This window comes from Fistularia commersonii, chromosome 28 (assembly GCF_037954325.1).
Source record: "Fistularia commersonii isolate RoL2024-O1a breed Wild chromosome 28, RoL_Fcom_v1.0, whole genome shotgun sequence".
NCBI lineage: Eukaryota > Metazoa > Chordata > Actinopteri > Syngnathiformes > Fistulariidae > Fistularia > Fistularia commersonii.
This window is the reverse complement of record NC_141311.1, coordinates 11,729,374-11,801,462: the sequence shown is the minus strand read 5'-3', so window position 1 is coordinate 11,801,462 and position 72,089 is coordinate 11,729,374.

Here is a 72,089-nt window from a genome sequence, read left to right as displayed (position 1 = left end):
CCCCTGTGACTTAAAAATGAAATTGTATAGGTGATACTGTAAGTTGAAACTTGTTAACCTTTAGTTTCAAAGAATATTTAAAGCAAACATGAAATGCAAAGGTAGCCATCAACAATGAAGTAATTTATGAATGTGATGATACTGACCATTTAAATGTTTTGTTTCAGACCTACTTGTTGTGCTTTAACTATCTTCATAGCAGGCATCACTGGCTGAACTGATAACTTGCCTTAGTGTGTCTATGCTTGACTTTCCTTCTCTGCCATGTCAGAAGAGGTATGTGTCATCCTCTCAGTCCTCCAAGGGCCGGGAATGAATAGAGAGGGACATTTGTTGGTATGAATATTACATTTTTTTCCTTCAGTTAAATGGTAAATTATTGAACAGAATGCACTCTGGAAACAGCCTTTGTGAGCTACTTCATAGATACCATAAATCCATTTTTTGTTTGTTTTTTCCTTTTTGTTTTCAGTGAAAAAAAAGAAAAGATGTCTGCATGAGCTTGAAAGATGGAAAGCATGGTGGAATTTCTCCCTGCTGGCTACAGCATTGGCCAATTCATCTGTCTGCTGAAGCAACAGATGGCCATGGTCTTGGGTTGCTAGGAAACTGGTAATCAAATACTTTCACTGAGATTGATTTGGGAATCCAAAGTTTATTAAAAGCAGGGTGAGTCTTTTGTTATTCAGATGGCAAGATGTCTGATTTGTCCTTTTTATTTTGGTTGGTAAATATTTGATTGCTCTCAGACTTGTATATAAACTTGGCATTGTAACCTAGACAGGCGATGAATCCACACATTTTCCACTGTCTATCAAAGGCTGCACTAGAATGAAGATAGTGTCAACAAACATCAACCTGCCTGTATTTGTTAAGTTTGCGGATCGATTTATTGCAGATGTATCCTTGACACATGACACAGTATCCTTTACCTTGTTCTGGGGAGCATTAAATGGATAGTCTTAGTTCTATCAGTGCTTCTATCAACCTTTATACTCTTGGTTTATAGTTGACGTTGTACCAAATAGTACAAGTGGCTGTGTTTTCTGGAAATAGATGTTATGCGATTTTAACCTGCTGAGTTAGGCAGTAATAAAAATAAAAATGAAATACAAAATTAATACATCTGTCTATGCGCAGTTTTCATGTTTTCCCCTCGTGTCTGCATGATAGGATTTCCTCTGGGTTCTCAATTTACTCCCATCATCCAAAAAATACCCTCTTTTATCAACTGGCTCTCGCCCCGAGACTGTTAGAATAGGCTCCAGACCCGCACAACCCTGAGTGCAGGATAAGCAGTATAGACAATGAATGAATGAATGAATGAATAATTACATCTGCACAAAAGTGGGGCCCTTATTATATGGTATCTGTCTTCAACATTCTACTACATTTCCTGAGGATCAACCTTCAGTTTAAAATATTTCTGTAATTTTTACCACTGAAGAATCCTTGTTTGGGTGTTAAAATTCAACCTCCACACTAAAAAAAAAGGTTCAACACAAACTTTTGCTGTCTAAAAAGTTCAGTGAATCATCCATTCATAATCTACTTCACCTTTCAGACTCACAGGGCCGGTCCCTGCTGACATTTGGCAAGATGCAGGGTTCAGCCTTGACAAGTTGCCAGTCAATTATGGGCCCACATATACAGACATAAAGGAATTTGGAATATCTTCCGTTTACCTCCTGCAGATTTTGGGTCTGCATGAGGACACTGGCGAACACCCACACTGACGCAGGAAAAACATGCAAGCATCCACACAGAGATGACTTGTACCTGGTACATTCTTCCTGTAATGCATTTTTATTGCCCTCATGGAATCAACAAAATCTGATTTATCAGGAAGAAAAAGATTAGAGAATTTTGCTCCTATCTCACATGCACTTGTATAACAAGTGGTTTATACGATTCATGTTTGATCCTGTGTGACCATATTTTTATATACATTAAATGATCATCAATTTCCCTCAAAGATGATTCATAACTTCAATACATTTAAATTATGCCTCCCCTGTATGAATGGAAAATTCAGCAATATAACAAAATAACCTTTCTTTTACAAAAAGTCTAAAAAAAAAACAACTAAGAATTCAAATTCAAATCTCTTGAATGAAATAATGATGGAAATAATAATTCTTCAAAATAATATCTCCTTTTTTTCTAAGGAAAAATTTGAAATCCATAATACCCCTTTCATATTAAAAAAGGATTACATAACAGAATCCCCATAATTTGTTATGGGGATACAAAAAATGTCGTCAGGTATCTTCTTTTTCCTGCTTATTTCTTTGTTTTTTACCCCTTATCCCTTTGTCTGAAAATCCATATTATGCTGCAAAGCTGATCTTACCCAGTAGTTTTTGGTTACTCAAGAATGAAAGAAGTGTCTTTGAAATTGTATTGCACAATCAGAATTGCTGATCATGGCAGGGTACAACGCAGGCCCTGTAGTATTCTGTTCAAAGCACCAGGCATTTAAGTAAATCCTTAATGGTTCTGTGAAAAACAATTCAAACCCATTTATCGTGTTGGCAAAAACTGGTCAAAAGGAAATAGATATTGCTACTGGGTCATGTCGGGACAGTGAATCACGAGTGTATATGTGAGATGAAAGATTAATACAATATTCCCAAAAGGAGCCTTTCTGTGTAGTGTTTCTATATTGCATGATGGGTAGATACAACAATCTTTAATTAAGGGAATTTTCTCTGATTCTCTCATCGGGCACATGATACACAAACACTGTGGTTCCCATATGTCAACTCTTTTGCTATAGATTTTTCATAACTGATTTTCTTTTTTCTTTTATTTGATGGGCAGGTGTTAGTATGAGGGCGGTTCTCCAGTTTTCTCCTACATTCCAAAAACATGCAGCAGGTGAATTGGAGAAAAAAACTTGGAAAATTGCCCCAAATAAGTGAGTGAGTGAATGTTTATAAAAATACAAATGTCTTTGTATTTGGCCATGCAATTGCCTAGCGACAAGTCCAGGGTGAACCCCGCCTCTTGCCCGATGACAGCTGGGATAGGATCCAGCATCCCAAGCGACCCTGAGAGCAGGATAAGCGCCAGAAGATGGATGGATGGATGTTGATATGTTCAATTCTGAAACAGAGACATTGAAGCAGTGGCTAATTCCATCAGTTTGTGGGAAACCTTACATTTCCATAGGGCGTTCATTAGCAGATCCAAAAAGTAGCTTCCCAGAGAATATATTATTGATGATTGTTTGGACAGATAGAAGTTGTTCCAAAATTATACAGATTCTTTTCTTTTAGCTATCTATAAATAAAAAAACTGTTTAATTTGGTTGGGGTCATTCAATGAATCATGCGGAGGTGCACTACAACATGGGAGGTGCATTTTTAATATCAGTATATAGATGCACCCATGGCGCACAGACACAATCTGTATCACAATGCTATTTGTATGGAAATGAGGGAAGCAAGTCTACTGCCATTTCCATCGCTCGACAGAAACAATGGTCCAGTACAAGAACGCATAACTGTATTGAACTATCATGGACAAGATGTCTCTAATGCAAATAAGCTATATATGTGTGGAACTTGTGAGGAATGAATGAATGAATAACAGGGAAGAGGTCTCATCTCAACAAGTGAGGGAATGACTGAGTCTTTTTTTCTTTTTTTATTTTTTCTGTAAACAGAAGTTATGAGTTACTCCAGTTTCAGAGAAAAATAATCCTAATGGTATTTGATCCTGATAATTGTTTGTTCAAAAGGAAAAAGAAAGAAATTAATCTACAAATCAATCAATTAAAACTTAAATAAAAACTGCATTTAAAATGCAGCACGACTGTCACTGAGAAGTTCAATCTCATCACTCTTTCTCTGTATCTCTTATTTGCTCTTTCTCTCTGTCTCTTTCTTTCTCTCTCACACAGACACACTCACACACACACACACACACGCAATTATCATTCCAACATGATTTAAAGAGATGACATAGTCCACTCTAAAAAGTCTGTCTAATCCAAAAATCCTCCAACACATTTTTGTGCAAAATTAAACCCATGGTTGGAATCATAATTGTGTGGGTCACACTGACCTTTCACAGAAGTGCAGACAGTGCGTGCTGATGATGAATACCCTCTTAAAGTCCAGAAGAATAAAGATGGATTTTCCCTGTTTAGTATTGTGTCTGTTGTTTGTTTGTCTTGTTTTTTTTTTTTTTTTAGTTGAAATTCAAGCATATTTTTGCAAGGTTACAAAGTGAAAAGTTTTGAAAACCTGTCAGTAAAATGTATATTATTGGGAGAGGATTTGCCAAATCCTCTTGAACATTTGTAAAGTGGAGAGAACAAGTATTTGATACACTGCTGATTTTTCAGCCTTTCCCACTTGCAAAGCATGTAGAGGTGTGTAATTTTTTGTTAATGGTACTCTTCAACTGTGAGTGATGGAATCTAAAACAAAAATCAAGAAAGATAAATTTGTATGATTTTCAAGTGATGAATTTTCTTTTTTATTGCAGGACATAAGTATTTCATACATCAGAATAACAGAACTTAATATTTGGTACAAAAACCTTTGTTGGCAATTACAGAAATCAGATATTTCCTGTAGTTCTTGAGCAGGTTTGCACACACTGCAGCAGGGATTTTGCCCCACTCCTCCATATAGATCTTCTCCAGATCCTTCAGGTTTCAGGGCAGTCGTTGGGCAGTATGCTCCCAATCAGCTCCTTCCAAAGATTTCCTATTGGGTTCAGGCCTGGAAACTGGCTAGGCTACTCCAGGACCTTGAGATGCTTCTTACGGAGCCACTCCTTAGTTGCCCTGGCTGTGTGTTTCGGGTCGTTGTCATGCTGGAAGACGCGGCCACGACTCATCTTCAAGGCTCTTACTTAGGGGACGAGGTGGTTGGCCAAGATCCTGCAATAAATTGCCCCACCATCCTCCCCTCGATACGGTGCAGTCGTCTTGTCCCCTTTGCAGAAAAGCATCCCCAAAGAATGATGGTTCCACTTCCGTGCTTCACAGTTGAGATGGTGTTCTTGTGGTTGAACTCATCCTTCTTCTTCCTCTAAACATGGCAAGTGGAGTTTAGAATTTTTATTTTTGTCTCATCAGACCACATGACCTTCTCCCATTCCTCCTCTGGATCATCCAGATGGTCATTTGCAAACTTCAGACGGGCCTGGACATGTGCTGGCTTGAGCAGGGGGACCTTGCATGTGCTGCAAGATTTTAATCCATGATGGCATAGTGTGTTACTAATGGTTTTCTTTGAGACTGTAGTCCCAGCTCTCTTCAGGTCATTGACCAGGTCCAGCCGTGTAGTTCTGGGCTGATCTCTCACCTGCCTCATGATCATTGATGCCACACAAGGTGAGATCTTGCATGGAGCCCCAGACTGAAGGAGATTGACCGTCATCTTAAACTTCTTCCATTTTCTAATAATTGTGCCCACAGTTGTTGCTTTCTCACCGAGCTCCTTGCCTATTGTCCTGTAGCCCAGCCCAGCCCAGCCCAGCCCAGCCCAGCCCAGCCCAGCGCATCCCAGCCTTGTATAGGCCTACAATTTTATCCCTGATGTCCTTACACAGCTCTCTGGTCTTGGCCATTGTGAAGAGGTTGGAGTTTGTTTGATTGAGTCTGTTGACAGCTGTCTTTTATGAAGGTAAGGAGTTCAAACTGGTGCAGTTAATACAGGTAATGAGAGGAGAACAGGAGGGCTTCTCAAAGCAGAACTAATAGGTCTATGAGAGCTGCAATTTTTACTGGTTGGTAGGTGATGAAATACTCATGACATGCAATAGAATGTTAATTAATTACATTTTTTTTCTGGATTTTTGTTTAATTTTCCTTCACTCACAGTTGAGGAGTACCTATGATATAAATGATGGCCCTCTACATGTTTTGCAAGTGGGAAAAGCTGAAAAATTAGCCATGTATCAAATACTTGTTCTCCCCACTGTGTGTTTCTAATAATTGAAAAAATATTGAAGAATGGCATATTCTAGTCTAGGGTCTACAATCTCTTACTGTAAACCCAAACTTTGAGGTGCCATAGGATTGCATTCAACTTTGAAAAGCATGCTGTCCTCTCATTGTCACTTTCACAGGGGCTGACAGACCTCACACATTTCAGTTTTGATTAAATTCTGCCTCCATTTTAATATGTTGAAAAGAAACATGCTTTTCCCATGGCCCATAAAACTGGAGATGTGAAATTTAACTGAGGATCCAACAGAATAAATAAACAATAAATGATATGAATAATTAAGGCAGCCCAACAGCAACACTGTGCGTTGATGACCACTTCCGGTCCACCTCCTCACAGCATTCACAAATTTGCTGTCATTGCAGATAAATTGATGTCTGTTGTTTTCTTTTGCACAAGGTTTCCTCCAACTGAGACAATTCAACAAGGCCGCCATAGTGTGAAACTGATGAAGGGAAATCTGCAAGTTAAAGAGATAATGTGATAGACTTAGTTATCAAACATGTTGAGTCCATCCCCATTCAATTTATTAGTATCAGGCGTCCCCTTAGGACTTCCTATATTTAGAGATCTAGCAAAGGAAGCAGCTCTCAGTAAGAGAAATAACAAGATAAAGCGGGGATAGAAAATGGATGGACTTTTCCTCTATTTCTCATTAGCGGTAATCTTTTACATCAGCCGTGTAACAGGCACTGTTAGGAAGAAAGCATTTCCACTACATATTTGTGGAATTCAGGAGCACACAGTAGTCCGCAAATTATGGTATTTGTATAAAGTGTTAGAGCACCACAAAATAAACATGGGTAAAATAAGCTTCCTCTGGATAAATTAAAATATCCTCGTCCATACTTAAATGGTATTTTTCAGAAAGGATTGCCTTCCCAGTCCCAAAATGATGTTGCATATACAGCACACATTAACATAAATGCAAGTGCATTGGTTATTGGGGGGATGCGATATCAGTTTTAAATTGGTCAATCGTTGTGGCTTGTCCCTGAAAAAAACAACCTGTCAATTAGGCACATCTACTGATCTAATACTACTTTAATGGGCCTAATCAAATGGAAGTACAGTGCCCAACAACAACAACAAAAAAAAATGTTTACAAAAAAAGAGGGAGTCTGTCTTGTAGTCCAATGTGCCCTTGATCTGTTAAAATGTGATAGGCATACTGCCATGTATAAATGGAAAACATAAAAAGCATTCATGCTTATGCTTACCTTCTACCATACCCTCCCTTTCAATGTCTTCGTCGGAGTCTAACACTAATTTATATAAATGCCATAAAAAGATATAACCTTGCCAACTTTGTTTAAAATTTCTTCATGAAAAGTTGTAGATATGACATGTTTATGTTTGGCATTTGCAATCATCTTTTCATGGAAACAGGCATTTTTGCACTGAGCCTCACTTAGTAAGTAAAAAATGCGTATATGTAATAGACAAATAAACAATTGTTGGCTGTGATTAAGTGTTTCAAAACAGTGCTTTCTGTCTTTCAAATATAAAATGGACTTGCTTAGATGGGGGAGTTCTGCAGAGAGAAACAGTTGTCCCTGAAAAGACATTGCTTTACTTTGCAAATTGGATGAAACAAACACCAGTATCTGGAAAAGGTTTCAATTGCAGGTTCAGCCAAAGCAAAACTTATTGCAGTTTGAGGCCTTCAGCTGTGGAGGGTAATTTAACAGTGTAACATCTTTATCTTTATCTCCATCTTATTGTCTTGTATAAAGTACTTATGCTAAATAAGGTCTCAGTGTGTCATGGGTACTATTCACTTTTACATGATTATGTGATAATCTCAGGAGTGCATTGCTTCATTTCATCCTTCTGAATAACAATCAGGACACAATTTATTTTATGTTTTGTTGTGACAAACTAAAAAGCACACGTCCATAATGACAAGGTCATTGTTGAGATAAGTGAGACTGGAATCGTGAGCACATCAAGTCATGGTAAAAGCATTGAATCTGAAATGATGAGAATTTGGTCAGTTCGGTATGAATTTGATACATATTCTGTAAATCAAAGATTCAGTTTTCTGAGACCAATAAAAAATGATACAAAGTTGATATTTCTTACAACTAAAATTTTTACTGCAGTCTTTTATTGGACTTTACAATGATGAGCAGGAACTCTGAAAATGCTTTTCCTCTCCTGAGAATAAATAAATTAAAGGTTTCCTCCCTGGATGGTTTCTTTTTCATCAAAAATCGTTAGACAGTATTAAAACCACTTGTCAAATGTTTATTTCTTTACAGACTATTGCAACATTTCAGAAATGGGTGACACATCTGCCCCCCCATGCACCATTTTAATGGTCCGCTAATCCATGATTATCAAATTGCACTGAAACTGGGGAATAAAACTAAAAGGAAAAAGCTGAAATGTTCTTTATAACTAGAGGACATTGTCTCTATCTTCAAAAGCTCTTTTCAAACTGAAGACACTGCTTATACATCTCAAAGTTATGAGCCAACAATGAAACTTGTGATGCAGTTTTTGTAGAGTTCACAGGTTGTCCCTAGTGTCTCCAGCTCTATTATAAAGAGAAACCCAATAAAAATATATATCCAGCGAGAATCATAGGGAGGGAGGTCACAGTGCTGCAGGCATTTCATGTTGGCTGGTACAAAGCAGTCAGACAATATGAAGAAAGGAGTATGTAAATACAGTCTAGCCCTAGGGAATATCAGGAATGCTGTATGAGTTTAGGTATCGCAATTTGTTTTCTTTCTTCTTCTATTTTGTTTAATAAATTGACAATTTCAATTATATACATTGATACAATTCTAACCACCAAAGCTGTTCTGTTTAGTAATCACATATTTATTTACAGCATGGAGTATGTCAGAGCAAATAGCGTAATTGAAAAAATGAATTTGTATCCAATTATATTCAATTGATTCATCCTCTCTTTATTATGATTCAATGGTTTAACTATAGATGGTGATGCTACATAAAAAGTCTGGGGTTGAGTGTTGACTCAGGGTCAAGCTTGAACATCAAATAATGACTCTTTCTGTCTATGTCCTAGATCTTGCCACTCATCTTCCCAGTGGACATAAAATTACACACTTTTGTAACATCCAAAAGAATGTCATTTCCGGAAAACCTCAAGATTTCTCAGTCTAAATTGATGTCCCTTCTCAAGTCTACTGTTTTGACAATACTGTTGAATAGAAAGACAGTGTATTCGTCTATGCTCTGCACACACACACAGTTTAGCAAAGGATAGAAGCACTGACAGTCAATCGATCCAAATGTTCAGCGTGTTATCATGACAGCTTATATCACTCAGTGAATATTTTATCATATTTTTCTTCATTTTTTCTTCTTTTTCTTTCGCCCCTTCCCCTCGGGGGTTACCACAGTGAATCAACTTCCTCCATCTAGCCCTATTCTCTGTATGTTCTTGTCTCACACCAATTAAGTTCATGTCCTCTTTCACTACATACATAAATCCTTCCTGGCTTTTCCAACCCCAGCAGCCCTACACAGCCTTTTCTCAAAAAATTAGCATATTGTGATAAAGTTCATCATTTTCCATAATGTAATGATAAAAATTAAACTTTCATATATTTTAGATTCATTACACGCAACTGAAGTAGTTCAAGCCTTTTACCAAAACCAAAAATCCCTATCTCAAAAAATTAGCATTTGTCATCCGACCAATAAAAAAAAAAGAGATTTAATTCAAAAAAAGTAAACTCTCAAATGATTATGTTCAGTTATGCACTCAATACTTGGTCGGGAATACTTTTTCAGAAATGACTGCTTCAACGTGGCGTGGCATGTAGGGCAATCAGCCAGTGGCACTGCTGAGGTGTTATAGAGGCCCAGGATGCTTCGATAGCGGCCTTAAGCTCATCCACAGTGTTGGGTCTTGTGTCTCTCAACTTCCTCTTCACAATATCCCACAGATTCTCGATGGGGTTCAGGTCAGGAGAGTTGGCAGGCCAGCTGAGCACAGTAATACCATGGTCAGTAAACCAGTTACCAGTGGTTTTGGCACTGTGAGCAGGTGACAGGTCGTGCTGGAAAGTGAAATCTTCATCTCCATAAAGCTTTTCAGCAGATGGAAGCATGAAGTGCTCCAAAATATCCTGATAACTAGCTACGTTTACCCTGCCCTTGATAAAACACAGTGGACCAACACCAGCAGCTAACATGGCACCCCAGACCATCACTAACTGTGGATACTTGACACTGGACTTCGGGCATTTTGGCATTTCCTTCTCACCAGTCTTTGCCAGACTCTGGCACCTTGATTTCCGAACGACATGCAAAATTTGCTTTCATCCAAAAAAAGTACTTTGGACCACTGAGCAACGGTCCAGGGCTGCTTCTCTGTAGCCCAGGTCAGGCACTTCTGCCACTGTTTCTGGTTCAAAAGATGCTTGACCTGGCACCTGTAGCCCATTTCCTGCACATGCCTGTGCACAGTGGCTCTGGATGTTTCTACCCCAGACTCAGTCCACTGCTTCCACAGCTCCCACAGGGTCTGGAATAGGCTCTTCTCCACAATCTTCCTCAGGGTTCGGTCACCCCTTCTGGTTGTGCAGCATTTTCTGCTACACTTTTTCCTTCCCACAGACATCCCATTGAGGTGCTTTGATAGAGCACTCTGGGAACAGCCTATTTGATCAGAGATTTCTTTCTGTGTCTTACCCTCTTGCTTGAGGGTGTCAATGATGGCCTTCTGGACAGCAGTCAGGTTGGCAGTCTTACCCATGATTGCAATTTTGAGTAATGAACCAGGCTGGGCGTTTTTAAAAGCCTCAGGAATCTTTTGCAGGTGTTATTATGGAAAATAATTAACTTTATTTCACAATGTGCTAATTTTTTGAGAAGGACCTGTATATTCACTGTCCCTCCTCTGTACATGACCAAACCATCTCAGTCTGGCTTCTCTGACCTTCTCACCAAAATATCTCACAGAAGGGTGTCCTTCTGATAGACTCATCCCTGATCCTATACACCCTTGTCACTCCCAAAAAGAACCTCAATTTCTTCATCTCTGATACCTCAGCTCTGCTTCCTGTCTTCTCTTCAATGCCACTGTCTTCAAGGCCACTGTCTCAAAACCACACAGCATCGCTAATTTCACTACTGCCTTGTACAAGTTTCCTTTTATTCTGGCTAATATTCTTCGATAGCATTGGTACTTTTCAATCTGCTTTCAATGCAGATTGAAAGCAGATTGATATGTTGCTGGAATGTTGACCCTAAGTACTTAAAATCCAGGGACTTCTTTATCTCCACTCCCTGTTGCTCCATTGTTCCACTCGGGTTTCTCTCATTCACAGATATACTGTCTTGCTGCAACTAACCTTCATTCCTTTCCTTTCCAGGGCATACCTCCGCCTCTCTAGAATTTACTCCATCTGTTCTTTGCTCTCCCTATAGATCAGAATGTCATCAAACATTATGGTCCATGGAAATTCCTGCATAACCTGAATATGTCAGCCTGTTCATCACCACTGCAATCGAAGTTACCCCTCCACCTTTTCTGAATCTGAACTTTTCTGTCACACCTACAGCACACCTCATCACTGTCTGGCATCTAGCATACATGTCCTGCACCAGTCTAACATACTTCTCTGCCACTCCAGACTTACTCATACAATATCATATTTCATCTCATGGCACTCTGTCGTATGCTTGTTCGAGGTCTGCAAAGGCTCAATGCAGCTCCCCTTGATCTTCTCTGACCTTCTCGACTAGCTTTCACAAAGCAAATAATGCATCTGTCATACTCTTTCTAGGCATGAAAACCATACTGCTGCTCACAAATGCTGATTTCTGCTCTCAATCTAGCTTCCACTACACCTTCCCATTTCTCAATTGTACGACTCATCAACTTCCCCCTCCTCTGATTACTGCAATTCTGCGCTTCTCCCCATTCTTAAAAATGGGCAGCGTCACATTTTTTCTCTATTCCTCAGGCATCTTCTCACTTCTGCCTCTACTAGACACTACCATACCTACACAGGACCAGCTTAATTTCCACTCTTCTTCCTCTTCAATGCCTTCCTCACTTCAGTTTCACTAATCTCTGCTATTTTGCAGTACAAGATAGTAAGCTCAATATTCCCTTCCCTCTCGTTCATTTTCCTCATTCGACAGTTCTTCAAAGTACTCTTTCCATCTTCAGATTACTCTTTTAGCATCTGCCAATACAGTTCCCTCTCTCTTTCTCCTATCTGTCATCCCCTAAACCTGCTGTATATCCTTTCCATCTCTATCTCACTGTTTAGCTAACATGTATAAATTGTTCTCACCCTCTACTGTCCATAAAAGTCATCATACACCCTTTTTTTGCCTTCGTTACCTCTACCTTTACCTAGCGATGCATCTCCCTGCACTTCTTTCTGCTCTTCAGTCCCTTCAGTGTTCCACTTCTTTGTTAATCTCTTTCTCCATATATACTCCTGCACTATCTTATTCCACCACCAATTCTCCTTATCGCCTATCCTTCTAGGCAATGCACCTAGTACTCTCCTACCTGTCTCCCTGACCACTCACAGTCTTTCTCAACTCCTCAATGAAAACCATTCAACAGTCCTCCCTTTTCAGCTGGTCTGACATTGTCCTCCTCGTCTTTCCTATCCCCAAAGCGGTCAAACCACAGCCTAGGTTGTCTACCCACAAGCTCAGTATTAACTGATCTTATTGATGCAGGATGTAGTCTACCTGCATTCTCCTACTTATAAGTTACTTATAAGTTACCCTATGTTCCTTCCTGCATTTTCTAGAAAAAAAGTATTCACTCCAGCCATTTCCATTCTTTTTCTAAGTCTACCACAATCTGTCCCTCTGTCTTCCTATCCTGGATACCAAACCTAGCTTTTTCACTTATTCATCAAACAATGAACAAGTCCATTGAAGTCCCCACCAATTTCCATTCCCTCAGCTTTGGGAATATTCTGCATCCTTTCATCTAACTCACTCCAGAAATTCTCCTTCTCCAACTCACATCCCACCTGTGGGGTATAGCCACTAACAATCTTGAGCAGCACACCTTCAATTTTCAGTTTCAGACTCAAAAGTCTATCTGACACTTTTCACCTCCAGAACATTCCTAACAAACTCCTCCTTCAAGATAATCCCCACGTACCATTTTCCCTGTTCATATCATGATAGTACAACTTAAAACCTGCGTCTATGCTTCCAGCCTTGCTACTTTTCCATCTAGTCTCCTGGATACAGTATACCCACCTTCTCTACATCATGTCAACCAGTTCTTTACCTTTACTTATTATCGTACCAAACATTCAAAGTTCCTACTCTCAATCCCAGATTCTTGCCTTTCCCCTTGAGAGATCCCAAAGAAAATAAGATGTCTTGCAGCATACACATAATACACAAGCCTGGCAGGGAAAAAAAATGATGATAGTGATAAAGATAATCCAACAAGTTGGGAAAAATGTCCTGATACAGTCCTGATACAGTAATCCAAGTAGAATAAAGTGTCCTAATAAGACTGTCCAGTGTTATGGAAGAGGCCTTTTGTGCAATAGTTAATATGGATAGTGCAGTAGATTGTTGTCCAGGGTAGTATAGGAGTTTCCACCAGGGACAGCAGATGAGTGTGCAGAAAGGGGGCAGACTAATGCAGTTAGGTCCATTATGCTCAACTCCTATTGTGTGTCTTTGAACAACTGTGTGGCCCTGAGAACAAAGGAACTCTGCAGCCTGTCTGTCGTGCAGGAAAAAGACCGGAGTCTGTAGCTAAAAAAAACTGTTTGTTGAAGATGGTGTGCGGGGGTGGTGGTCATTATCCAGTATAACATGCAGCCTGCTCAGGGTCCTCCTCTTGGCTGTTATAGTTACAGTCTCCTGTTCCATCCCCATGACAGACCCTGCCTTCCTCACCAGTCTGTCCAGACATCCAGTGTCTCTTCCTAGTGCTACCACCCTAGCATACCACAGTATAGAAGAGCACAGTGACCATGACAAACTGGCAGAACATCAGCAGGAGTTTGCTGCAGACATTGAAGAACTGCAGCCTTCTCAGTGTCCTGAGGAAACTTCTGCATGCAGCAAGTCTCTGAGTTGTAGCTGAAATCGTTGGTGTACAGGATAAACAGTACTGGGGAGAGAACAGTTCCCAGTGGCGCCCCTATGCTGACCACAGCCTCTGATGTAAGGTTACCCAGGCTTACCAACTGGGAAAAATTTCAGTGAGGTAGTCTGGGATCCAGGTCAACAGGCCAGTCTCAACTCCCGTCCCCAGCGTTTTGTCTCTTAACAGGACTGGCAAGATGGCAGGAAAAAACATGAATCTCACAGTGCTACCTCTTTTGTCCAAGGGAGAGTGCACCCTGTGTAGAAGATACAGGATAGCATCCTCAACTCCCACATTCTCTTGGTAGGCAAACTACAGAACCTCGGATTTGAGTAGTATGTGCCTTCCTCCTTAAATTCTTCGACCAAAAGTAGCCCTCTTTCCACTTGTGTCCTGTAGGTTATCTACCTCACTGGGAGCCATTGTCAACCCGGGCCTCAATTGATCCAGGATGAGATCCATAAGTTTGACTGGCATATTCGGTTTCGGCAAAAGTTTCACAATGGATTCCCTTCCAAATGCAACCCTCTGCATCTATGGGCTTGGGCTCAGAGACACTGGCCTGTGCCAAGGCTGCATTAATTTATTAATTCTTTTGACTTACTTAATCATTAACCCACTTTGCTATTTATGGTTCAGTTCTTGGAAATGTAAATCTTGATCATCATCTATAGCTTTACTTTGCATTTTTTGCCCCATTCATCATTGAGCACACTCAAATGATTGTTATTTTAGGCAGAGATTGTCGCTTCAGTTGTCATGTCTACTAGATACATAGACAGATCATTCATGTCCAATTCTTGCCAGGTTAAAGGTCTTTTCCTGTAACTAACTAAATGCCCACATAATTTTGCACAAGACTTGTAAAAGGCATGCCTTGAAACATGTGTGTTTGCATAAACAAGACATTTTGTACACTATAATAAACTGTAATCTGATAAATCATGACAATTACAATGCTATGAGCTGTCAGACTGATTTTGTGCACTCTATCAATATCGACACATTGCTGTTTCATCTACCAGTCTGCTTCAAGTGACACTACTGACCGTAATATGATTGTTTAAACTCATTTGTTTTTCTTTCTATGAATTTTGGAAACTGCTGCCATTGGTACAGATGACCCACAGCATACCAGTGGAAATGGGGCTACTCTGGGTCAAAGAAGGAGAGGAGGAAGGCGTGTTCGGAAGCAGAGAAAGAAGAGAAAAGGCAAGAGACTGGGACTGAGAGTAGGAACTTTGAATGTTGGGACAACGACATGAAAACATAAAGAGTTGGTTGACATGGTACAGAGAAGGAGGGTAGATAAACTGTTTGTCCAGGAGACCAAGTGGTAAGGTAGTAAGGCTGGAAGCTTAGGAGCAGGCTTTAAGTTGTACTATCATGGTACTGACAGGAAGGGAAACGGAGTAGGAGTTATCTTGAAGGAGGAGTTTGTTAGGAATGTTCTGGAGGTGAAAATAATGTCAGATAGACTTATGAGTCTGAAACTGGAAATTGAAGGGGTGATGCTCACTGTTGTTAGTGGCTATGCTCCGCAGGTGGGATGTGAGTTTGCAAAAAGGATGAAAATGGCCGTGAACACTTTTTTCCAGAAAAGACAGGAAGAGTGGAGGTAGGAGCACGCAGGTAGACTACATCTTGTATAGAAGAAATTACCTGAAAGATATCAGTGACTGCAAGGTAGTTGAGAGTGTAGCCAGAGAGCATAGGGTGGTGGTTTATAAGATGACTCTGGTGACAATGAAGATCAAGGGACAAAGGCAGTGCAGAGGACAAAGTGGTGGATGCCAAAAAGGGTAAGGGTTGGGTGGTCAGGGAGAACTTCCAGATAACTTTACAACTACAGCTAATGTTATCAGGGAAACAGGTAGTAGAGTACTTGGTGTGTCATCTGGAAGGAAAGTAGTTAAGGCGACTTGGTGGAATGAGGAAGCGCAGGAGTATATACAGAGAAAGTGGTTAGCAAAGAAGAAGTGGGACACTGAGGGGACTGAAGAGAACAGACAGATGTAGAGGGAGATTCAGTGTCAGGTAAAGATAAGGTTCCAAAAGCAAAACAAAGGGCGTAAAATGACGTGCATGTTCGGTTGGACAGTAAGGAGGGAGAGAATGATCTATACAGGTTGGCGAAACAGAGAGATAAAGATGGAAAGGATGTACAGCAGGGTGATTAAGGACAGAGAGGAAAATGTATTGACAGATGCTAGAAGAGTGATGGGAAGATGAAAAGAGTACTTTGAAGAGCTGATGAATGAGGAAAATGAAAGAGATGCAAGGGTACAAAAGGTGACGATTGTAGGCCATAAAGTAGCAGAGATTTGTAAAAGTGAAGTGAGAAAGGCATTGAAGAGGATGAAGAGTGGAAAGATAGCTTCCACATCTGTGGAGATATGAAAGTTACAAAGAGTACTACAGATACAGTATTTGCTTTGATAATGCTAACTGAGAAGTACAGAGATGGCCAGAGGGAGCTGCATTGCATTTTTGTAGACCAAATATATATATGACAGGGTGCCAAGAGAGGAGCTCTTGTACTGTGTGATGAAGTCTGGAGTATCAGAGTAGTGTCTGGACTGGTGCAAGACATGTGTGCTAGCTGTGAGACAGTGGTGTGGTGTGCTGTAGGGGTGACAGAGAAGTTCAAAGTGGAGGTGGAATTTCATCAGGGATGAGCTCTGAACCCCTTCATGTTTTCCCCTTCATGCACATACTACTCAGTGGTGATGGACGGGCTAACTGATGAGGTTAGACAGGAATCTCCATGGACCATGATGTTTGGAGATGACCTTATGATCTGTAGTGAGAGCAAAGAAGAGGTTGAGGAAAATCTAGAGCAGTGGAGGTATGCTCTGGAAAGTAGAGGAATGATAGTTAGTCGCAGCAAGACAGAATATGTGTGTGAATGAGAGGAACCCAGGTGGAGCGGTGAGGCTACAGGCAGTGAAGATCAAGAAGTTGGAGGATTTCAGGTACTTGGAGTCAACAGTCCAGAGCAGTGGAGAGTGTGGAAAAGACGTGAAAAGACGGGTTCAAGCAGCTTGGAATGGATGGAGAAAAGTGTCAGGGATACTATGAAATAGAAGGCTTGTCAGCCAGAATGAAAGTAAAGGTGTACAAGACAGTTGTGAGACCAGCCATGCTGTATGGCTTTGTAACAGTTACAATGACAAAAAGACTCCAACCTCCAGCTCTGCCTCCTGCTGAGGTTCTCTTTGGGAGTGACGAGGATGGATAGGATCAGGAATGGGTCTATCAGAGGAACAGCACATGTTAGATGTTTTGGAGAGAATGTCAAAGAAATCAGACTGCGATGGTTCAGTCATGTACAGAGGAGGGCCAGTGAATATATAGGTAGGCGGATGCTGGAATTGGAGCTGCCAGACAGGTAGTTGGTGTGAGAGAGGAGGATACAGAGAATAGGGTTAGATGGAGAAGGTTGATTCGCTGTGGCGACCCCTGAAGGGACAAGCTGAAAGCAGATTAAGAATTGGATCTAGATTCCTGTGCAAACAAGATAAACCACCCTCTGATTCTGCAATTATTTCATCATATTATGATTTTGTTTGTCATTTCATAAAATCTGTAACTATTTTCCAAAGCCACTGTTGATCATGCAGGCTTTTATAAGAATCCGATGCTCTAGATGGGCTACCTTGAAATAGTTTTGTCTAAATGCTAAGGGTGGTCCTGTATGTTAAATGAATCATTTGGTGAGTATAGTTCATCAGACTGAATAATTCCTTTGACAAGTGGTCTCCAAAGTTTTTAGTTTATTAGATTTTAAAACATTCTCCACTGAGCACTGTGCCCTAACCACACTGAAAGATATGCTCTTTGACTTTTCAAAGCGGCAACTGCTCTAGCAATCCTTATAGTTTATGCAAACTGAAGGTTTTCAAATCTCCACCGATTTTTTCCTTAATGATGTCTGATTTACAAAAAAATGATAATTATGATAATCACAATTCAAAATCAAATTTCTTTGTTGAAGGATTTCATTGTTTGTGCCAGAAGTAAAAATTCACAGCTTGTCTCTGAAAAGTTTATTGCCAAGTACTGCTAGCAAAAGACGGTACAAATAACCAATTTTATTCTGATTTATAAGAATGAGACAGGCAGAAGGTCTAGAGGAAGACCAAACAGAAGATTTATGGACATAGCGGGAGAGGATATGAAGTTAGTTCCGTGAGAGAGAAGTATACAGAGAATTGGGTTAGATGGAGAAGGTTTGATTTGCTGTGGCAACCCCTGAAGGGGAAAACCGAAAGGAAAAGAAGAAAGATGGGGCTAAGTACGTCAAGATTTAAAGACTGTGACGGTATGTTGGCTTTAATTGTCAAGATAAGAGATGATGTCATTTGAAGTTAGCTGTTACAAAACAACCCTCAGGAAAAGTGGACCTTGGTGTGAAAATGTAGGTCCTCGAAAATCAAAGACAAAAAAGAAATCAACTCATCTTTGAAATATTGCAGATTGGACTGAGTCAAACGGACCTAAACCATAAGAGTTGATCATGGTTTATTGTTTATGGTTGGCCAAGCAGTCACTTCAATACACTCATACTCCGCTTGATAAGGAAGTTTGTGTTCAGCACAAAATGAAAGGTTTACATATTCACACAGCCCATAGGGAAAGGAATTAGCACATGATTATTGAACAAGAGGGGTAGTACAAGCCTACTTTAGCAGTGTAAGATTACAAAGTTTGGCTGGGATATAATATAGACTCAGCTTGACCACAAAGTCATACAGAATGAGCGATGCAGGAGTATCTGCTGCTTCCTCGACTGGGATGCCAAAACTCCAAGACTTTGGAAAAATAAGACGTGAGCTCTAATACTGTTTTTTTTTTCTGGCTCTTGTGAGGTTTTCCTTATAATTCCACTAATACTTACTTCTAGTTAAGAATACTTCACAATTCAACACTAAACATTAGAACTTCTGAAACATTAAGATGCTCTTACTATAGGATTAAGCGGTTCAATTGCGCTGTGAGACCACAACCAGAGCGCAACTCAGGCGCAAATCAACCGCAACATTCCATGTTTACTGAAAATGACAATATAATTTCCCACCACAAAATGTCCAGTGAAACTCTGAATATGATATTTAAATATTGAGTTGAATCATTATGTCCTGTATGTTGGGAATATAATCAACATAAAAGTACATGTACTTTTATGCAGGGAGATATGAAATTAAAGTGAATTTTGCCAATAATAGCCCAAAGGTAGTGATGTATGCAAAATAGTGAGATAGAAGATAATGAAAGATTAATGAGTAAATCTCTGGCCATGAATATTTGAGGAGGGGAAGTCTGTTTAATACATAATCATCCTGTGAAATGCTTCCTCTACATGTGAGCTACTCATTCGTCGATTCACAGACGAAGCTTATTAGATTTTCAGGGGGATGGCATTTTCATTGCCCTACTCTCCAGTGAGCCTCTTTCATAAATCATTTTATATCACTTTATATTTGGACCATACTCCTAGATGTAGAATATACTAAGCCAAAAAAACTGCTCTCAGACTTTAGAAAAATCGATGAATGATGTTTGCTAGTGGTATTTCATGACTGTTACTTAGGCTTTCATCATAGACAAATGTATTTTAAATAATAATATGTGCTCTCACAAATATGCTTTACAAACCGTGCTTATAATATCTTAATCACAATGACAAATGTATTTGTTCAATTGAATTTATGTGCCATACAATACATAGTTATCATTCAACCATTTGCACACTAAATCACTCCTACACAATTGATTTCTCAGCTTTGAGGGCCACACTTGACACAGCATAACATTGTAGCTCATAGCTCTAACTGCCCTTGTGACTGAGACATAGAGAATGATCAATGGATTAATTTTCATGAGATGGGTGCTCTTGGGATCCTAAGACGTGCCTCCACATGCTAAAAGTGGGATTACTTAAAGACAGGATGGACAGGAGCTTTCCCATCCAATGGGTGCCTGCCGACCGATCTCACAGCTTAGGATGGTGACAAATGGAGAGTGCTGGCAGAGAGTGCATTCACATCTCCAACTCAATCATACTGAATCAACACTGGAGCTCAAACAGTCAGTCAGGTTTGCCCACTTATGTAAATATGCACGTATCATCAAACAACCGCAAACAAACTCACATACTTGCGTACTTTTATAACAGTCATTAGAAATTAGCTGTTCTCTGTGTGTAATATTGTTATTCTACTGTACTTTCCTACATTGCCGTTATGAGATCGAACTGACTATGAAAGAGAGTGCCTATATTCCGACTGCAAAATCTATCAAACAAAGCAATACAAAAACATAATATGATGTATAGGTGTTCCAGTGTTCTACTGCATACATTACCCATTCTAAAGTCCACAGTAAGAAAGTACCCAATGATATGTGTTGACATATATATATTCTCCATTGTGGTGGATTTTTTTGTCTGATAAAACCTTGAGGTTTTCTCCACATGACTATTTTAAAGGACAGAAAGACAATGTAGTTTTGCCTCCGGTACGAGGGAGAACCAGTAATGTAGATGATGAATGGCTTTAATGAATGTAATGCATAAATACAACACCAGAAGGAAAATTGCATGAAAGAAAATATATGAAGCAAAATGTAATCTTCTGCAGAAACCTAACAAGAAGACTGATGAAAAACACGCATGTACACAGAAACATGCATAAGTACCTACAGCACCAAGCTCATATTACAGCGGTCCACATATTTGTTCAGTCTCATTTGTTAGTCCTGCATTCATCAAGATGATCAGAGCAGCTGGGAAAGCACCAGTGACAGCAGATTTAACTTGTGCAGAGTCTTCCCCCTTCTTTGCATGTCATCAAAGTGGTGGTCGGGACTTCCGATTCCCCTATCTCCATAGCAGAATATGAATAATGCACAAGTGCGGGGTTGCCGTTCTGACAGAATGACTTCAACAGCTGGGAGAGACAGTATACGTCACTGCACAACAAAACTGCAGCTAAATCTGTTCGAAGTCCTGGAAGAGCCTTACATTAAACGGGAAAGACAAGAATGACAAATGATAAATAGCTGTTGCATAACTGTTGTTTTGGCATAGTTTAGAGTTGCTTTTCCAACACATAATTTCGAACATTTTATCTATCTATCTATCTATCTATCTATCTATCTATCTATCTATCTATCTATCTATCTATCTATCTATCTATCTATCTATCTATCTATCTATCTATCTATCTATCTATCTATCTATCTATCTATCTATCTATCTATCTATCTATCTATCTATCTATGTGTGTATACACACAGACACAGATTTATTATTGTTATTATTGTTCTGTGTTATATATATTTTACATCTATTTAGCATTAAATTTCCTGCCCCATGTGTGAATTAACTTTACAACCTATTTTGTCATAAGCTACATCAAAACATTAAAACGGTGGGCTAAAAAAAACACAAAGAAAGGAAACAGTCTATAGTCCAATTATGGTTTTCGCAGCAACACCTTTGGGTATAATGATGTTAGCTGAACCAAACAGCAGTGACATTTGTCCTTACAGATGCCCTTGTCTGCTGTAGTGCTTAGGGGAGGGATACAAACTTCCTGTTAATGAAGCTTCTTCAGCATCAATCCACAGAGATAACTAAGACAACTCTTAAAAACATAGAGCTGAATTCACTCACTCACCTATGAGCAACAATTACTCTACTCTCTTATGTAAATCAGTTTGTATTAGCAATTTAACCATCACTTTGATGGTCTTCAGTGCAGATAACCTTTGTTTATTTTCTCCCAAGGCTTGCATACTTCTTCAAACAGTCAGCATCATGAAAAGTAGCATTCCCAGAGAATCAAGCCAAATTTTATTTTTATAACTTCAAATCACAACAGAGGTGTCTCATAACACTTAACATCTAAAGCAGGTCTGGACCACACTCTTTAAAATGATTTACAGAAACCCAACAGTATCCCATGAACATGGATTTGGGTACAGTGACAGTGAAAAACACCTATGCCAGATCCAAGCTCAATGAGAGTAGTCTTACGTCCCGAATAATTGGAGTAGAAAAAGACAGAGTGAGAGAAAGGACAGACACTGTAGAAAGCAAGGGTCTATCAGAAACAGGAGTGTTATGAGGGTCTGGAGGGACAAACACAAACAATCTCATACTAACAAACTAAGTGCTAACAGCTACAAGGTCCTGGTGAATTGATACAATAATTGCTTCAATACTCATATAGGACACACATATTATGTTCCTTATGCTCACACACACATTGTTATGTTTCTCATAATGTCACATACATTGTTCTGTTTCTCGTGCTTCTTTTTGCAGGTATCATATAATTCAGTCTCATCCCCTCTGTGACTTTGTTATTAGTTTCAATGAGACAGGTTGTCTCATGCTTTGTGGTACATGCCTTGTGTCAACCAGCAAAAATGAATTGAAGTATAGTGAAAAGTCACAAAAGGTTTTGTATTAGGGTGTTTTCTATTTTCAAGGAGAATTATTTTGCCTGTCCCCGATATTCCAGTTATTTGTGCAAAAACAATTCTATGAATAACAAAAAAAACAAACATTAAAAAAACATCATATGATTAATCAACACTACAGTATACTTGACAGTACAGGCAGTCTGCAGAATTAAATTGGAAAATGAAATGATCTTTTTGCTTCCTCCTTTTTTTGTTGCCTTTGCCTCAGAAAGTGTTATCCTGTTATATGCATTTGGTTTGTAATAAATCTTTTAAATGAGATGCCACCTCCTACCTCCGAAACATCCCTGTGTTTTTTGATATCATGCTAACAATCAGATATAGGAATTTGAATAAATTAATTGAAAAAAACAGCCACTCTTTTGAATATCACCAGCAATTTGTCAGAAAAATAGGACTTTGCAAAAGAAAACATAAACTCAAAGGTCAACCTAAGTGTCACACAGATACATTTTACACAGTTAACTTGACTAAAATATTGTCCCTCGACTAATTTTAATCTTGTAGAATAAAGAGTAAATGTGACATACTGTATACTGCAGTCCTATTCAAGTCTTTTCACATATTTAAAGATAAGACGGCTCACAATGGGAACGCAACACGTTCATGCTTAATATCTTTACAGTCAATTCAGACCGCTACCAATGACAAGCAAGATCACACCGTTGTTATCCACAGCTGTGAACTTATGCAATTTTATACATATGCTAAAAGTTTCTGAATTAAAAATATTCTCTGATGCATGCATTCAACCCCACCAAGAATAACAGTTATTTTTCTTGATTGGACAAGATAAATGTATAGTCATAGAGAGAGTTTGCTTTGCATTTTCCTTAGTTGCAAAGCCTCCAAGAGCAAATAATTAATGAAAAAATCTACCATTTGATTACTTTGGGGCTGCTTCTGGTCTCACTTGGCCCTGCATTAGAATTGAATTCCAATACATACAAGTCATAATCATTCATCTCTCTGAAGAATTTTAGTTATGAGTAAAGTTGCTTCAAAGCACTAGAGGTGACATGATCATATAATAGCCATAATTAAGAGCATGATTCCTTGAAACAATTAAGTGACAATGAATTGCTTGACTGCCGTGCATGAATTTGCAGAACAAATACAGAGCATGTGGGAACAAAAGGACATTCTCAAAAAGCTGAGAATGAGAAAATAGCATTTTTGAGCTATGTGTGAGGGAATTTAAACATTTAAGGATATCCCTCACCCCCCTCACCTTCCGCGCACACACACACGCACGCATGCACGCACGCACGCACGCACATCACCACCACCACCTCTAAAAAAACGAAAAAAAATCAAGTCAAAAATATACCCTTGCGCATTGGTTCGTGTACGTTTAAGGCAGCAGATCACAGATTTCATTCTCATTTTGTCACAAATAGCCAATTTGTATATGCTATCAATACAAATAGTAATAATAGCGTATTAAGCTATGGATGTAATAATTCCTAATCAAAGAAGAGAAAGGGACAGAAGTCTTTTCTTTTCTTTTCTTTTCTTTTCTTTTCTTTTCTTTTCTTTTCTTTTCTTTTCTTTTCTTTTCTTTTCTTTTCTTTTCTTTTCTTTTCTTTTCTTTTCTTTTCTTTTCTTTTCTTTTCTTTTCTTTTCTTCCACCAACCTCTAACATAAACCTAAAACCATGAACATAAATCTTGGCCTGTTTGCAAGCCAACCCCATGGCTATAAGACCAAAAGACAACCTGATGAAAGCCTTAAAATCTGAAAAGAGAGAGCGAGAGAGAGTAAAAGAAAGAGCTGCATTTCTCAGCAGGATTTAAGGGGGATTTTGAAATGAAACAGCCACACGACACAAGCTCTGATGCATTTCGTGCCAAGGTCCCAAAGATGCCACCTCTCAATTGTGATACAGGTGAGCCGTTCATCAGGTGTCCTAGTAACAAGCCTGGCTTCTGATTTTGAAGTTTAAAATAAAGTTATAGCACACCTTGAGTCATGTAACAATGACATTTTGATTAATATCATCATTTGATTTTGAATAATATTTATGATGAAATTCTGATGAATTTCTGTCCTAGATTATTACCTGGTTTACAGCTAACTGCAGCTAATCCTGTAACTAAGTTACAATAATACTACATAATACAATAATACAATACTGAATAAGACCTTAAAACACTTGATAGCCTTAACCTTGACAATTTATATTTCATTGTATTTCTTATTCTCCCTCCTTCCTACTATTGTCTATTATTTATGCTTTTGCTTGAAACTCTGGCACAACTATTTCCTATCGGGATAAATAAAGTTGTTCTTATCTTATCTTATCTTATCTTATCTTATCTTATCCTATATTATCTTATCTTATCTTATCTTATCTTATCTTATCTTATCTTATCTTATCTTATCTTATCTTATCTTATCTTATCTTATCTTATCTTATCTTATCCTATCTTAACAATGACAACTGATCAGAAATAGACAAACAGGATATAAAGTGGCACAATTAGGACATTGTAATCTTCCCTTATCTCTAGATTTTACAATCCTCTTTCCACATTTTCACTGCCATTGTATTGCAAGGTAGTCTCTTTTTTGTTGATTTATTATCTGTTTATTCACGTTTCATGACATAATGATCTTGGTTCCATAGAAAAAGCCCTCAAGTTATAGCTGTTCCAGTTCATCTGAGTTGTTCACCGTGGATCTGTGCATAGTGTGTGTGAGAGCACTGAATAGATGGTACAGAAAAAAATATAGAAAGAGAAAAAGAGAGAGGCAGTCATGAATCCAGCTGTCACCATTAATGTAAGGCGCTCTCCTGCCATTCATACATGATGGTTTGCATGTGTAACTCTCACCTGCAGGGTATCCCTGTGCTTGCACACAGTTTCTGCAACATCTCCTCTCATGTGCAGGATTCCTTTCATTGCACCCTCTAAATAATTCAGTACTAGCAGCTGAATCCATATGTACTTGTATGTGTATGAGTGCATCTGTTTGTGAATTGTGAACAAGCAGGCCCTGTGTTGTTAATGAACAAAAAAAAATGTTTGAAGATAAATTCAATTGCAGAGAGTGCACAGGGGTTATTTTCCCATTGCAAGCATGGAACCTTCCCTCCACCCAGTAAATGATATCCCTGCTGAAATTATTTTCCCCATGCATGAAAAACAGACCTAAATGTTATCTGCTCCCACTGTTCAGAAATGTACAGCTCCAAACTCATGCCCTCTATTACAGCACTTTTCACTGAGAAAACATATCCCCGGAAAACATGAAAGAATGTAAATTTGAAACAGCAACACAGACTGAGCCTCTTGAAACTTAAAGCATAAAGGTTAGTTTATAGTGCATCTTACTGAGAGATTGACAGTCTTTGAAACAATCCTTCATCCTTTCAAGGATGAAAGCATGTCATAAAATAACTTTTGGTGAACTCTTGTGTGCTCTTGAGAAAGTTCTTCAGTTGATCCAGCTGAGTTGTAGGATATGTGCATAATCTTGCAAATAAAATCTCTTCTAAAAAGACTACATTCACTTGTGGTTTTGTTTAAGGAGCTCTTTATATGAACTCTCTAAATTTGTACGAAATGATAGAAATGATGATAGTATAATAATCCATCCATCCATCCATCCATCTTCTGCCACTTATCCTGCACTCAGGGTTGCATATAAAGAATAAAACCTGGGGGACCATTTGTTCCATTACTTTTGACTGGACAGCACTTGCTCTAAGAATTAAGGTCTTAGCTATGATAATTTAATGTTTTCCAAGAGATGCAACAAAGCTGTTTAAATTCTCCTTAGAAGGACTATTAAGTACCTTGTTCTTCATTCTACTCATCGTGTTGGTTTCACAGTTATTGCAGTGTTTTGTTTCTGGGTTCTTTAGTTTTATGTAGAAGGTGGGGGAGAATTGATGGGAATGGAATATTGGATTAAATTCATCAAGTGGTGAGAAGCATGACAGCAAATGAATGCTAAATTGTATCCTGTAAAAAAAGTGCTTATTTATCACAAATACTATATAGCCTAAGCTGTGGTACTATAACTGAAAGGGGTTGCAATATGGAAATAGGATGTGGAAATATTTAATTACAAAATGGCTATTCAATCCACATCATACTCAAAATGTTTCGGGTTTAATTTGATCCAACATCCCACGGTAGAGTGATATGCTGATGTTCAAGGTGAGATGATTTACACTTTGCACTGACAAAACCATCTAAACAAAATATGTTGACTATGTGGCATCTATCTGCATTGCTGAATGTATGGTCCTATTCATATATTTCAAAAAATTCTTCATCTATTATTTAGTCCCAGAGATGTGTATGGACCAAACGCTTTGCCTTCAAATATGCATGATGTGTCTGTAAAGAATTTGATGTCCTTTGGCTTCTATTTGAGTGGCAGAAACATGTGACAAGGGGCCACAGGGACAAGAAAAGACAATTTGTTCATGATAAGAATGAGGTCTGTGTGTTGGAGTTTTGGTTTATTTCTGGAGGGAGTGTCTCAGCTTGCGTGACCCACTCTGAGCAGCAGGTACTCCTGCAGCTAATGCACCTGACATGATTTGTCATGTTTTAGGGAGCTGCAGTACACTTGGAAGCTGAACCAAAGGGAACCAAGGTGAAAGAGTTGCCCTATTCTTAGAGGTTCTACAAATAATTCATGGAACATTTTGTCCATATAAATTTAATCTGATTTTTTAGCACCAAAAATTCATTGTACAGGAAATGTTAATATCCCGTCTCTCTTAAATGCAAGCTTTTTTTTTTTTTTTACTTCAGGAATAAACAACAGAGGATATTTTTGCTGTCAAAATATTTCATTTGTGAATCATGATGCACCATTTCTACAGAAGTAGAATTCTTATTCAGGAAGAACAGCAACAACTTTAAATACTTTTCCGTCTGTCCTGAATATGTGGATGGATCTATTTAGGAACAACATACTCAGAGTGACAACGTTCACAGGAAAACCTAAATTGATACGGGCATCAAAAAACCCACAGTCACAATGAATATACAAATTCCATTATCTCACAAAGCAATTGAGCCGCTTATAAAACTGAAAAACTCTTCAGTCTACCTTCATTTGACCAATACTTTTCCCAGTACAATACCCAGAGGTAAACCTGCTGGAAGTGTGATGCAAAAACACCACTTCAATGACCACTTACCACCACTTATGATGTGAAAATCAATGTTTATATCTCCTGGATTTCCACTTTACTGGAAAGCTTTTTTCACTCTCTGAGCAAATCAACTCGTTCCATTGTGCTTCACACCCACCCACGGTATGTATTAATATTCCAGTGGCTTTGCCACACATTGAGCAAAATTTCAAGATTGTTTGTTTACTTTGCATCATTAGCGATGGGCTGATTGGCTGGTATGAACATTACGATTGTTATCAGAGTATTTTTGAAACAATTTTATTGTTTTGATAATAATTGTAGCAGAAGTTACGTCCTGGCATGTGCCAATGTGATGAGTCCCAGTGACAGTTTCATGGAAAGTAATGATTTCCATTTCCGGTTTTCTGCATCAGTAAACATAACCTGTAAGCAGCACCACAAGGACAGGAACAGCCAACGTCATGACTCTGAGTAGGTGGGATGGGATGCTGAGGGCTTCTGAGTCATCCAAATGTCCATCAGAAATGCTTGAGCAGGTTTCTCCACTATCCATCCATAGGCTCCATCTGTGGCCCCCACGGGCCATTTGCTGGCCTCTCTCACGCTCCTTCAACACAAGCTGCTCAGAAATGATGCACAAGTCATAATCCTTTTCCTGCCGGCTTCACCAGGCAGCCATTTCTTCCCATCTTTTCGAAGCTCCTGCTCCTGTGCATGCCCAGATACCAAGTCAGAAAATCCATCTAGTTTACAGCATAGCAAAGCCATTCTTACCCCTGCAAGCCCTTATACCATTGTCATCTAAAGGAAAACATGCAAATATTTGGAGGGCAACATGCACCCGCCTAACTCTCTGCACCAAAGAGCATGTGAGTGGTTTTGTGGAATGGGAAATAAAGAAACACTCACATGATATTCAGAAAAATATTAGCCCCCATTACAAGTTTTATGGCTCTGGATCACACCATACTACCTGTATTCTATGGGATTGCGTAAGGCTTTGTGTGTGTGTGTGTGTGTGTGTGTGTGTGCGCGCGCTAAAAATAAACCTGGACCACCTTGTCATGAACCAAGCTCATTGCTGTGGGTGAAAAAATGCAGCTGTGGTTCTCAAACTTTAATTGAGAATACTGTTATAAAACCAAATAAATATTGGAGAGCAAAGGCAGCTGTGTAGCATTAAACCTTCATATACAGTATCTCCTGAGGTTTTTATTCTGCAATTCCAAGGCTGGAACCTTTTTTTCTAACAATTTTGTTTATTCATTAAACTTTTTTTTTTTTCCACTGGTGTGGTAGACTGACTTATGGTCCAGGGTGAACCCCACCTTTCACCCAACGACAGCCAGAGATGGGGTCCAGCGCCCCCGCAACCCCGAACGCAAGATAACGGTCTAGTTAATGATTGAACAAGATACAAGTGCCCAGTCAGTTAATGCATGCATAACCTTCTTAACCATGCTTATACAAGCCAGATAGCTGCCCTGCTGACCAGCATCATATTCTTGAATTTTATTATGTTACTTTGCACATTTTAACTTTGCTTCAATTGAAAGAGCAGGGTGAAGGCACTTCCCAAGAGTGAGGATGAGATCAGGCACCTGCCCTTGGGGTCTTCAACACACAAAACTATCTATATTCTTACCCTGTTGATACTTCAGGGTCGACTCTTCTCATTCACCCAGAACCAGGCAGCTCAAATGCATAATTGTATTTTTAAATTCATGATTCAGATTCTTTTAAAAAAAGGTTGTCTGTAGGAGTGATATTTTTGAAACCCATTGAAAAAGATGACACTTCTCTTGCCATTTTTTGATATATGCTGGCGTCACGGAATATGATTTACAAGTACCAAAGATCCATGAACCATATGCAGATACGGAGCATCAAGAAGAAAATAATAAAACTACGTGCATTTATTGAAAAAAAATAAAAACAACCATGCCATGTATTTCATGTTTTCACCGTGAGAGTATCACAGTTTTTCAAATAATATTCATGCATTTTCTGATTACCCAATGAAAAGGCTCAAGCATCATTGTAAACTGTAGCAATTTCATCAGACTAGCGGTAAGCATCATTCGGAATAGGAAAATCAGATTATGGAGCTGCTATTAATCATCAAGCTCCACAGTGACATTGCATTTCATCTGCAGCATCATTCCTATATTTCATTTGGAAACTCCCCCCTGTCAAATGCCATGGCTTTCCTCTAACTGTCATTTATAGAACAACTTCTAGTTGCTAGAATCAGGCGAGAGGCAGTCAATCACAGGGCCACACAAACAGACCGACAACCATTCGCTCACTCATTCAGGGCAATTTTTTTCCCAATTTTTCAATTAACCTGCTGCATGTTTTCGGACTGTGAGAGGGACCCAAAGGAAATCCAAGCAGACACGGGGAGAACACGCAAATACCACAAAGAAACGTTCCCTTGTCGGAATCGAACATGGGTCCTTCGTGAGGCCAGATCACTGACCACTGCATCACCGTGCCACCCTGCATTATCTGTGTCTATATCCAACAAGTGGGAAAAACTTTAATTTGTGCTTGTTTTTTAATTCTATTCTTCATCACATTGGTGATCTTTTTTAAATAGGAGGAGCTTTGCCCCATTTTAGATGTTTTAATAATTCATCAGTGACATGTCGCCAGGAAATGAGTCTTTTTTTTAATATGTTCCTAATGGCCCACTTAAAGGTTATGTCTATCAGATGGCTCTTATTGGCTCTTATCTGGCATTTTAATCCACAGAATTTCCACAGTAGAGTTTTTTAATGAATATCATCATTCGATTGATTACATAAAAAATTGCTTGAATCTGGATTATACAGAAATGTTTTTAGTGAAAGCAAAATAAGACAATGGGTGTGACCAGCTATGAATGCCTTTACAACCGTTTCATTAAGGAATCACGGTTACATAGTACAAAGCAACATATATGTTTTGCAGGAATCCGGTAGTGAGATGGAGAAATCTCATGGACCATTTTGATTTTGCAGAAATACCTGAAATTAGGGAAATTACTTTTTGGAAAACAAGGTTTTGTATTTGTAGTCGGTAATAGATTAGGTCAGGAATAGGAACGACAATGACATTTTTAACAGTGGAAAACACATCACAGATACGGTGGAATCCATGGAACAATATATAAGGAACCCTTAATAAAATGCAGTGTCAGAGAGAGTAAAACAAGATCCCATCACACCCCCTAAATTTTAATAACGCCAACCATTGTCCACCAGCCTTTTTTTTTTACATATCTTATTAAACCTGCTTCGCATGATCTTCAAATGGTTAATCCTCCCCCACACATTGCTATATATTATTACGATCCTGAGAGAAATACCGATCTCTATGAACTGACCTTCTCAGTAAAACAACCATTCTGACCAATGGGAGGATATATTTTAAAGATATTTGTTACCCCTAATGGATATATCAATCTGGCTTAAGAAGTGCTTTTTGGAAAATTCTTGACATCACATTGAATGAAAACCAATTAATTACTAACTTATGAGATAAAGGAACTTGTATATACATGCTTTTTTTTTTTTTATCAGACAGGAAGTATAAGACCACAGATTACCTGAAAAGCAAATGGCGACATGACACAATTTTAACTTTGACAAATTAAATGCTATACAAATCACAGTATTTCCCTTTGAAACACAATGGAGTGGAACAATAATTGATAATAAAAAGGAAATAATGAATTCAAAGCACATTTCATCACCCAAGAATTCCTCAGGAGCTGGCGTTTGGCTCAAGGGATGAGTCAAACATTAACTGCATTGATGAAAAGATTTTTGTCATTCACCTTCTGAACTGAAATTTCACCCTTCTAGAAATCACATCACAACTGCAGAGCATTTGAACTTGGTGCTTGGTGTCAGCAGGTGGATGTTCTAATGTAATAACCAAAGTCAATGTGGCACATGAATTTATAATGCTCACAGCACCCTCAGGACTGTCATAATTCCAGTCGTCTTACGATATGGTGATGGCATGATGAATCAAAGATTCTTAGCAGAGATGCAAAATACATAAGCGACTTGTGAGGTCTTACACAAGACCCATAACGGTCTTAAGAGCCCTTTCTGGATTTTGTGGATTCAGTATATGTAAGAAAAAAATGTAAAAAAAATGTAATGTGCATTGAAGTCATCTGCTACATCTTGTAATTTAGAGGGGTAGAGATAGATCGATAGACAGATTGGTAGACAGAGACAGAAAGAGAGAGAGAGAAAATAGTCACATTGAAGATACAGTCCCTAGCTAAGTTGGGTTACAAAGTTAAGAGACAAATCAGTTAGAAAACACTGACTAAGACCAAGGGACATTTCACCATCTGGTTCTTCCAGAGGCATATGCAAGATGTGAGGGTGATGCTGTCACTGAATTGTTAGTATTATTCCGCTCTGCCAAGTTGTGTTTTAATGACACCAATTCCCTGTTTGCACCAAATCCATAATGACAGATTGGCAGATTGACCCATGTTTATACATGTATTCGAGATAAGGCAGAGCTATGTAAAATAAGTCTGGCCTAGTGGGGGTGGCTTCTTATTTTGCTATTTTGTCGACACATCAGCAGAGGATCCACATGTAAGGAAGGATGGCTGAGGTGAGATTTAATCTAAAAGGGGTAACAGTGGCAGCATGTTGAAAGGTTACACTTACTACTACTTCCCTTCCCTGGAGCCCCACTGACATGGACAAAGCATCTCATCTGTGCAGACCTTCCCCTCACACAGTGAATAATCAATGGAAGCCCAGTGTTTTCAGAAAGCAAGATGTTTCCCCCATTTTGACTGTCAATCTGGGAACATGAAATCACACACCCTGCCATCAGGTTTGTGCGGTTCTGCTTACAGAATGTGGAAGCTTACAGAATTGTAGAGGTAAAATAACAATACACACAACTGCAATATTGTCACCTTCTTAAAATAATGGAAAAAGTCATTTTTGACATTTATTTTTACCTTAACCAACTCCTTATTCAACATATGGCTCAGTTTTTTGTGTTTTCTGAAAAACTTGAAAAAGACTCAGTCAATTATTATCAGAAGACAACAATATATCTTAATTGTAACTATCAAGCATGTGAGATGTACAGATAAAAGCTAATTATTTTTCCCATTGAAACTGGCACTATAACATCCATTGTTCTTTATCAGAATGTGCAGGTGTCCTATTCAGTGTAAGTTTAGTCACAAGATAATTCTTTCTAATTAATCTCAAAACTCAGTCTTTATCTGGCATGAAGCTAACTGACAGCAGTTTCTTTAGTCAGATAAAAAAATGTTAAATACATCCAGGCTGAGAAGGTGGTATTACACTTGGCTGTGTGTCTAAGGTGAGACAAGATCATTATGCTCACAGTACAGCCAGTTCCATCACAAATCACATAACATGGGGTATAAAAAAACAGCTGAATATTTTTGATTTAAAATACAAAGTTACTCTGAGCAATATAACCTTTGACTTTTAGACTGCATTTGAGTGAAAACTTCATGCAGTAAACTTGTTTATCAAGCTTTCTATAAACACTTTAAACAAAAGCCTTTACAGTAAATGACCTTGAGAAAACATCAGTGCATAGGGATAAGTTCATTAGTACCTGTTTCTTAACCAAACTGATCACCTTGTTCATCATTTAGTCAATATTCAGTTCTTATTTTAAAACTTCTAATACATAGTTTTCTTACCTTCCATTATTGTCTTCTGATGATTAGTATCCCACTACAATGAGCTGCATGGCTCTGGAAAGTGGTCAGAGTTAATCAGTGACCACAAATATAAATAGTGTTTTACATTTCATTTATGATGTTTTACATTGACAAAATAAATAAAATGACTAAAAGTACCCAGATCCTCAGAAGCACAAAATAGGAGCTAAATATTATTATTAGCATTAAATTAATTGTATACCTCGAAGGAAAAAGGGGTATTCAGCATATATTTGAATTAGTTTTATTGGCTATTTACAATAATGTCATCATTACTTACCATACTGTGCAGTATAATATAAAATGGTATTAGTCATGTAAATATTATAGCATTATATTATTGAAACCTTTTAACCTCAACAACCAGGCAGTGGGGGGCCAGTGCCTATCGTAGCTGTCATTGGACACAAGGCAGTGAACTGGACTGGTACTTCCTGGGCTTGTTGCCAGTGGAGGACAGAGCCACATTTCGAAATTAGGGTCTCTAACTGATTGCCTTGGACTGTTGGAGAACATCATAGATCTGGGGAGGAAACCAACACACTCCCAGGATTGAACCAAGGACATTCTTGCTGTGAGGCTATCTATATCTATATCTCTATCTATATCTATATCTATATCTATATCTATATCTATATCTATATCTATATCTATATCTATATCTATATCTATATCTATAACCTACAATACACTTGACTGTACCCATAACCTCCACCAATGGTTCGGAAGGGAGGGAGGGAGGGAGGCTGCTACCTCTGCAATGCCCACATTGCAACAATCCTCCAGCACATCCCGCCAGGCTGTAAGATCGCAGTCTCTCAGGGGCGCTACAGATACGACCTGGTCCTGAGAGAGCTAGCTGAGGTGCTGAAGTTTTCGACAAGACAACGAAAAGTCCCCAGCGGCAGAGAATAGGCATCAACTTTGTCACAAAAGGCAGGGAGCAAAGATATGCAAGGCTAAGAGAAACATCTCAACCCTTTTCCCCAGACCAGGAGTGGGAGATGAGAGTTGACCTCAACTGGCAATGTCAGTTTCCCACAGAGATCACCCACACATCTGTCAGCCCCGACATTATCGTTTGGTCCACCAATGCAAGGATGGCATAGCTCATCAAACTCACAATTCCACATGAGGTAAGGATGGAGGCTGCTTTGGAGCAAAAGAAGGCCAAATACGTCAAGCTGGCTGCCGAGTGTTGGAAGGCTGGATGGAAGACAACCATCTACCCTGGTGTGGTGGGGCTTTGTGGGGCTGTCTACCATGCGCCTTTTGAGGGATGCAGGAGTGACTGGAGGGATGCTGAAGAAAGCAATTAAAGAACTGGTAGAAGAGGCAGATAAAGGAAGCTTTTAGCTCCGGCTGGGGAGGAAGGACAACTGCTGGGGAAAGAACAACTAACCCTAACAAAAGCTATGGGGAGTAACATGCATTAGCTGCAGGGAATGACAGGGAGATGTCCCTGTCACTATCCCACCACCAGGAGACATTCCAGGATTAAAGGGGGGAAATGTTGATAAATGGTGCTCCCTGGCTGATGCACGTGAAACTGGGGAATCTGCCGCTGACACATGGGCACTGGAGGAGGCAGATGCCCAGCAAGAGGTTCCCCGTACCTGCATGTTTACATAGACATAGACATACAGTATATGCCAATTAAGCACAATGCACCTGTCTTAGCTACAAGTTTACAAGCTGTTTACAAGCTGACATTTACTAAGGTGATACCAGAGTGATGCTGTTTTGCAGTATCATCAATTGTTAAAACAGAGGTTAGACAATCAGAATTACTGGGATGCACCATCACAAATGTTGACAGCAGCTACAATGACCTTGGGATCTGTGTGTAATGACACTGTGGAGAGGCCACTGTCAGCCATAGTCAAATTCCTTTACAAAGTGAGGTGGGTATCTATCTTAAAGGTATCTATTTTGAAGATATAGCAATGAGGTACTGCGAACACTCACCATGATGGATAACTTGATGTGGTGAAACGCAAAATAATATGATGTTATCATGGCGATGGAACAGCCAGGGGTTACCTTGAATACTTAGTACAATGAATTAGTTTCCTTGAGATTGCATGAATAGGCAACAAAAAGTATTTCTGCATGTAGAAATAAAGGAGTGGCTACTCTATGCTTCTCAGCAATTAGATTTGAGTAAGGAAAAGACAGATGAAGAATTCCTTCACAAACTGGTGTAATATATGATGTTGCTTTGCTGAGTATTGCTCCTGAGAGTTTCTGCCTACATGTGATAAATGCCCCTAATACATTGCTGTAGACTACTTAAAAACAAACAAATCAAAGCAAACATAAATGATCCATGACCAAAAAAGAAAAATTGTATTTACTCATATTTAAACCCCGAGTGAGGATCCACAGCGCATATAAATATGCAATGCCATCCTTGGTTAAACACAAGAACCTGAGTGAACTCCTACATTAAGGGAAAACGAAGAGAAGGACATCCTGCATTTTTAGCTCAAATTTACAAGAGTATTTCATATAGTCATTGCTATATTACTTTTTTGTATGAACAAAGGGTCAAATAGGCTGTTTACAAACTGCCTTTGTAAAATTGATGCATGGCACCGTTAAAAAAATAATAACACACTGGACTTGCAACAATATATCTCAGTAAGCTTCAATAAATTGCCCATAGGCAATCTGACTCTTGACACTGAACTAACCACTTTTGAGACAATGACAATATTGCGACATTGCGGGAAGGTGTGGTTCACCAATAGACAAATACAAAAGACAATTTTGTGACGGAGCAGTTAGACAGTGAGGATGCTCTGTCTTCATTTAAAGGTTGTCTCAAACAGTGATTGTGTCTGGGAGGGCAGACATGAACTTATGCTGGATAAAGGTTATGGTGGCTGCTTTTCTCCTGGGATTAGCTGATAAAAGGGAAGTCTTGTTGGAGTTCTCAGGACTAGTAGCATCATCTTCAACCAGGGTTTTTTTTTTTTCCCATTTCCCAAATGCCCCTGAGTTCAGGCAACATCTTTTGTTTTGCTGAGGAATTTTTAATGTAAGTTGTTTGTCTAACTCAGACGATAGATATTACACAGTCATGAAAATTATTTCTTGGAAAACACGAGTTGTTCGGAGTTATGTTTGCTTCTTTTTCTAAAAACAAACAAAATGCAAAAAAAAAAAAAAAAACACATAGGCAAAATATTTGAAGAGTAATTAATCACACAATATTTCAATCTGTCCTCTGATGCTATTTTGATTTATTTGAAAAAAGAAAATGCACAGAAGAAAGAAGAAAATTTAAAAGTTGCTCTACTTTGTCTTCATCTTGTAATGTTTAACAAAGTTGATAAAGTCAATAGGGAGGTAAGCAGCACATCATATCTGTAGAAAATTCCTAGTTAATATGGAAACTGAATCAAATGTATTCTAAGCATATTGTTAAGCTTACATGTTGAATTAATCATATATCATATGCAAGTATCTTTCTGTTTCAACATCCTTTGATCCAATAATTGGCCAGAGAAACTGCTTTGTCCCTTGAAAATATGTGGTGAGCATTCTGAACAAAATGTGCTTACATTTTGTCTGGCAAACTAATCTGAAGTTGTTTTTTATATTACTGTTGCCGGTCAATGCAATGAAAAAAAAAAAAACTTGCTCATGTGCTAAATTTATAGGGCTCATTCAACACCTATGAATCACCTCACTATATCCTCCTCCTTCTATATTCTAATATTATCCGGTCACTGCCTAATGTGACAGATGTCCACGGCAAGCTGGAACCTCAGACAGTTCTGCATGCTGCAAAGGTGTGCACTGCAGTATTGAGTGTGACTCATAGCTGTACCTGCAGCCAGCAACAAGCCACGCTGGCACTCTGTTTAAGTCCTGGATAGTAGAGAGTGCATCTGTCCACCATGGAATTTATTTTTCATCTTGAGAATTTGCTCATGCACTGTGCAATCTCTATTCTAATCCACCAAGCTCATCAACTACACTAATCAAATGAAGATGATAATTCAGCACAAATGCCCAAGTAAACATGACAAAGGGCATGTTTCCATTAGCTAATTAATGGGCTTCCTCATTACTTTACTCATTTGCCAAATTAAAAGGAAGAGAGAATACATTCCCTTATTTCATATCACCTTAATATGCCGGATTTTGGGCCATAACCAGAAAACAATAATTGAGAAGAATGGATTGTGAATTTGTTGCCATATGTAAAATTTTAATAATTAGTATTAAACACAATCACATGGTAAACTCCTTTTGTTTTACATGTTAATTGTGCTGCTATATTTGTAATTAACATTATTGTTGCTAAAGGAGTAAAAGAAAGGCTTGTACCAAGAAAGACCAATGATGATCATTGCTTCATCAATACAGCACATATTTCCTCATTAGAGGGTATAGCAATGTTATTGCTCTGCATATTAAAAAAAATATAATTGCATGTTCATTACTAACCAAAAGGATGTTGGATCATCATCTGCCACTTTGACTGTCCGCAGTGCTTATTGTACAGAACTCCGTGCTCTCCTTGGCTCACTGAGTACAGTTGGTGAAGACCACTCTTTGTGACACGTGTTGAGCTTAACAGCCCAACCAACAACAGGTCAGTCATTGTAACACTCAGCAGTTACATCGATTGTATTTTCTTAGGCGGACCACAATTGGGTTGATTTCATTGTTATAATATCATTTTGAAATTTTACCAAACCACATGGGGCCAAGCATCATAACCTGATGCCAGGACAAAACTGATTCGCTCCCTAAAGCAGGGGTGTCAAACTCATTTTCACCGAGGGCCACATCAGCATAACGGGGGCCCTCGAAGGGCCACATGGAATGGTAACAGTATGAAGGGAACTAAATGTAACAGAAAATAAATGCAACTACTCCTTGATGTTAAATAACTCTGAATTAATGACTCATTCAAATTCAACATGTTACTTATGCATTCCCATCTTTCTTGAAACAGCCTTCCATCTGCATCAACTATTCTCTTCCTGGATATTTAGGCATTATTTAATCAATTGCTAAATTCCACTTGTTGAAAATGTAATACATGTGGATACATTGCAATCTAATGGCAGGATGCCATAACTTTGCGGGTAACATGATCGGCATGAATGGTGGGAAATGTATTTTATGGTCAATGCACACATTTGACTTCTTTATTTTAAGACAATCAAACCTTTTAAGACGTTCTGACGGCCACATACAATGATGTGGCGAGCCACATTTGGCGCGCGGGCCTTGAATTTGACACGTGTGCCATAAAGGATGAAAAAATGCTTGTGCATTGTACTCCAACCAAGCTATAATACAGCTAACATTAGTTTGCCATCACAAACATGAGAGTTCCTGCCTAGAGCATATACAGGATAATTCCTCCTAACTGGTCAAATCAGCATGATCACTTCAAATAAGCCTTTGTTCAGGATGCAGCTGAAGCTAATGGGAAAGCTAATGAATATCTTCAAATACCCAGCAGGTAATAGCCAGCAGGTAATTTGAACAGGTTTCATTCTGTAGCCATTGACGTCACACAAATTGAGTGCTGTGATGCAATTGGCTCTGAAACTGACAGACAATAAGTTATCTTCACTCTTTGCTGCCACTACACTCAATTGTCTTTATGCAATATCCATACAGAGTTTGATTGTTAGTAGATTCTATTGACTTTTGTTGTCGTATCGTGTCCAGGATGTTTATTCTAGTGATTCTTTCTGGGTTTCCTGGACCTTTAGTCTCTAATTTTGTGCTGTTGTGTTAGACACGGTGAATGACAATAGAGCACTGAGAAACTTGACGCCATGTTCGCAGCGGCAATGATTTCACAGGCTGGCTGGGATTTCATCCCAAAGAACCTTAAGCACCAACTACAGCCTGTCCTCCCCATTGCACAAGAAAGTGAAGAGCGTGATCCTCCCCTCATTCCTCAAGATGTATGAGGCAACAATTACTGTTTTTCATGCATTCGAACCAGGCTTCATTGTGGTCTCTTCCTTGGCACTTGACACAGAAATTGTAAGCACTGATTGGTGCAATAATGATTCTGGAAAAAGGCGGTGAGATTTATCTTGTAAATATATGGTTGCCTAAAACAGAAATTCTGAAATGTTATTAACCCAATGACAAAATGCTGGGTTCATATCAAAGTTGTTTCTAATAATTTTTCACTTTTATTCTGTTTAATTCATCAAAATGCATTTTGTATATATTTATTTTAAATATTCAAATCACAAAATCCATTATTTTGTAAGCGCGTGCAAACACACAGACACACACTCCCTCTCTAAGCTGTCCATTGTGTCCGATGATGACGCTTGCGCAAAGAGTTCCACGGATGGAACAGGTATGTCCTGATGTGGCATCTGCCTGCTAGTGTCATTGTGCACATCTTGTGAATAATAACTTCTTCTTTGAAAGAAGGTATTATTGATTTATTCAGTTGCATTGTTGCAGGTAGCTCGCCAGGCTGGTCTGTGAAATGCTAGCGCCTCAAGGTGGTGAGGGTTGATATTACAGAGCCTCAGGAGTTCTTTTGTAAAATCATTGTAGCACCTTTTCTGACCACCAGCAGCCTGCTAAGAGTTGTGTAGTCCTTAATGGAAGACTTGGCGTGGGAGGCGATAGCCAGGCATCCAAATAGTGTAGCCAACCCAGTGTAGATACCTGTTGGCCAGAGCTGCTTCCATGCTGATGGTAATCGTTGCAGTCAGAATGTCAGTATGGGGGATCCGGTCTTCCCAGGACAGGTCGTGAATTTTTTGGAGATCTAATGTGGAACATTTCTAAGCTGAGTGTATGGGGTCCGTGTGGAGTCCATGTTTCAGCCTCATAAAGTAAGGTGGAGACACAAATTGTAAACTGCCACTTTGGTGCTGATTTTCAGGTCGTTGTTGTCAAAAACTCTTTGGCACAGAGGTGGCTCGGAGGCGGGCAAAAGCTGATGAGGCTTTGTTGATCCGGTAGTGTATTTCACTGTCAAAAGAACAGTCTGCAGAGAGTGTGGAGCCCAGGTATGTGAAGCGATGAACAAAGCTGAGTGGACTACCATTGATATGGAAGCTGGTAGGTGAGGGGGATGTGGTGCAGAGTTGAGCCATGAGCCAAGTTTTCTTGGTGTTGACTTGGAGTCTGAAAGATAGGTACAGCACTGAGATGGTGTCCAGAGCGTGCTGCATAGAGTCTGGGCTGTGTGCCAGGACAGCACAGTCATCTACATACTGGAGTTCAAGTATCTGGCAGGTTGGTGTCTTTGGGTGAGCCTAGAGCTGTCGGACATTAAAGAGGGTACCGTCGAGGAGGTACTCCAGGTCTAAACCATCTTTGTGCCTTAGGGCACGGTGAAACATTCTGGTGATTGCTGAGGGGAGTAGGTTGAAGAGCACTGGTGCCAGGACACAGCCTTGCTTCACCCCAACATTGACTTCCAAAGGCTCTGACTGGAGCCCTTCCATGACAACTCTGACTTGTATTCCATTGTGTAGTTGTTGCAGGATGGAGAGGAACTTGGCTGGCACACCAAGTTTACAGTGCTGTTTCCAGAGTATGTCACAGTTTATAATGTCAAAGGCTTTGCTGAGGTCACTGAAGGCAATACAGAGATCTATGTGCTGTTCTCTACTTTTTTCAAGAAGCTGCCGTGAAGCAAAAGATCATATCAGTTATAGATCTGGACTTCCAGAATCCACATTGCGTTTCAGGGGCGTATATTCTGAAATGTACTCCACCAGCTGGGACAGCATAATCTTTGCAAGCACTTTTCCTGCTGTGGAGAGGAGTGAGATTCCCCAACTGTTGTCACAATCTGCTTGTAAAGGACAATGATGTTGGCATCCCTCCAGTCCTGGGGTACTTATTCAGATGCAGCAGTTCACAGCCAATTGTGAAGCAGCTGGGATTAGGATGAGCACCTCCAAATCAAAGGCCATGGTTCTAAGAAGGAAAAAGATGGATTGCCCACTTTGGGTCGGGGAAGAGATACTGCCTCTAGTGGAGCAGTTCAGGTATCTCTGGGTCTTATTCATGGGTAAGGGAAGGATGATATTGGATCTCAACAGGCAGATCAGTGCAGTCTCAGCAGTGATGCAGACTCTCTGCCAATTTGTGTTGTGAAGAAGGAGCTGCGCAATAAGGTGAAGTTATCAATTTACCAGTCGATCTATATGCCTACCCTTGCCTGTGGTCATGAGCCGTGGGTAATGACTGAAAGAGCAAGATCACAGATTGAAGCGGCTGAAACAAGTTTGGTCCACAGGATGTCAGGGCTCTCCCTTGGAGGTAGGGTGAAAAGTTTGGCCATCCAGGAGGGGCTCAGAGTAGAGTCACTGCTCCTACATGTGGAGACAAGCCAGATGAGGTGGCTTGGGCATCTGGTCAGGATGCTTCCTGGACACCACACTGGTGAGGTGTTCCAGGCATACTTCTTGTAAATAGCTTTGGATGAAAGCATCTGCTAAATGACTGTAATGTAATGTAATGTCCAACCAGGAGGAAGCTCTGGGGAAGATACAGGACACCTGGAGGGACCATGTCTCTAGTCTGGCCTGGAACGCCTCAGAGCTGGAGCAAGTGGCTGGGGAGAGGGAAGTCTGGGCCGCTCTTCACACTTTGGCAGTTGCCCCTGTGACCCAACCCCAGATAAGCAGCAGAAGATGGATGGATAAATGGATGGATGGATGGATGGATGGATGGATGGATAGATGGATGGATGGATGGATGGATGGATGGATGGATGGATGGATGGATGAGTCCATCAGAGCCAAAAATTTGAGCCATAAATACCACATTGTCACAAGGATGCCAATGTATTCATTTAATTCTGACATTCATATTAATGAAGCATCTATCACTTTTAAACGCTCATTAGTCACGTTCCTCTCAATTTTCTGTTTCAAATCTCCAGATCTGATCATGATGTAAATTAAATCATGTTCAGGAGCATGGGCTTTATGTTTATGATTGCTTCTATGCTATCACAAAGCTCATATTATTGCTGTGAATTCTATCCGGTGCTAAAAGTTCATCACACTAGTGAATTGAGTTTTGGTTGAGAAAAGTCATTGGTTATGTGTTCTGGCTGACCTTGTCTGGGTCACTGGCAATACATCTCAGCCAGTTCTACTTGGCATCAGGTGAGCATTTAAGATCCAAAAATCAGCGGTGGTGTCATCACTGCCACCAAATGAAGACAAAGCCAAACGTATGGTGGGAACGTGTTTATTTATTATTCAATGTTGGTGTAGAATTTTCTCATATCAGAAACACAAAGAAACACAGCAACAGAATTCCAGAAGGAATACAGCAGGTTTACTCTGGTTTAGGACTACACTTTAAAAGGAGAAATTAATATAATTGATAAAGGCTTAAATTTACGTTTATAAATTCCTGTAATGTGACATCTGTGGGCTATTTTTCATGAATTACAGAGTCAAGTGAACAAGGCTAGCCTTACCAATAGCTATCCTATTGCTATTACAGTTACTGTCAGTAAACAAGCACTGAACCTAAAATATACTGCATTGGGAAGAGAATATCAAATGTCTTTTTTTCTATAAACAACACTATGTTTATTTCTTCAGATTTTGAATAATACTTAGTAATACTTACTTATTATATAAATATAACTACTTTTTGATGTAGAATGCCTTTCTTTATGGGGAAGTACCACCATGAAGCAGGCATCTTGGTATCAAGCAGTTACTTCAGGCCACCAAGATCAGGTCTCCAAAATAAATGGGGCTGAGCCTCAACTGGAATTTTCAATGGCTACTGGGAAAACAAACAAAATTATCAGTCAAATCTAATCTGTTACATATCAAATATTCATTTGCATTACTACAAAATATAGTTTAAAGCATACAGTTATATTAATTTAAAATAATTAGATTCTTTCAAACCAAGGTAACATCTGGTCCAAATACAATGACAGTCATCACACATATATGCAGATGATTGTAAGTGGTAGATCCTGCCCCTGGTTGTCCTATACATAAGCGAATAACTGTTTGTCTTACAGGGCAGCATTTTCTCAACTGTTTGTTCATAAAAGCTCAGATTTATGTAAACAAAAGTATAACAGGAGGGTCATGTTGAAAAAGAAAAAGAAATGCATAAAATGAAAGCATTTCATTAAGTAGTTGGGTGACAAGGTTATATCAAGCCACAATGCAAAGATAAAGCAAATTCAAAGAGCTCTGGCCTCCATCAATTGATGTACCGCAAAGGTAACGTCAATTATCTTATTAGTTCCGGCCTTTCCTGAACTTATTTGAAAAACTCAAGAGCTGATTTGAAAAAACAGTTGAATGTTATCATCTATTGTGGTTACAAGTGAAACAGTTGACTTATTTACATCATTGATATTTATCATTTGGGATTTTTGCATGGGAAAATACTAGTAAACAAAGTATACCAGACTTTTCTCCAAAGAAAAGAACAGACCTTGCAGGCTAAATTCCTGCATTATTCAATATTTTCATGCCCTGCTAGCGCTGGTTTGCACTTCACAGTCATAGCATTGGTTCTTTGCCATGGGTGAAGAAATGAACATACTTAAAATATTCATTACAAGAGCCAGACCGTCAGAATAAATGAACAGGTTGATTCCACACAGGTCTCTTTGATGACAACCTGCCACTATTTAGGCATCTGTGTCTTTACTATCAAGGACTTCAAGAAACTAAAAGATGTGGGAGTAAGTCTGGGACTGCATACTACTCTTTTTGATCTCCAGTTTTATTGAAGTTTGAAGTTAAGCTGATCAAAGACCCCAAACCTTGTGCATGTGTATGTATAAGTGCATATATCTGTAACCTCTCCATATAATGTCTCTTTATCCTGCCAAAAGACGTATTCTTGACTCGTGCTTTGTTTGTACCGTCACTTACCTAGAGCATGTGAAAGTGAGACTACAACAGATTTATGTGACGGACATAGGCTTGGAAAGGTTTAATGCTTGCTGGGCAGAGCCAGACCACAGCTAAATGTGTTCCGGCTAACAGGCTTCTGCTTCCTGTCAATCACTTGCTTGTTTGTGGTTGGGAATGAAAATAACTGTTGCCTTTCATACGTATTATAATTAGTCACCACAACCATTTCAGGGATTTCTACATTCACTTTGTTGTATATAGTGTGTTGATAGTGTATATGTTGTATCCATAGGATTTAAAATGTGATGTGTAAAAGATAAAGATGGCTTTATCTTTAGTATCGTCATCGTTTTACAAAGCCAATGGGGGCAGATTATTTATGTTTACTGGAGACAGAAGTAATGGCATTGTTACAAAGATAGTTACCACTTTCAAATTTACACTGGAAACTGTCCTTCACCCAGCATGGATAGCACTCTCTAAAATTCTGCTCACAAATACCCACATACCTCACCGATGAAAGGAACAACCTCACCACCAGGGCAACCAGGGATGGGTTGGGGCAGAAAGGAAAATTGAGAGATGGAGGCTCGACTTAGACTTGAGCTGCACGCATGCTTTCTAGCTCACACATTTTTCTCAATCTGGCCTGTCACAATGTGGAACGTTCTAACCAAGATTAATCTCTGGTTCAGGATGCAGGTGACTGTCATGGCATTTGTTATGTAGAAGAAGAAGGAGAGGCTTTATCAAATTCAAACACACACACACACATAGACACGCACATCAAACACACATGCACTCGAGCACAAGTGTGCACAGACATACAAGCGGAGAGAGTGAAAGAGAGAGAGAGAAGTAGAATGATGGAAAGAAGCTAATTTAACCAAAAGGGAAGAATGATCGTCCTTCAAAAAACTGTCAATCTCTGCTTTCAAGTGTAATATTCACTCAATCCCTTTTGCTACAAATATGGCATAAATTTTGTATCTGTGAATTATGTTTTGAGATTTAAAGAATCATATATAGAGAGCAGATTTTCAAACTTGTCCAACTATATTGTTTGCCTTAATATTCTGTAAATGACAATGAGGATGTGAAGGCACAATGGGAGTCTCCCGTAAACTATAAACAATTAAGTGCATCTCAACATGAGACAAGATAATGTAGAAGAATAATGAACAGGTCAGCTAACAAGCAGTCACAAGCCCACATCCTGATTACTGGAGGAGCAGATGAAAGGACCACTCACACGCTAAGAGAGCCATTTAACATAATTAAATTACCAAGGGGCAGAATTGCTTGGACAAATGCTCCATTTTTTTTTATTTCACATCAATGTAAGAATGTTTCCAATATTTCTCCTCAGAGGGAATCATTACAGTTGAAACAAAGAGGAGACAAAATTAAATTTACAAATTTACCCTTGTATGAAAGGTGACTGTTTTTCTGTGAAGGAATATTTATGAATATTTTCTTTCTCAAAGAATAATGTAATGTTATGCTCTTTATTAATGTTCTTCGAGACTGACAGCTTCCAGGCATCATGAAAAACTCCTTACATAGTAAGACAAACCTAGTTGTGGAATATCATCCATGTTTGAGTCATAATAGAGCAGCGTAGCTCGGGGGGTTGGAGCCGTCGTCCTTAGAACCGAAAATTCCTGGTACAATTTTGCGCTCCTCCTTGCCTGTTCAAGTATTGTTGAGCAAGATACTGAACCCCTAACTGTTCCCATGAAATGCTGTGGTAACAGTTCACTGTCCTTCAGGCGTGGGTAGACGTCCAGAGTCCTGTCCTGAAGCCGGGGATATCCTGTTTTGGGCCATCCATTTGTGTAGAGGTTGTTTTATCTCTTCAATATAGACGTCATCACAATACTCATTATACATCCCGGCATACACGACATTCTCGATTTTATGCCTGGGTGTTCTGCCTTGGGGTGCACCAGTCTTGGCCTTTTCCTTTTTTAAGTTTGAGCATATGGCTGTTCTAAAGTATACATGGTACCAGAACACCTTGAGTAAAATATCAGCGATCGACTTCATAGTCGTATCATCAGATCTGTGGCCGTGTCTTGGACACACAGGTGAAGAGACTAGCAGAGCTGTCAAAGCTCATCCCATCAACCCATCCTTGAGGGTTCTTTGAAGAATGCTCTTAGTCTATGCATGTGCTTTGTAGATTTGAAGAAGGGGTATGACTGTGTCCCCCTGTGTCTTGATGTTTATTTTCAGTTTATGGTACAGAATTACAATAGTGCTTTCCACAACCAACATGAATGGACCTGGCTAAAGTTTTGCAATGCAACATTATGGCAGAATATCATTTGTTTAAGTAATATATTGAATTTGGAGTGGTTTAAATAGGATATATTCAAAGGAAGCGTCAAGGCAAACGCTGTCGTCTTGTAACAGTATAGATAATAAATCGAGTTAAGACCCATTAAAAGCCCTACAAAATCCAATACCCCTTCGTTGCCATCTCAGTTGTAATAATGGAACATTTCACATCGCCCAGCAAATTCTTTTAAATTGTTTTCCTCGGGGCAGTTACATAAATTGACCAGAGTTTGGTTGCTAATCATGATTCATGTGATTCCAAGGCAAAAATTATGAAAGGTTTCTCATTTAAAGTCCAAGTATATTAGTATGTACATGGTAATGAGAGTTGCTACTTCCTAACCGAGTGAAATAACCCACACATATCTTTTGGCTACCATTACATGAACTGTTACTGTTGGAAAGTTTAAAATGCAGAGGAGATAGTCTGTACGTCATTGATATCTGTTTTTGAATAGGGTGTATCACGCTCTCTTATCAAAAGATAAGAGAAAATTGTGGTTTATGATGTCAAAGTACAATGTTGTAAAATATCGTAAAGAAGGTTATGTTAGAATTTGACTTACACAGTTGTTTTTTTCTGAAGAGTATGTCAGCAAATGTCACATACATTTACCATTTATGACTGTGATTAAATGTTGATATATGGCTTTCATCCATCTATTGTCTGCGAAGTAACCTGCACTCAGGGTTGCAGGAGGTGTTGAAGCCTATCGCAACCGTCATCGGACAAGAGACTGGGTACAACCTGGACTGGTCGCCAGTCAATTGCTGGGCCACATATACAGACAAACAACTATTCACTCACTCAGGGCAATTTTCCCAATTGTTTTTCCAATTAACCTGCTGCATGTATTTGGACTATGGGAGGAAACCGGAGGAAACCCACACAGACATGGGGAGAACATGCAAACTCCACACAGAAAGGTCCCTTTGTCGGAATCAAATCAGGGTAATTTGTGCTGTGAGGCCAAAGCGCTAACCACTGCACCAATGTGCCACCTGCTTTAAAACTGCAAAATATTAGGTTTTATATTTTGATGGAAGCTAATTTTTCATTTTGTTTCTTATCTAGCTATGGTACTAAAATAGCATTTTGACTGTCCTTGTCATTCTATAAATTATATGGAGCATAGTTTGATCTCAAAACATGAAGATTGTCGAGTTGTTATTAATGCCTCTGTGAACGACAGAGCAGAAACCTCCTTACAAGTTTGTTTTATAGATGGCAGAGACAAAATTCTATATTACCATTTTTAACAAGTTACAGAAAAAGAAAAACAGAGATTACAGTTATTTATTTTTATTTGCTTTTTTTGTTTATTTTGTTTTTTGGGGTCTCAAATTTAGCTAAAGTGATGTTTTTTACTTCAATAAACTAAAACTGTTTCAAGTGCTTGGATACGAGTAAGAGTTGTTCTGAGACCTTTACGAACCAAAGTATTATTTATCTGACCACCTGACCAGCCAGTGTGCAGATAGATTATGATTTAGGAAAAGCAGAGATATCATACTAAGCTTAAGGGCAAATAGGAGTTAAACTGAGAGTCAGGTAATGGATTATAGAAGAGACAGCTACAGTATATGAGGAATTGCTTTGAATTTGTTGCTCTTTATTTCATTCTTTCAAATTTTGGTGACACGAGCACTTTTTCCCTTCTCTGAATTATGACTCATTTGGAGCAAAATACCTGCATTACAAAACAATTAGATCAGAAGACTCCGGAGGTTCAGCAGGGATCTAGCGTTCCCTACCTAATGCTGTGGCAAGAAAGGGGTTTTCTTGAAGGGAGGGGCCAAGAATATGAGAAGACGGAAGAGGGAGAGGAGAGCAGAAGCAGGTTTATGACTCACAGATCAGCAAAGTCACTTTACGAATATAAACTTTTTAATGGCAAAATTTTGTATCCATTTTTATGTATCATACGTCACTTTAGGTTCACTGGGATCACGTTTGACGTGTTCAGTGTTACTGATTGATTCACACATTTTTATTTTGAGTTGTTTCCAAGTTCAATCTCCTGCATACTAGTCTTCTTTCTGAATCTCAATTATGAGATCCATCAAAGGGAATTTGTTATGAATCACTGGAGTGTTGTCATCTAAATTTTGCCTATTCATTTCCTTATGGTTTTCTTCTCAAAGCCTCTTAAAACCATCAATTGATAATGATGCTCATTAGTGCACCTTCGTGTTCTGTCCTTTTTTTCTCCCTCTGCAGCTTATTTAGTACTGACAAGCCACACTAATAAGGAGCTACAGCCTGACAAATTTTTGGGGTTAGAAAGCCAGGGTTTATTTTCCTCAGAGCATTGTAGCAAAAGGATTAGAAATGATTTCTCAATATTCTCTTTAATTGGCATCATTAATAGTGTTCCAGCCGTTATAATTTCTAATAAGCTGAAGCAAATGAACTATTGTTTTTTAAATACCTGAAAATTGTTTTGTTTGCTTAGATTAGCCATAGATAATCATGTAATAGGGAACCTGGGAACGTGGAGGGTGGCAACATCTCCACCTTTTGGGAGAATCTACAAAAAGAGTCACTGGATTTTCCATTGCAGTAATAGCTTAAAATTGAAAGAGCATACCGGGCTACGGCATACAGGACTCGTAGGTGAAGCCCCATTCCATCATTGCCAAGTTTGTGAGCTTTTGAGAGAAAGAAGAGGTAATCCATAAAGCCTGGTAGTAAAGAGAGTTTTTCTATAACAATTTGCGCTTCTATGTAGACCATGACTACCCATCTGCGGTCCTCAGAACACTTATAGAATATGCCGAAGCAAGGAAATACTAAAGGAAAGGAAAATATAGCTCTAGACTCCCTATCCAGCAGGACGACAGCGCCTGCCAGTACCAGAGTGCAGCAGAGGCAGCAGAGGACATGTCCTCCCGTGGGTTTCCCATTACCATCATACCTGCCCCAACCAGCCTGGATCAGCGAGAGACAGAACCAGAACTCCTATCAACATGGCAAGTGAATGGCGCTGTCAGCTCAGAATCTCGAACAAGGCTGATGGAATATCGCAGTGGAAAAAAAGCCTTCCAGACACATTATAAAGAGAAGCTCCAGGAGATCAAATGGAATCCCCACCTAGAGTGAAAGATGAGCAACCACCTTACTAAGTAAGGGACGCACCAACTGAGCTGGTTAATATGTTATCATGTTATACTTACAAACTAGGATGCACAATCTTGATTTTATTTGAGATTTGAAGACTCATTTGTTAGGTTGATATTTTTTTCCATTTTGTCTGGTGCTTAAAATGGTTCACTCTGGTTTAGCCTTAAGTTGAAAGACTCCTACATGGGATTAAAGGTAAATAAAATGGTCAGGACATAGGAACGCTCCAGCCATGACTGGGAGAACTAGGCAGCCATCCTTCAGTGGTTGATGGGATGTTCTTCACATACAACATCGGCAAACATGTAGCAAAGATTTTGTCCTCTTTGGTTGGCAATACCAGGATTTGGACTTTCCCATTAAGTTTAAGCAGACCAGGCTGGACCAGGATGAAACCATGGTGTTGTACGATGCAACCTCATTGTTCACATGTATCCTCATAAAGGATGCGATCACAGTAGTGGGGGAATGCCTCGTTAAGGACAACACCTTAATAAACAGAACAAAACTCTCCATGGATCAAATCTGCGCCCTACTGGACCTGTGTCTACAAACCACCTATTTCCAGTTTAACAGCGGTTTCTACTGGCAAAAACATGAATGGGCCATGTTTCGCCTGTATCCCCTATAGTGGAGATCCTATACATGGAGGAGGTTCAGAGGAACACCACCAACCCACTGGTTCATGTATATAGATGAAACATGGGTCAAGATAGAGAAGAATGAGGTAGAAGGGTTCACCACTCACCTCAACACGATCGACGCCCACATCATATTCATAAGAAGGATGTCACTGCTGACCAACTCCCCTTCTTGGACTGTTGTGTTTACTTCCAACAGGACAGAAACTTGGACAAAATAAAATTATTTTGAATCAGGCTGAAAATTTTATGCAAGATACAGATGTATACAAGATACAAATGTAAACCGAAATTCTGACAAAATTACACTCCATCAAACCAACTCTGGGATAAACTCCATCTCAAATGGGACCAGGCTGCCTTGAAATATCTAGGGGTAATGACACACCAAGATACTTCTACACTGGCAAAGGCAAGCTATGGCTCCCTCCTTACACAGATAAAAATAGATCTATAGAGATGGAACTCCATACCCTTTGCGAGGTTGACCCAAAGGGAGGAGACGATACAAATGAATGTTCTCCCAAGACTTCTTTTTCTGTTTCAAGCTCTTCCAGTACAAACTCCTACGAAGCAGTTTTTGAATGGGATACCATTATTTCTAAGTTCATATAGCAAGGGGAAAAAAAAAAAAAAAAAAAAAACAGGGTAAGGTAAAAAACGCTAGAACTCCCGAAATAACGAGGAAGTATGGCTTTGTCAAATTTGAAAGATTTTTTTTTCCTAGCTCAGATTAGACCACTGATAAATTTGTGTAACATTGAAATGTCACTCATCAAGGACCCTCAAATTCAGGCAGTCCTGGGTAACAAGGTAACATCTGGAATTAATGACCAAAATTCGCGGGCCAGTGTCTCCCTGAGCTGGTCCCAAGCCTGGATAAATGCAGAGGGTTGCGTCTCAGGAAGGACATCCAGTGTAAAACTTTTGCCAAAACCAAACATGCAAATCAACCATAATAACCAGAGCCTACCGCATCAGTCGAGGCCTGGGTTAACAACGGCCGCCATTGGTACAGATGACCTATGAACCAATGGACACTGTGCTACTGTAGGTCAAAGAAAGAGAGGAGAAAGGCATGTTTGGAAGCAGAGAGAGAAGAGGAAAGGAAAGAGCCTGGGACTGAGTGTAGAGACTTTGAATATTGGGACTATGACAGGAAAAGGTAAGGAGTTGGTTGACATGATGCAAAGGGCTATGCCCCGCCACTAAGGAGGGAAGGAGAAGTTCTGGAATGACTTCGATGAAGTGATACAAAATATCCCCTGAGATGACAGAGTAGTAATTGGTGCACACTTCAATGGACATGTTGGTGAAGGCAATAGAGGGGATGAAGAAGTGATGGGCAGTTTTGGTATACAACAAAGGAACACAGAGGGACAGAAGGTGGTAGAGTTTGCGAAAAGGATGAAAAATGGCTGTAGTGAACACTTTTTTCCAGAATAGACAGGAACATAGGGTAACTTATGAGACAGGAGCATGCAGTTAGACTACATCTTGTATAGACTAGGTAACCTGAAAGAGATCAGTGACTGCAAAGTAGTGGTAGGTGAGAGTGTAGTCAAACAGCATAGGATGATGGTTTGTAGGATGACTCTGGTGACAAGGAAGCTCAAGAGCACAAAGGCAGAGAAAACACTCTAGAAAAGTAAGATTTTTATCAGGTACGTCAATTATGTTACTATATTAACCAAGTTATTAAAAATCACACAGTAGACACAAATGATCCAGCGCTAAGAGATTTTACATGCTTATACATCACAGCGAACCAAAGGTAGTAAATCTAGACTGTACAAGGGGATCATGATGAAAAAAAACATTCCACAGTCTATATTAAAAACAACTGGAAGAATGAAGGTAACTTTGAAATCTCATAGGAGGAATGGTACAGTTATTGTAATTTTCAGTCGAAATACACCTATTCACATACATGGACAGAGTTTGCATGGAAGTGTCTAATTAGATTTTTTATGATCCCTTAAACAGAAGGCTCATTTCATAGGAGAGGATGCAAAATGCTGGAGAATGTGTGGGAACCAGGACACTAATCATATGCTGATGGTTCATCCCAATGGGTTAATTGAAGTGAACAAATTCCTCATGGGGATTAATAAAGGAATAATTTATCATTATTATGTAATGCCATGTTCACCCATGTGCTGTGCAACGTAATCCACACTGATGATAATAAAGAAAAAAAAAAGATTAAAAAAGAAATAATCAAGTTTTGTCAAACGGTATATGAGCACAACATTGTGCTTTCACTAGATTGATACAAAAATGATGCAAAATGTTACATATTGAGATTTTTATATGACAAATCTTTTCTGAAGCTGGTAGATTGTTACAGTACTTTACTTACTTTCCATACACTCCAGCAGAGGGAATTCATAATTGCAGATTTACATTTCAAACTATTTATTTGACAAAGTTTTCAAGGGCATAAGTCACACCTAAAAAACATGCACACACACAAACACACACAAATACACACACAAATACACACACACACACACACACCTCCTACAAAATGTTCTTAATATAACACTCGAGATATAACACACAAATGATGGACATTGAATATTATCATTTCAGTTTGATAAAAGATGTACTCAAGGTGCTTTTGATGAGTGTTTTATTTTGAAAAACTACCAAAATACTGGTTCAAAGAATGTGTTGCAAAATTCCAATGATTAAACTTGAGAAATTTTGGCAATGGTATGATGGTATAGAAACTGAGGTTTCCTGCAACTGGCTTACTTTTTGTCCTAGTTGCCATTTTTCCAATGCCATTTTTACAGAAATGCCAGTTACATGTGCTTTAAGTTTTCAATAGTGTATTTTCATTGTACAAAAGCAAGAAGTAATATGGATCCGCTGTCATATCAGTACATTAAGCCCTCAAGATTTTCCATACCAAAAGTGGCATTATTTTGATTGGTCAATCACTTCCTTCTTATTAGATTTTCCTTCAGATTTGGCCGACATTCTCCCCCAGCTTAATACTAGGCATTTGTCTGTGGTAATGATATAAAAACAATTCTATGGCAGCTGAAATTGAATTTATGCCTTTCCAATTTTTAGTAAAAGAGAAGGGGGATAACTAAATCAATGCCATCATCTATGACATTTCTTCTCAGAGTTTGGATTATGTAATATCACATAGTATCATATAGGACGTAAGCAATGTCTTTGGATAAAGGAGCTGTGAGATGCTCCACAAGCAAACAGCAGCTCATTACTGGGGTTTTTGAGTTTCCCATATTTTCCTTCACTGTGTGAAACTTGCTTTCATAAATGTTTTCTTTGAGTTTGCTTTCCCGTTGGAGAATGCCTTTCTACAACTACAGTAGTCACAAACATACACATGCACACACCCACTCACACCAGTGTATTTTATTGCCAGCTAGACTTTTATTTAATTGCCTTTTTCTGACACCAATCCTGTGCTGTAAGAATGTGCATAAGATGAAAAAGGAGATGGAGAAGAAGAGTTGATTTTTTTTCTTAGAAACACATTTTTTCTTATTTTCAAATAGAGATACAATAACAGCATGACTGAATTAATCCCACAAAAAAATGTAGCCATCCATTGAACATGAATTTATCTGTTTTTGTTTAGTCACCCTCCGTGAGCTGCCACCTTACCGTGGTGGAGGGGTTTGCATGTGCCAGTGATCCTGGGAGCTATGTTGTCGGGGCTTTATGCCCCTGGAAGGGTCACTCAATTCAAACAGGTCCCAAGTGAGGGATCAGACAAAGTGTGGCTCAGAAGACCCTCATGAGGAAGACAAACACTGTGCTTAGTTTTCTCTTGTCCAGACACCAGGCCCGGGGGCGGGGCTCGATGGTTAGCGCCTGGTGGCCAGGCCTTCCCCCTTCTGGGGCTCGGCCAGACAATGCCCAAAGGACATTGGTCCCTTTTTCCCTGGGCTCACCACCCACAGGAAGGGCCAAGGGGGTCGGGTGCAGTGTGAGCCGGATGGTGGATGGAGCGGGGGACCTTGGCAGTCTGATCCTCGGCAGCAGAAGCTGGCTCTTGGAACATGGAATGTCACCTCTGTGGCGGGGAAGGAGCCCAAGCTGGTGCGCGAGGGGTGAGAAATTCCGGCTAGATATAGTCGGACTGACCTTGATGCAAATGGTGGAGTCTGGAACCAGGCCTCTCAAGAAGGGCTGGACTCTTCTATTCTGGAGTTGCCCCTGGTGAGAGGCGCTGAGCAGGTGTGTATATACTGATTGCCGCCCATCTTGGCGTCTGCACGTTGGCCTTCAGGTGGAGGGACGGATTCTGATTGTTATTTTTGGCAAGCACCCAATAACAGTTCAGTTTACCAACCCTTCTTGGGGTCCCTAGAGAGGCTGCGAGAAAGTGCTCCTACCGAAGACTCCCTTCTGTGCGCCTCACAGATTGACCACAACAAGGCATAAAAGTGTCCATATGTGCCCTTGGCACCAACACACCTCAGACCACAGTTCTTTGATCAACCTTGTGGTTGTATCATCAGACTTGCAGCCACATTTGGGTGAAGAAAGGGGGCAGAGATGTCAACTTATCACCATCTGATGGTGAGCTGGTTCCGATGGTGGGGGAGGGTGCGGGTCAGAACTGGCAGACCAGAGGTAACATGAGGGTAACATGAGGTAACCCAAAGGTAACATGAGGTAACCCAAAGGTAACATGAGGGTCTGCTGGAAATGTCTGGCAGAGTCCCCTGTCAGAAGTTTCAACACCCACCTCCGGCAGAACTACCACCACATCCTGAGGGAGGTGGGGGACATTGAGTCAGAATGGGCCATTAGCCATGCTTCCATTGTCGAGGCGGGAGACTTGAGCTGCGGCCACAAGGCAGTCAGAGCCTGTCGGGGTTGGCAACCTTCGAACCTGCTGATGGACTCCAGAGGTGAGGAATGCTGTCAAAGTGAAGGATTACTATCGAGCCTTTCTGGCCTGTGGGGCTCTGGAGGCACCTGGCAGATACCGGTTGGGCAAACAGCAAGCAGCTTCGATGGTTGCCGTGGCAAAAAACACAGGCATGGGAGAAATTCGGGAAGACCATGAGAAACGACTTCCGGTGGGTGTTGAGGAGATTGTGGTCCACCATCCGGAAGCAGTGCTCCGTCAACACTGTGTACAGTGGGAGCAGGACACTGCTGACCCCAACACAAGATGTTATAGATCGGTGGCAGGAATACTTCAGAGACCTCCTCAATCCAGTTGAAACACTTTCAAATGAAGAAGCAGAGCTAGAGGACTCTCGAGCAGACACACCTATTTTTGAGGCTGAAGTTGCTGAAACAGGCCAAAAGCTCTTCAGTAGCAGGGCCTCGGGGGTGGATGAGGAAGTGGGTAGTGACCAAAAGAATGAGATTGCAGATACAAGCAGCCAAAATGAGTTTCCTCCGCAAGTTGGCCGAACTCTTCCCTAGAGATAGGGTGAGAAGTTTGGTCATCTGGGAGTACAGCCGCAGCTCCTCCGCATAGAGAGGAGTCAGATGAGGTGGCTCAGGCATCTGGTTAGGATGCCTCCTGGATGCTTCCCAAGGGAGGTATTCCAGGCAGATTATCTGGGAGGAGGAAGACCAAGGACACACTGGAGAAACTATGTCTCCAGGCTGACCTGGAAATGCCTTGGGATCCCCCAAGAGGAGCTGGACCATTTGGCAGGGGAAAAGGAAGTCTGGGCCTCCAGCTCTGGCTGCTGCCCCTGCGACCCGAATCCGGATAAGCAGGGGAAGATGGATGGATGGATGGATGGATGGATGGATGGATGGATGGATGGATGGATGGATGGATGGATGGATGGATGTTTAGTCACACTACCTTCCTCTTTTCCTTTTGGCTTTTCCTTTCAGGGGTCGCCATAGCAAATCAACTTTCTCTATCTAACCCTATTCTCTGTATCCTCCTCTCTCACACCAACTACCTTCATATCCTCTCTCACTACGTCCATAAATCTTCTCTTTGGTCTTCCTCGAGACCTCTTGCCTGGCAGCTCCAACTCCAGCATCCGTCAACCAATATACTCACTATCCCTTCTTTGTACATGAACCATTTCAGTCTGGCTTCTCTGGCCTTCTCTCCAAAACATCTAATATGTGTTGTTCCTCTGATAGACTCATTCCTGATCCTATCCATTCTGGTCACTCCCAAAGAGAACCTCAACCTCCTCATCTCTGCGACCCCCAGCTCTGCCTCCTGTCATTGTAACTGTTTTTAGGCCATACAGCATCGCTGGTCTCACCACTGTCTTGTACACCTTTCCTTTCATTCTGGCTGATAGTCTTCTATCGCATCATATCCCTGACACTTTTCTCCACCCATTCTGGCCTACTTGAACCCATTTCTTTACCTCTTTTCTACACTCTCCATTACCCTGGACTGTTACTTGTAATCCTCTAACTTCTTGACCTTGATCAGCTACACACATATATTCTGTCTTGCTGCGAAAGACCTTCATTCCTCTCCTTTCCAGAGCTCACCTCCAAGATTTTCCTTAACCTGTTCCCTGCCTTCACTACAGATTACAATGTCATCTGCAAAAATCATTGTCCATGGAGATTTCTGTCTAACCTCATCTGCCGGCTTATCCATCACCACTGCAAACAAGAAGGGGCTCAGAGCTGATCCCTGATGAGATTCCGCCACCACCTTGAACATCTCTGTTACACCTACAGCACACCTCACCACTGCCTCACAGGGAGAATACATGTCCTGCACCAGTCTAACATACTTTTCTGCCACTCCAGACTTCCTCATACAATAACAGAGCTCCTCTCTCGGCACCCCATTGTATGCTTTTTCTAGGTCTACAAAAGCGCAATGTTGCCCCATCTGACCTTCTCTGCACTTCTCTAATAGCATTCTCAAAGCAGATACTGCATCTTTAGCTATACTGCTGCTCACAAATGCTGACTTCCGCTCTCAGTCTACTTTCCCCTACCCTTTCCCATAACTTCATTGTATCGCTCATGATCTTTATCCCTCCATAGTTTCATTCTGAAAAATAGGCAACATTACACTTTGTCTGCATTCCTCAGGCGTCTTTTCAGTCCCTTAGATCCTGTTGAATAATCTAGACAGAAAATCCACCGCTGCCTCTCCTTGACACCTCCACACCTCCACAGGTATATCATCAGGACCAACTGTCTTTCCACTCATCCTCTTCAATGCCTTCCTCACTTCCCTTCTACTAATTTCCGCTAATTTCAGCCACAATAATCACCTCTTCTACTCTTCCCTCTCTTTCACTTTCCTCATTCATCAGTTCTTCAATGTACTTGTTCCATCTTACCATCACTTCTCCAGCATCTGTATCTATATTTTCTATATCTATATAGCATCTATATTTTCTTCTATGTCCTTAATCACCCGGACCTGCTGTACATCTTTTTCATCTCTATCTCTCTGTTTTGCCAACCTGTATAAATCACTCACCCTCCTTACTCTCCAACCGAGCGTACAGGTCTTCGTACGCCCTTTGTTTTGCCTTTGCAACCTCTATCTTTACCTCACGTTGTATCTCCCTGTACCCTTGTCTGTTGCTGTCACCAATCTTGTTCTATACAAGATGTAGTCTACCTGTGTGCCCCTACCTCCACTCTTATAAATTACCCTGTGTTCCTGTCTTTTCTGGAAAAAAGTATCAGCGATTTTCATCCTTTTTGCAATGTCTACCACCATCTGTCCCTCTGCGTTCCTATCCTGGATACCAAACCCACCCATTACTTCTTCATCCCCTCTATTGCCTGTATGAAAATCTCCATTGAAGTCTGCACCAATTGCCAGTCTCTCATATTTGGGGATATTCTGCATCACTTCATCTAAATCTGGGGTGTCAAACTCAATTGCACAGGGGGCCAAAATTCAAAACACACTTTGGGTCATGGGCCGAACAGGATAAACATTCATTGAAAACACAAAAACTAAATGTTTCTGGAATATAAATATGAATAAAAACAGACAGGAATATTATTCTGGAATAAACTTAAACTTGAATAACTTGCATTTAATATTTTACTCTCCATAAAAATATATCTTGTTGAATCATACAAGTTAGGAATATGAACAACTAAACATCAAAATAACATTCAAATCCCTTTGCTTCTATGTCAATGTATATAGAAAATGAACTTTTAAATATCCATAAATATTTTGCTCTCGAAAATATCTCATGTCAAAATTATACAAGTTAAAAATATGAACACCTTGACATACGTTTTCAGAAATGTATTTTCCAGTCGTTGTCCCGTGTCAATTAAATGTCCAATATTTCCTCTGTAACGCGCAAATTGGATTCCGCTCCACGGATGAAGATGGCCAATTCTGCAGTATCGGTCATGTCAGTACTTTCATCCACAGCAAGAGAGTAGGAAATAAAGTCTTTGCTTCTTTCACTCAACTGTGTTCTTAAATCAGTGGCCATCTCGCAAATTTGATCAGCAACCGTATTTCTACTCATGCTTATATTTGCCAGAATCTCCTTTTTGTCTGAACATAAGACGTCGAACACTTTGATCATGCAGCTCTTCAGAAATTCTCTCTCGGTAAATGGCCGAGCTGATTTGGCGATCTCCTCTGCTACGATAAATCTTGCTTTCACAGCAGCTTCACTTAGTGAATTGTGAGATCTAAAAAACATTTACTGAAATGTCAGATTCTTCTTTAACTTCTGCTCTGCATCCAGGTCTTTCAGGTTATCCTTATGTTTTGTCTGATAGTGCCATCTCAGATTAAATTCTTTGATTACAGCCACATGAACTCCACAAATGAGACACACGGGTATACCGGCAATGTCAGTAAACATATACTCAGCCTCCCATCAGTTTTTAAAGGTTCTGTTTTCAGAACCAACTTTTCTCTTCGGCATCATGAGGGGCTATCTTCGCAATAACTTACAGCAACAGAAGCTAGACATGATTGATGTGGGAAAAGCGCGGCAAAGCAGCTGAAGAGTTGCATCATGAGATCTGTAGTATTGTGTAGTATTGCCTTATCAGCGCTTTATATCGCCATTAATAACAATAATGTAAAATGATCTCGCGGACCAAATATAATTACACTGCGGGCCAAATCTGGCCCGCGGGCCAGCGTTTCACACCCGTGATCAATATCATTCCAGAACTTCTCCTTCTCCTCTAACTCACATCCCACCTGCGGGACATAGCCAGTAACATTGAACATCACACCATCAATTTCCAGTTTCAGACTCATAAGTCAATCTGACATTCTTTTCACCTCCTTAACATTCCTCACAAACTCTTGTTCCAAGATAACTTCTACTCCATTTCTCTTCATGTCAGTATCGTGATAGTACAACTTAAAACCTGCTCCAAAGCTTCTAACCTTGCCATCTTTCCACGTGATCTTCTGGACCAACAATACATCCACTTTCCTTCTCTGCATCATGTCAACCAACTCTCCACCTTTTCCTGTTATCGTCCCAAAATTCAAAGTCCCTCGTCCCAGCCCCACATTCTGCCTTTCCTCTTTTCTCTCTCCTTCTGAACATGCCTTCCTCCTCTCCTTCTTTGACCCATAGTAGCCCAATTTCCACTGGTACCCTGTAGGCCATTGGCAACAAGTCTTACGCCGGATGCCCTTCCTGATGCGACCCTCTACATTTATCCGGACTCGAGTCCAGCTCAGAGGCTGCATTTTAGTCCCACTACAAAGGACTCTCAAATCTCCATAGTTCCAAAAATGTATCAGTTATCCTTGTGGCCTTGTTTATGTAGAGCTCTCACTGTAGCCTTGACTTTACATCACACTGCCATAAGGCCACAGTGCCCAGATTAGCCCCAAAATGCAATCTGTCCCTCCAAGTAAAATAACAAGCCAATTTTGCTTTTTTGTATTTGACTACAAATATAAAGTCAGGGCCAACAAAAAAAAACGCCAAAAGACAAAAAACATAACTTTGGAAGCTAAAAAAGTCAGTTGGTCTCCTACAATCATGAAAAAGAAACATCTTGGGACGAATCACAGAAGGACACATTTAAAACAGCAGGATTAATCACAGATAACAATGCAATTAAAGCAATTGCATTACGTAAAATTGTCCACTGCAGGTTGCCAGTTGTTTTTTCAATGGTAGTTTGTACAACTGGAGGTTTGTCCCCCAAGACTGTGACACCACAGAGACAGGTCTTTCACACAGCCCTACCTTTGTTGATTGTATTACAATTTATATTGTCTCTTTTCCATGCTCTCTAGTGTTTACTTCACTCTGTTCTTTAAATCTAGGGCTCGGGAAGCGATCTGGAAAAACGTCCATTTGGTTCCTCTCAGTGTACTGTAAGAGGAGGTTTTTCCCTATTGCAGACAATCTTTGCCTTCAGAGTTCCAAACTTCTTCCAACAGAGAGATGAGAGACCACGACCACCACGACCACTTCCACTTTGGCAAGCGAAAGGCTTCATCAGCAATCAGTACAGATATTCAAACTTTGGGCGTTTGTGCCATTTTAACAGGACTTGTTGAGTCCATACACCCATCAAAAACAACTGGATAAAATCCAGGTAGGTCACTTAATATTGAAAATTATGATAATCTGTTAAAAACAGTTTAGCAGGTTATTAGTGTGCCTGAAAATGTAGCTTACACATCCCTCCAAACTATTGTGCCTCGTGAGATACTTTTGATCAAACTGTATCTTGTGGTCTTAGCAGAAGAGACACAGAGTGCCATTTTTTAAAAAGTGTAATGATGGTCTTTCTGCAAGATAGTTGGGGTGACCTTGTGCCCAGACTTTCGTTAAAGACATGCGACATGTCATCGGCCAAGATATCAGGGTAGGCTTTACAAAAAAAAGAGCAAGAATACATTTAATAGAAAATCTATTTATAGCAAGTCATGCACAGTGGAGGATGCTGTTAGATATGTGAGGCATGTAAGAGTGTTATAGAGATTCTCTAGAATGATATATCTCACATAATTTAAAATTGTTTATAATGAAATTAAGAAAATGTCAGTAATAGTCTGGGTTTTTTTGGTGCTCCTCTTTTTGTTCCTGAGAGATCAATGCAAACTGTATCAGAAGTTAAATTTTCATGAAAACAGTTTTTAATTATGAGCACTTGTGTTTCTTACATGTTCAACTTTCCTGAGTGAAGTCATTTACCAGATCTTTTTCCGTAAGTAATTTACTCATGTTGCCTGATTAGGAGTGATGTGATTTTTTTTTTTTTTTTTTGTCACAGATATCACTTTTTATGTGTCATTTAATGATCATTGTTGTCTGTTATATGTTCATGACTTTGGGAAAACACATGCCTCTTTACCCCACTATAATGAGCCTGCTATGACTATGTATCACCTGAATGTTCCATGTGACAGCAGTCAAGAGTATGACATCTTGTACAATGAATGGCAGCATATTGTTTGTAAGTCATTTAACCAGCATTTATTCAAAGAAAAAAAGAGGAAATGCCTGTGAAAGACAGGATATGGTCCATGTCAAACCAGTAAAGGAGAAAAGAAAACCAATAGATTTATACATACATTTACATATAGAATAGTGGAAAGATGAAATGATGTAAATATAATTTCCCAAGCATGGTATTTCTGGTGTCTCTCCTGAGAGAGCAAGGACACAAGGCCTGTGAAATCAAAAAGTTTCATTTAAAATCCAGCTTTATATGAACATCACAATTGTGGGAAATCAAAGAATTCCACTTGGATCTTTGTCAAATGATGGAAACGCATTGGCACAAAATAGCTCTTTTTTTGTTAGTTTTGTCAACTACAAATGACTCCTGAGGTAACCAGGAAAGTCTAGATTCCCTATGCTACAGATGTGCATGCATTGAATACTGCATGCACATTTGTAGCATAGAACAATGAGGATTTGGAAAGAGTGAAGGAGAGATGAATATACATCACATCAAAAAACATCTATTTTAGTAACAATAATTCTATTTTTAGATTGTAATGCTTGTTGAAGACCAGAGATGAAACATCTTGCATCCCGTTTCTCCTCGCTTTTACCTCGTCTTCTTGAAAAACCTCTTGAAATCTAAAATGCCACACCACGTCAAGCTGTTAAGATTCAAAACTACATACATTTTTGCAGAAATAAATTCTTGAGTGAATCACAAAGTGTATATAAGTCTCCAACAAACAGCCACTATAATCAGTTATTCTGATTATAGTGGCTGGGCTGAGTGAGGTGTCACACTGCTAAGTCTGGGTCAAGGCCACAGCTTATAGAGGACATCCTTTGTGCTGGCAACATGCTGAGCTGACTCGTGGTAGTATCTGCTGCAGCTCATTTACTACCCACCATCAAAGAGGGAAAAAAAAACAACAGCTGCAAGTCCATCCGCAAGAAACCTCCACCCACGGTTTTCACACATAAACTTATCTTTGAGCAGGATTCACTGGTGAGATTTCATTCCACACTAATGCTGATTTTTACATCACTTTGATACATCTTCCCCTTTATTCTCACAGCCACTTCAGCCCAATAATTGTGATCCCCTCCAGGTAGTGAGAATGATATTAGTGTGACAAACACAATATTTCCCTCTGTCGATCATCCGTATGAGATAATGGGGAGTAATGAGCGGCTACCTCTGTGACTTAGACTTTTGAATTAATGCTAATAAATTAGATCAAAAGTTAAAATGAGCTGCATATGAACTCCGAGGAAAGTCACCGTTCATCTTTGCAATTGTTGAACTTGAGAACACCCAAGTGGCTGCTCTAATCAGTAACTACATGTTCAATGGAGAATTATTTAGAAAAGTATGTGGAGATTGTCCATGGCTTTGCTCACATAAGAATCAATAGCAATTAGACGTGGACTAACGTGGTTAGTATTGATGGGGATATTAGACAACTTATAGGAATCTCAGGCAAAGATGCTTTCAAAAGTGAATCCCAGGTTTTGTTAGTATTTGGAAAAAAACCCTCTTGAGGAAGCATATTAGTAGTCAGCCATTCCAGGCAGGTATAGATGATAAAAACAAAAAGTTTACAAAATCTCATGAAAACTGTACTCACTGTTGTCACCGAGGAACCGGATCTGCTGTTTTCTACTTTATTTCCAGGGAATTTTTTTCCGATTGGATTCCCTGACAGAAAGTTGGATAGTCTTTTTATTTCTGCTGTGAAGCAGAAGCAGAAACATTGCAGGGGTTGAGTGACAGTGGAAGGCAGCTGCAGGCCTGAAGGGGGATTAACTTCCCTTATCTGATCAGCTTTTGTCAAACTTGCTCCACAGGGAACATTGTGTTTCCAAAAAACACTACAAAAAAAATTGACACACCTGAATCTTAAGAAACAAACCCTAAGAAGGTTACTTTTAAGTAAGAGAGCTATGCACGGGTATTAGAGTTTCTGTTATACAGAGTGATATGGCTCATGTAATTTAAAATAGATGGTCCAATGAATTGAGAAATTTTGGACCGGTCACCCGTCCATGCCAAGGCCATATATAGACAAACAACCGTAAATTCTTATTCACACATCTTAGCAATTTTTCCAATTAATTCCCTTTAACCTCCTGCCTGTTTTGACTGTGGAAGGAAACCAGAGAACATGCAGACTCAACACAGGTAGGCCCATCTTGGGAAACAAACCAGAGAACTTTTTGCAGTGCCGCAGAAGCGCTAGGTTGTTTGAAACAAATCAAGCAATAACTTTTTACCTGTTGCTGGTATTTGTTAATAATTCAGCGCAATTTTGATGAAAATTCTGGAGCTAACTCTCATGGATTGCTCTGAAACTGTCCTGTGACCAGAATGCACCTCAGTGATTACATTCTAGATGTCTCGTGCTAAAGGCCAAACACAGCACCATGCTCAATCAAACAAGGACACATTTGAAAAATCCAGAGAGGAGAGAGACATTTGATACAGAGAATCCCATTTTTACACCCTATTTATTGATATATGAATAAACAGTCCAACTGACAGAGAATGTTAAAAATCAGCGCAACAAATGTGGCTGCTGTGAAATTAAAGTAATCCAATCAATATAAAATGTGATTGTGTCAAAGTATTACCAATGCATCTTCTGATTGTGTGTTCTGTGTGAGTTTTTTTTAACAAGGATTAATGGAAAATCTAGAGAATGGTTGTATCTCATGCTTTATTACATTTGAAACAATTGATTTGGATCGTGTTAGAGGAAAAAAAGACTGTTCATGCAGAAGAATCTAAGATGACTCACACACAGAATGAGCCATATTCACTCACTATGACAAATGTCCATGTTCTAACAACATGTAAAACCATGAAATGCCAACAACTGACATGGTTCTATAAACATGCCAAAAGATTAATTCTTATTGTATGCATCCACTCAGTTACCCACTAACTGTCCCCCTTTAGGGCATATCTGCCTAAAGCTCATTGAATGGTGCTATTGGGGAGGCTGGTGATATAGCTTTCCATGTTTTAGGCATAGAAACACCCTCTGGTGATGTTTTGCTCCTTTAAGCCAAACATCTTGGTGAATTACAGTGGTAAGGATGTCTTCCTGCCACCAGCTGCCCCAAGGATCAATGTTTAACACATACTGTCAGAACCCGGAACTCCTCTTTCCAAATGGTGCCAAATCTTTTAGAGACTCCTTCTCCACGGAGGCTGCATTGCCAAAAGACTTCTGGAGCCACTTGGTTCTGTGCTTTCCAACCTTTTCCTAGTAACAGGGACCAGTTCTATGTATGAAAATGTTTCTAGATGGGTTAGAGGACTTCAGTCAGCAGCTTTTAATCTGAACAAAACAATTACACTTTCCATAGTTGGCAATTACAATATTAAGTGCCGCAGTTAGGCAAGAACTGTCATGGTTTCTTGTAAGTGCCTGACCCAAATGCAAAACACTTTGCAGTGGTAAGGCGTTAAGGAGTTTATTTACAAAGAGATTATAGTAACTGTGCTGGGTTCAAATTGTTTCTGGAGTCACAGGAACTTGCAAGGAGCGCTGAGATGAACATTTCTGGACCAGGGAAAATGGAGATACAAGGAGATAATAGATGTTACTGTTGGGAAAATGATGATCCGCAAGAATGGGATGAATAGAATCCAGGAGAATGAGTCCGTGTGGAGGTAGCTCAGAGGAGCACCGAGAGTACAGAGCACAGAGAGTTCGTGGTTGCTCACAAGAAGCCAGATTAGGTCCAGGACACTGGTAGCAGTAACTACTGTAGATCAACACTCTGAAGAGCTTGCAACAGGATCACCTTAACCTCAGTCTACTAAGACTTGATGTACAGGTGTGCACTACACACCTGCTGAAGTCCAACCTCCTGTGGGGCTACTGCTCTGTTAAGCCCTGTGGTGGAGAACTGCAAGAACAGAGGTGAAAGGAACTGCACACAGGCTCCCAGCCCCAGAAACAGTCTTTTTTTCAAAATAAGATCCGGAAGCTCGAATGAAAAAACTATCATTTGTACCAAGAAAGATTTTCTTTGTGGACCAGTACCAAAAGATCTGCGGACCAGTACCAGGGACCGGAGGTTTCTTGTAGATAAGCGAAAAACCCAAGTTCATGAGTTCACAGCTACCTTTCTCTTCGTGCTCTAAAAGGCTCACAACTTGGTCACGGTTTTATCTATACTGACCCTGTATTCATGATGCTTTGTACCAAGTCATGTAGTATACGTTAGCGTTCGTGGGGAACATGGCGGTACTTCTTTTCTGATCTGTACATAAATTGTGGATTCTAGTGACTGAGAAGGGTGTCATGGTTGCCATTAGGAATATAAGCTTTGATTCAGACATCTAACTGTCCAAGAGAGTCCTGCTGATGATGTTCTCCCAAAGTTGTCCATTCTGCCTTGCTAATGGTGACCAAGAGCACCCATCCTGTAGCTGTCTTTCTGTATGTTCCCTACTTTCTGGATAATATGGTCTCTCCTCTCCATCATTGAAGGATTTGTATTTGCCTCTCAGAATTTTGCGGTAACCCAGTGATCTCCCGATGTTTCAAACCGTCAAATGGTTGAATATCTGAATCACTGCCTGTTTTACCTCATCTACACATCCTGTATTAATGATGGCTTTGGTTTTTAGAAAAAAAAGTGAGTTTTAGTCTTAGTTAGCCTAGTCTAAAACTGCCTTCATCATTTCCTGAAAGATTCAGTGAGAATTACAATTTTTATTGTATTTTTTTTGTTTGTTTGTTTTGTTTTTTCAAAATTCATGCATCATTGGAAATAATTTGGGGGAGGCCCAGCCATTTCTTGACATAGTTGTTGACCCAGTGCCAATTTTAAGGGGCTTATTTAAGTAATGTAGACGCCTCATAGTACAATGGAATGGGGTGAACAAATAACATCAGATAGTTGGTGGTAGAGCAGCTTTGATTGGTCTTGTGGAGATAATCTGCAACCTGGAATGTTAAAGAGCTGGACAGGTTTGACAGTCATGTAGAGCAAACCTCAGAATTTCTTTCACTCTTTGAACACTGAATGTGATTCAATCCTTGAATATAAATAGCATGACTTTAACAAATGAAAGATTGGTGACAGACGTGTTCAGGTTTGGTACCTTTCAAGTCTGAGTCATAACAAAGAACTTCTGGATGTGAGTCAAACCTTTTTTTTTTAAGAAACATGAGATTTTGTGAAAATATTCTTCAATGATAGAATCTTTTTGTTGTCTTTTATTTACTTTTGAAATGTGTAAAAGTAAATTTATTGTATTACTTTTTTGTAATTAAGCTGACTCTTGTTTTGACTATGACAATAAAGTCTGTCTGCCAGTCCATTATTATGACTGAAGTATCAAACCGTTTCTTTTACATAACAAAACTCCAGTCTATTAATGTGTTTCAAATAACAGAGTTTGGTCCATTCTACATGACTAGATTGGACATGAAGATATTTTTGTCTATTTGCAAGTTGTGCAAAACAAACTGTAATTCCAAGCAGAAAACTCCCTATTTTGTAACGTTGCAGCTGAATGGAATGAATCACAAAGTCAAGGAGACTATTATTTTTATTCATTCCGTCTCACTGTTGTATAATTTCTACTTCCAAATTTAAAGACAACTATTTTTAATGCATTGTTCTGCCTCAAGAAAATTCAAGAGGTCTTCTGTGCCTCACGCCTTTAGAATATTCAGTGGATGTGCACCAAAATTTATTCATAGAACTTACTTGTCATTAATGTGATTCATTTTTAATGCATACTACTCAATATCTGTATAGATATGTCACTGAAGCACAGAATTGTCAATTTTTCTGAATTTAATGCCCTAGTTTGCTCAAATGACAGCAAGCGGATAGCAGTTTGCTTTTACATTTTCTTGTTTTTGTTTGGGTAAACAATGAAAGAAATTGTCCTCCTAAACTTAGGGCATTGATCTGGGAATTAAAATGGGATTCTCAAAGTTTTTGTGTTTTTTTTTTTTCATTACACATCTAAAACACATTAAAAGGAATTAATGGATAGGCACAAATTATGTTTTGGATACTAATAATCCATGTATTTTAAGAAAAAATATTTACTATTATCAGAATATATAACAATATCAACGTCTTCCCTGGGCAATTTGTGAAAAAATGTGATTTTTCACATCTGGCAAACTGAAAAGCAAAATATTATCTACTAAAACTTACAATTTCAATTCACTTTCTGCATACAGGGATGCAGAGACAGTCAAACAATACATTTTTGATGTCTGTGGCTGCCTTTTCTTTTCCTTTTTTGGCATTGTGGGGGGAAATTGGAGAACTAGGAGAAAACCCACAAAGGCATGGTCAGGCTGAACATTCAAACTCCTGAAAGACAGGTCCCAGATGGAATTTAACCAGGATTCTCTTTTAGTGGAGAATACTGTGACAATTAAAAAACAAAAATTACAAAAAATGTTGCAGTAGATTTGGTATAAAGAATAGGAATGCAGAGGGACAGGTGGTAGTAGATTTTGCAAAAAGATATTTTGCAAAATATCCCCTGAGATGACAGAGTAGTAATTGGTGCACACTTCAATGGACATGTTGGTGAAGGCAATTGAGGGGATGAAGAAGTGATGGGCAGATTTGGTATACAGCAAAGGAACACAGAGGGACAGAAGGGGGTAGAGTTTGCAAAAAGGATGAAAATGGCTGTGGTGAACAATTTTTTTCCAGAAATGATAGGAACAAAGGGTAACTTATGAGACAGAGATAGGAGTATGCAGTTAGACTACATCTTGTATAGATGAGGTAACCTGAAAGAGATCAGTGACTGCAAAGTAGTTGTTGGTGAGAGCCAGACAGCATAGGATGTTGGTTTGTAGGATAACCCTGGTGACAAGGAAGATCGAGAGGACAAAGGTAGAGCAGAGGACAAAGTGGTAGAAGTTGAAAAGGGAGGAGTGTTGTATGGTTTTCAGGGAGGAGTTGAGAAAGGGTCTGGGTGGTCAGGGTGAGCTTCCAGATGATTGGACAACAACAGCTAGTGCTATCAGGGAGACAGGTAGAAGAGGACTTGGTGTGTCATTTGGAAGGAAAGTAGATAAGGTGACTTGGTGGCTGAATGAAGAAGTGCAGGAGTATATACAGATAAAGGAGTTAGCAAAGAAGAAGTGGGATACTGAGAGAACTGAAGAGAACAGACAGGAGTACAGGGAGATATAACGTGAGGTAAAGATAGAAGTAGCAAAGGCAAAATAAAGGGCATAAGATGACCTGTATGCTTGGTTGGACACATGGAGGGAGACAAAGATCTACACAGGTTGGCGAAACAAAGAGATAATGATGGAACGGATGTACAACAGGTCCTGGTGATTAAGGATAGAGAGGGAAATGTATTGACAGATACTAGAAGAGTGATGGGAAGATGGAAGGAGTACTTTGAATAGCTGATGAATGTGGAAAATGAAAGAGAGGCAAGGGTAGAAGAGATGACTATTGTAGACCACAAAGCAGCAGAGATTAGTAAAAGTGAAGTGAGGAAGGCACTGAAGAGGGTGAAGAGTGGAAAGGCTACATCAGGAAAGGTCCTTAACAGGATCTTAGAGAGTGAGAAGATGACTGATGAATGGAGACAAATTGTGATGGTGCCTATTTCTAAGAGCAACGGGGATGTGAAGAATAGCGGGAACTATAGAGGGATAAAGTTGATGAGCCATACAATCAAGTTATGGGAAAGAGTAGTGAAAACTAGACTGAGAGCAAAAGGCAGGATTTGTGGACAGCAGTATGGCTTCATACCTAGAAAGAGTACTACAGATGCAGTATTTGCTTTGAGAATGCTAATAGAGAAGTAGAGCGAAGACAGGAGGAAGCTGCATTGTGTTTTTCTAGACATAGAAAAAGCATATGACAGGGTGCCAACAGAGGAGCTCTGGTATTGCATGAGGAAATCTGGAGTGGCAGAGAAGTATGTTAGACCGATGCAGGACATGTATGCTCACTGTGAGACAGTGGTGCAGTGTGCTGTAGGGGTAACAGAAAAGTTCAAGGTGGAAGTGGAACTCCATCAGGATCAGCTCTGAGCCCCTTCTTGTTTGCAGTGGTGATGAACAGGCTGACAGTTGAGGTTAAACAAGAATCTCCATGGACCATGATGTTTGCAGATGACATTGTAATCTGTAGTGAAGGCAGGGAACAGGTTAAGGAAAAGCTTGAGAAGTGGAGGTGAGCTCTGGAAAGGAGAGGAATGAAAGTTAGTCACAGCAAGACAGAATATATGTATGTGAATGAGAGGAACTCGGGTGGAAAGTTGGGGCTCCAGGGAGTGGTGATCAAGTTGGAGGATTTCAGGTACTTGGGGTCAACAGTCCAGAGCAGTGGAGAGTGTGGAAAAGAGGTGAAGAGATGGGTTCAAGCAGGTTGGAATGGGCCAAGAAAAGGGCAGGGGTACTAAGTGATAGAAGACCATCGGCCAGAATGAAAGGAAAGGTGTACAAGACAGTGGTGAGACTAGCGATGCTGTATGGCTTAGAAACAGTTACAATGACCAAAAGACAGGAGGCAGAGCTAGAGGGCGCAGAGATGAAGATGTTGAGGTTCTCTTTGGGAGTGCCTAGGATGGATAGGATTAGGAATGAGTCCATCAGAGGAACAACACATGTTAGATGTTTTGGAGAGAAGGTCGGAGAAGCCAGACTGAGATGGTTCGGTCATTTACAAAGGAGGGATAGTAAATATATATCTGTAGACGGATGCTGGAATTGGAGCTCCCAGGCAGGAGGTCTCGAGGAAGACCAAAGAGAAGAGTTATGGATGTTGTGAGAGAGGATGTGAAGGTAGTTGGTGTGACAGTGGAGGATACAGAGAATAGGGTTAGATGGAGACGGTTGATTAACTGTGGTGACCCCTAAAAGGGAAAAGCCAAAAGGAAGAAGAAGACAAAAATGTTGTAGAAAAACAGGAAGAAACCAAACCAAATATTGAAAAATATGAGAGTATTAACCAAATGAGAAAAAACCCTCTACATAATATTCATTGAATATAGTTATGGTACCGGTCATGTTTTAACAATTTTGGGATGTTTCACACCCCAAGAACACTAGTTCTCCAGTTTCACACATCAAGAACTAAGAGCAATAGCGTCCTTTTTAGTTTGCAGAGATCAATCACCCACTCGTCATTGTTTGCTCCAAGATTAGTTTGAGCTGCTTGAGAATGAATTTTCTTCTGCTGAGTTGATGTTTACCAACAAGCGTTCAAGACCAAAGTACATGCATTTGAACACTGGTCACTTTTTCAAATATAAAAGAAATTGCTGAAAAAACAAACAATTTTGAGAGCTGAGAAATGATTATTATTCACATACATTTTACCAGTTAAACAGAATATAGACTTCACATTTTGATTACTGGTTAATGTTAGCATGTGTGACCTATGTCTTCTTAGTGGTATAGTTTTTAACTCACTCGTCTTTCCTCGTTTGGGTGAGAGTTTTTTTTTTTTTAGAAGATCCATATCTTGTCATATGAACTTCAATAACTGTCAGTATTGGTCGGGAGTCATTTGGTTATAAACAATTGAAGTGGAGGACATACTTGATTATAGTAAGATTAATTTACACTTGTGAGCAAAACAACAACATTTACTGACTATTATTTATATATGTTAAACAGCTTGTTGACCAACCACTTACAGAGAACAATAGCTTGAGGCTTAAGCAGTTTTTCAATATTAAACATGATTTTGAAAAGCGTGACCTTTATTATCTGGGTCCGGTTGGATTATGGTTCTATTGTGGGCAATGATTATATTCAAGATTCATCCATTATGAAAATTTAATATTTTGGTCTATTCAGAGCAGTATAACAAAGCTTGACTGGACTTAAGGGGGGCAGAATTATGGCACACCCGACATCTATTACAGAAGTAGCATTTTCAAAAAGGACAACAATAGGGTGATATGTTAATATATAGTTGGTTTTCTGTTTGCATCAAAAACAATTTCTTTCTGTGGTCTCTTGTTTATGTTATTTTGTGTTGTTTACTTAAAAAAAAAAACAGAAAACAATGAGGTGATGCTGCCTCACCCCAAACACACCAAGTAGATCCCTATACATACCGAGGATGCATTATCCAGGTGTGTGACGGCCATGTTTTTGAAATTTCTCCTTCTTTAGTCCAACCAAGCCTATTTTTCCCAAATAAATCGCAGGTGCCCTATCTGGAGTTAGTCCAACCAAATTTTCCCATGGCATTTTATTTTAATAAGTATTTCTCCACTGGATTATACTCTTTCATAACAGACACTGCCTCATAATGCAAAAGACATACTGGTTTTCTACCTAGTCATTTTCCCA